Raw genomic sequence first — 64,684 nt, 5'->3', positions numbered from 1 at the left:
TGTAAGTATATTCTGATGGAAACTAGCTAAGCTTTTGATTACAAGAACGCTGCACATTCTGTGGCATATCAATTGAAACGGTACGTGTTACACACAAAATACAAACTTACACAGAACACAAAGTTACACATGACTGTATGTGGGAGACTGACAGCAAGAAATTGGACTGGAATCAAATTTATACAGTAATATTCTTTTACTGTATTGTTCGCACTGCAATTTGTTGACAAAAAAATCAGATAGAAATTCAGGAAAGACAGACAACTGTTTGGCAGCACTCTATAACAGAAAGGAAAAACTACAAAATTAGAAACTTACTCTAAACATTCAAAACAACTTGAGACAACAACTTAAGGAATTATAGTGCTTTCTTTTCTATACATCCTGACGCTCCTCTCTGTTGGGCCACATGTTTTCATCCACGTCACACTGGATATCTTCCCTTGCAATGCAGCGTGGAAAGAATCTCCTGGAGTGCCTAATCCAGCCTCTGGATATCTGTGATATCCTCACAAGCCGCATCCATGGCAGTCAGCAGGTTCATCTGGGTGTGCGGCTGGTGATCGTATACCTTCCATCTCCAGGCTGAGAAGAACTCCTCAATTGGGTTTAGGAATGGGGAGTAGGGTGGGAGGAATTCCATCAGCATTCTATAATGATTGGCAAACCATTGCCTGATGGTGTTACAGTGGCATGGACTCTCCTACCTCTTCCTCTGTTTTGTCCCCTCAGTCTTCCACCACGCAGCCTTACCCCTCTTCTTGGCTGTTCACCCTGTACACAGCCTTGTCTTTTCATTGTGAGACTTTGTGACCTTGCAATGTTTTGTGTCTATATGTTTGTCAATTGAAGGTTCATGAGATGTACCTCTGACCTATGGTCGAGAGCTGTTTGACCATTGGTTGATCTAAACCTTCACAAATTCCCCTTCTTAACTGAAAGCCAAGATTTACCTGAGAACAATTTAATCAATTTATGATAAATTACCAAAATTTACCAAAAAAGTTTCATAGAAATGTACAAATTATGCCTGAGAGATTATGACAACATGTTCAGCACTTTTGCATGTAATGACCTAGGCAATGACCCAAAGCCTAAATGTTTTGGAGGGTGAGACAATTCAACAGACAATCAGTAGAACACATTTTGATAAACATGACATAAGCAATTGATAATGCAAAAAACAGCAGACAATTGTACATGACCATTTGCATGAATGTACAAAAGCATTCGCAAAATGTGAAACACAATGAGAAATGCTACTATGATCTGCACAAGTGACAAGGAGATGTGGAGATTGAATGAACAGTTTTGAGAATTTCAATTCTGATCTGAGAAATGAACCAAATCGACTGAGAAAAACTGTAATACGTATCTATGAACCTAACAACTGCTTCATGTATCCATCCATCCACCCGCCTAATTACACTAATACCTACATACTTCTACATACTGCTGATCCATCCACCACCTACCACAATACCAACATATTTAATCATCCATCGTACTTATGGACCATAAGTTGGATGAATGACCGGTAACTATCTCAGTATTAGCTTCTGTTTATTAGCATAAATGATCTGAACTGTGCTCCTTCCTTCTACAGAACCTACATACTCATCCTGAACCATCCCACCTGAAGCCAGTCTCCAGGCTCTAATTATCCACCACGCTCATTAAATCCCAAAATCTACAGTTCAGCCGCGACTTTGTTCTCCAGAACCCGACCCCTGACCTCGGAATAAGAAATACGCTAACGCTAAACCTCATGTGATGTGAGTTAGCATCTAATGGGAGGTCAGAGAGCCGGGTCAGCGTTTTTTCTGCATTTCATTCTTTCATTCTGAAGATCAATCCCAGCATTTTAATCTGTATAAAGGTGTAATTATACGAATGTTGTTTATTTGTAAATTTGGGCGTCAGGGACGGTTTAAGCGTTTTCGGTACACGGAGGGAGACGTTAGCTGGCGTGCTATGCCAAGTTCACACTACACGACTTTCCAAGTCATCAGATCTCTGTACAGTTCTCACAACACAACTGGATCTCTTGTAATCGGGAGTCTTTCAGGTCGGTGTGTATTTCACACTACACGACTAGGGGGGTCACACACTACACCATCTATCACCAACTGGAATCGCAGGTGAGCTTCTCTGGTCTCCCAAACTATGTTTAGTCATGGAAACAAGCACGAGAAGTGACGAGGGGTTTAATGACACCACGTCCAAAAATGCACGTCAACAAGTAGCGAGAGATCAAAGTTTGTGCGCTGATGTGCAGCGTAAAATCAAAGAGGAAAAATTAATGAATTCAAGTGGATTTGGCAACGTGACCAGCAGGGGGCGTCTGTTCTGTTCTGTAGTGAGTTGAAGGTTAATAAATATTGTTTGCATTGCAGCGTGGGTGTTTTGTAGAGAACGATCCGGTCAGAAATACTGTAAAACTTGTGTGTGTGCTGATGTATTCTGATATAAACTATATTACACCCCTGTTCCACCTGTTTCCCCTCACACCGTATCCTGCGTTCTCATTGGCTGTTCGACATAGCACTCATTGCCAGTCGGCCAACTCAGATCAGATATCTGACACGCTAGAAATCTCACTTCCGCTCGGATCGAGTCGTTGAGTAGTTCACACACAGCGATTGAGAGCCGAGTTTCGATTGCTGAGCGAACGCCAAGTTGCTCCTGAGCCGGCAGATCTAGCGCCGACCAGTCGCCGAGCGGAAATCAGGATAAAAATCGTGTAGTGTGAACCAGACATAACTAAAACCTAAACTAAAGGAATCTTATTGATGTGATTCTCAGATTTATTAATAATTCATCAGAATAATCCATTGTGAAACAGCAAAGCTGATTATTATGATTATATTACATTATATTATGATTCTGTTCTCTGTAAACCAAACCTCAGGTCCTGATCGCTACCTCCCGTCCGGCTCTGCGTCGGCCAATCACATCTCACTGTGGCTCGGTGATTTATGCTCGGGCGGCCTCTCGTGCCCATCGGATGATTAATAAACAGCAGCCCAGCGCTGACGGGGCCCTTCCACACACGCCTTCATTCCTCTTCTGTCGTTTTGTCACACAGGAAATTGGAAAAGCTTGTGTTGGGTCGCGCCAAAGGAGAAAATTCGACAGCATTTATAATCCTGGCAGCTCCGCCAGGTCCCGCACAGTCCATATTTCTTTACATTTCACTCGTTCATCCCACGCGGCCCAACAAAAAAAAGAGAGAATAACCAACATTCATTTGTCTTTTACCCAGCCGGGACCTGTCTGATGTCTGAGTTTCTTTCACTGGATTTTAGAACATGACTGCGAGGAGTCACTGCTACAAGAGTATTAGTATTTATTTCTTTATTTATTAGGATTTTAACATCGTGTTTTACACACTTTGGTTACATTCATGACAGGACAGGTAGTTACTGCTTACTGGTTAACATCAAACACAGTCATGGACAATTTAGTATCTCCAGTTCACCTCCAGTTGCACGTCTTTGGACTTTGTGAGGAAACCGGAGCTCCCGGAGAAAACCCACACAGACACGGGGAGAACATGCAAACTCCACACAGAAAGGAACAGGACTGCCCCACCTGGGAATTGAATCCAGGACCTTCTTGCTGTGAGGTAACAGTGGTACCCACCCAGCCACAGTAGAGCTTTAGTAAGGTTGGGTCAAGATATTTGAGACAGTAGGCGAGTTTGACGAGGGCCAGATTGTGATGGCTAGACGACTGGGTCAGAGCATCTGCATTGGTCAGTATCTATCAAAAGTGCTCCAAGGAAGGAACAGTGGTAAACCGGCGACGGGGTCATGGGCGGCCAAGGCTCATTGATGCACGTGGGGAGCGAAGGCTGGTCCGTGTGGTCCGATCCAACACACAACACACACACTATTGTCATCGTTAACACACTACAGGTAAAAACTGTGCACACACGTGTCATATCAGTAAATAGGGTTACAATGATTAGGTAAACAGAATAAAAGTCATTTCAGATGCATGTGGCATTTCTGAGCTGCATTGTGACTAGCAATAAAGGACAACAATAGAAGAAGAAGAGAAGGGCGTGTCACAGGTGGTGGACGAGGAGGAAGATGAGGATGACCAAGAACAAGAGCAGTTATATCAAATACTGTATTGTGTGTAAAGCAGCACATTTATACAACAACATGAGGTCTGTCATGATGTGTCACATTTAAACTAAAACCCCGGAGACGCCCCATGAATGTTTATATCTGGACAAAGCTGGATTTATTATCATGAAGAGGTGAAGAAGAGGTCTCAACTGATAAACATATCAGTTTCATATATCATACATATCAAACATAACTGATCAACCTGCAATTATAGAAATGCCTGTTGGACCTTTGAGCATGAGCCGTAACCCTCAGTTGCTTAGACTGTATACTGTAGGTTGTCTGGATAAAAGTGTCTGCATATTGCTGAAAATGTAAAATGTACGTGCGGCCATCAACAGCAATGGGGTACTACTAACATTTCTGCATGGTCTACCAGATGCTTTGATTGGACTTCAGCAGGGGATCCTGAGCTGAGAGAGCACCACCCTGTGTACGTTGTTGTTTGACCAATGTGAGCTTTCACCTTCGTCTAAACGTATGTTAGTGGTTTATCAATAACCTCTGTTTCATAAATCTAAGCCTTCAACCATACTCTCTCTTCCTTTAAATCATTTGAGGAATTCTACTCAGCGTACCCAGAAAAATCTGCTCCAGTCAGTGGATGCAGTATTATGTGATGACATTAGAGTGGATTCTTCTCAAGCCTGGATTCTGCATGGATTTTTTTTGCATTGTCTAGGTAGGGAGAATAATGCCAGTGATGAAGATAAAGTCCTGTGGCCTGACCGAGCCCAGAGACATGATCCGGAGGCAGAAAAAATGATTGACTTGCAAACTGTATACACAATAAATAAATATATTGCAGTTCATATACTGTATTTCTTTGTTTGTTATCTAGTATATAAATATATAAACACATCAGTAAATATGTTTTCATGTATACAAAAAACATTCCAGAATTCCTGAATAAAGATATTTGGTTTTGCTATGATAAAAGCTCAGTGTTTTGTATTGTTTTATGTAGTGTGTAATGACTGCTGTGTTGTGTTCATGCATTGGCTGGATTTGTGTGTATTTTGATGGACGTGTTTGATTTTGAGCAAAGATAAAATAGTTTTGAATTGATTGTTTGATTTTGCAAGACAAGTCAAAGGTTTTGTGAAAGTAGCTTACATTTTGGGTTTAGTGTTTACTGTTTTGAGAAAAGGAGAGGACATTTCAGAAAATGTGTTTTAGCAACTCAGAAAAACTGTAATATTTGGGCTGGACGTGTTATATTGTGTAATGAAGCGATGAACAACAATAACTGGATTATAAATCACTCCTTCATTCTCCCTCAGGGTTCAGTGTTCAGATAAACCTCAGCATCACTGCATTATACTCTGCTGGTATCATATCACCCGCGAGATGCCAGGACTCCATGCCAACTGCCCTCAGCTGATAAAGCAGAATGGAAAGCTAATGGATTCTCCCCAGTTCACTGATTCATACAGCATCTGCCGTTCACCGTATCTACATCATCTGATAGCTTTCACATCTCACCGGCACCCGAACAGGTCAGAGTCCATCAAATGAGACGGATCACGTCCAGGTTTCCTTACGCCATCTTACACAGTGTTACCAAAATCCTGGGATTTGCATTTAAACAATTAAAATCTGCATGTAATTTTTATGGTCTACAGTCCTGACCTGGAATGCTGATTCATCTGACCACAATACACGTTTCCACTGTGTGATGGTCCATCCTAGATGCCTCCGAGCCCAGAGAAGTTGATGCCGCTTCTGGACATGGTTAAAATAAGGCTTCTTTTTTTGCAAAAAGTGTTAAGTAAAGTGTTAAGTATCATTAGTGCAGTAACTCTGTATTGTAGAGCTGATAAAGGTTTGATAAACTAATCCCTCACCCATGTGGTTATATCAGCTAGTGTTGAGTGGAGGTTCTTGATGCGGCGCCGTCTGAGGGATGGAAGATCACGAGCGTTCAGATTAAGCTCGCACCCTCGTCCTTTACACACTGAAATTCCTCCTGATTCCTTGAATGGTTTAATGATATTCTGCACTGTAGAGGGAGAACATGCAAATCCCTTCCAATCTTTCTTTGAGGTTCATTGTTTTTAAACATTTCAATCATTTTCTCACACATTTGTGGTCAAACTGGATCCTCTGATCATCTTTACTCATCAGAGACTCTCAGCCTTTCCTGGATGCTGCTTTTGTTCCAAACCATGATCACAATCACATCATTATTTAGTTTTTTCACCTCATTACTAGCCCTAAATTGCCCCCGTCCCAACTTTTTTTGGAATGTGTTGCAGGTCTGAAATGCAGGAATGGATGTTTATTAATAAATAAATAATAGCTTCAGCCTGTCTGACATCAAATAAAAGTCAAAGTCAATGTAAGAAATTCTGCATTTTTATTTTATTAGCATTTTCTATACTGTCCCAACTTTTTGGTTGATTTGGGGTTGTACTAAATAATAACCTTTGGTTGTTGCTGGCCATTTCTACACCTACATTTACTTGTTTACTTATTTACATTTCCTTGGAGGTGAGAACATGACGTAATGATCCTGCTTTTTCTTTGGCGGTTAACTTGGGGTTTATGTTTTTGTGAATAATTGGTAAAATACTTTATATAAATCTTCACAATTTTGTCGTTTTTAGTACTCAGGATTCTTGTGGCAAGATGTTAGGAATTCTTCAACACTAGGAATTCTGATCATACAGACATGAACAAAGACAGACAAAGATAGATGGATGGATGGATGGATAGACAGACAGATAGATGGATAGACAGATATATAGATAGATAGTGAAAGTGAAAAAATCCTCCTAATACTAGGGTGACCATACATCCTCTTTTTCCCCAGACATGTACTCTTTTTGAGACCTAAAAAATGCATCTGGTCTGGATTTTTAAATCACCAAAAATGTCCGGGATTCAGCTTTTCTAGTCTGCACTCGCTATTCTGTGTGTATGTTTTTGCATTGGTTTGTTTTTAGGTCTTTTTAGGAGTGCATCTGTTTTATTAAAATGAGTCTGATTTTCACGTGCACGTACTAACACAGAGGCTCTCGTCAAAACCGTGATGGTGCTGCATTCTGTGGAAATTGCTCAGCAAGCACTAGAAGACACACCTTACTGCTGGGTTTCTACTGATGGGAGCAAGTAATTAAAGTGAATCAAATTAAAGTTAAAAACACTCCTAATAAGTCGGCTGATACGATTGTACAATACATCAAAGAAACAAAAAAAATAAAGGGATTTTTATTTATAGGTGATGATGTTTTTTAATTTGTTGTTATTATTGTTTAGGGCTTAATGCTGAATGTGAAGGAATAAGATTATCTGACCATAAAGGCCCGTGTTAAAGAGCAGCTGTACATTTATTAAAGTTCAGTAACACAGCTGGATGGTTATTGACTCATTTGTCAACTATTTAAACCTCGACCCCATACACATTACCATGGTGTCACCAAAATATGGTCACCCTAAATAATATTATTTTGAATATAGAATTTTGGATATTGTTTAGTGTCCATGTAGGACAATCAGCTAAAGAATTAATCAACTGGTTTTGGAACGCTTTAATCAGCTAGAACTGAGTGATTTTAAGGATGTAAAATACCCTCATTTAAATAATGTCAGCCTGTAACAGAAAAACAAAAGATTTGATTGAATTTAGCCAATTAAACTAATTAGTCAAACATCCAACCAAAGTTAAACAAGAAACTTCAGCATATCAGAATCTAAATATTGTATTTTGTTGTGTTTAACTGTAGTATATTTTAAAAGAGCTGTATTTATTACATTGTCCCGTTTTTATTTTATTTATTATTTTTTAAATATTTATCGTTAGTCAGGCACGTTCTCAGACTCCTTGTTGTTCTGTGTAGGACCCAGATTTGTAATATGGCGGCGGCCACCCGGCTGTGCTGTGTCCTCCGCTTCTCATTAGGAGGTGAGTTTACAGAACGTGTTTTATATTTTATTTAATTTTAAACTTATTAATAGATAGTAGTTGAACAGTATAATGTTCGTGTAAAGTGAATAAACTGTACTGTGTGTCGTATCGGAGCTACAGGAGAGTAATATTAGGACATTAGCGGGGAGGTCACTGGTGCGCATGCGCGTGTCATTCACGTTGCATTTACATTACAATAAAATTCATATGTTTAGGATTTAATAAAACTCTGATGCGCTGTTTGTACAACAATAACCTTAAATAGTGCAACCAGAGTGTAAATAATACACTGTATTCATCTAATGTAGATTTATCACATATCCTGCAGTTTACGTTTTTATTTAAAGGATTTAATAGCAGTTGTGATCCAGAGCAACTTCCAGAAGAATATTTTTGTTGTTATTGTTTGTTTTGAGGCTTTCTGTTGGTAATTTAAGTTTAGTTTCCATATAAGTATTAAAAAAGTGATCAGACCCTTTAATTCCACCTTCAGTTCACGTCCAAAGAAGTTCATGCTTGTTTTCCTTTAGTTCTGATGGTTGGTTGAAAACCAGTGGTGCGGCTGTATTGATGGTGGATATGCAAGACGGGCCAGGAGAGAGCTGCAGTAGTCCAGCTTCCAGATTATTCCAAACCAGAATCATAGTGCCATCCGTAGAAAGGAACGTCCAAATCTTTCTGATGTCTTGAGCAGCGTTTCTGAGACTCCTTTGACACGGGTTATGATATTATTCTTACACTTTCAGCAAGGATGACGAAAGATGTTGGGATCTGCATCAAAATCTGAATCTTTTCTATCTTTTGTGGTAGGCAAATCAAATATGTGTCCATTCTTCAAGACCCCAAGTAGGCTATAGGTACTTTAATATCTACATGACATTGATAGACATCTCCCGTATGCCAACAGCCTATTGATTTTTGGGTCCCATTGTTTTACTCTTCTCAATTAAATGCAACAGAGAACCCACCCCTACCCCGGCTTCGGCCTCGACCCCCTGGTTGAGAACCACTGCTGTAGAGGAAGAACTGTCACAATCTGCTCAGTTTCACATTTACGTTTACATTTTTGCATTTAGCAGACGCTCTTATCCAGAGCGACTTACAGAAGTGCTTCCATAGTAAACATTTCATTACTGAGTCCAAGAACACAAATCTGCTCAAACCCTGATAGAACCAAAGGTTTTTAATGCAAAAAATAGTAGTGTTAGTAAATAAGTGCATGTCAGCTTAAGTGTTTAGTAAAGAGGTGAAGAAGGTTTTTAATCGTGTTTTGAAGCGAGAGACTCAGATGTTCGGACTACTTGGGTGCAAGTACAGAGAAAAGCCTTGATGCTCGTCTTCTTCGAGTCCTGGGTGGAGGATCAAGTAGAGTGAGACTAGTGGCACGGTCGTTGCATTTCACCAATATGAGACAAAAAGGACAGCTTATTATTCCGGAGAGCACCGGTGTACCTGAGGTTCCTCAGCATGGAGAACCAGTAAATCTTTAGAAATAAATATCAGCTCAGTCTGACTAGAGTTTCAGACGATGTTCTGACATCCAGAGCAAGGAATCTGCCTGACAGAACGGGATGCGAGGTAGAACTTGGGTGTCTGGAGAAGGAAATGACAGCATAAGCTGGGCATCATCTATAATGGAATGGAAAGAGAAGAGGACCGAGTACAGAACCCTGTCTGAGTTGATGTGGAGCCTGTGTGTGTTGTATCGCTGTAAACGGTACATCAAAGCATAACACAAAACAGAATAAACTTAGTTAATAAAAATGCTGATGATCTGGTCACACTGTGGTTTACAAGGTGTAGCGTAAAGCCACCACTAGGGGGCGCTTGTGTACAAGTTTATTTCTTGTTTAAATGCCTTTTGATGATGTGTCGATGAGGAGAGCATCAGCTGTATGTTGTTCTACCGGAAAAATTAACGCTCTTCTTTGTTTTTGTTTGTTTTATTTCTAGGTGTCAGGAGTTGTGGGGCGCTCGGGGGCACCGCCTCGTTTTCAGCCCTGACTCGACCCGGTGCCGCCCAGATTTGCCCGGATGCCGCTGCTGTTTCCTTTGTTCCAACCTTCTGGACTCAGACTCGCCATTCCAGCTTCTTCAACAAACGTAAGCAGCGTGTATTTATCCGGAAATGAAACGAACCTGCAGCGGTAAAACACGCCAATCCATCAGTGTTTAAATCTGGAGTTCTTCAGTCGGCCGGGCCCCTACACAGACACACTGTGTGTTTGATTAACTGTGTGTCTGTAAAGAGAGGGATTGATGGTTCCTCTTCTGCCCGATCGAGACGCCTGCTTTAGGGCGTGGCTCTTGATGCGCGGTACTGCTCTCAGTGAGACTCCGACCCCCGGGTAGGTGAAAAGGAGCACATGCATAGCAGCCTAATGGAACGCATGAAATTCCTCACACGCTGTTTTACTACAATAAGTCACGTTAAGCTAGTTGCTTTTACCGCCTCATATCAAACAGTTCGTCTCATTGGAGGAGCTTTGAAAAGGTCCAACATGGCAGAAGTGCGCAGCGCCACACTCCATATGAAACGACGGCACAAAAACAGTTTTGCCGCCCCAATTTTCTCCCTTAATTTAGTCGTATCCAATCACCCTGATTGCGTTACGCTTCACTGAGGAGCTTCTCGACTGACACACGCCCCCTCCGACACGTGTGCAGTACCGACTGCATCTTTTCACCCGAGGCGAGTTCATATGCGGATCAGCTTTGTGCACCCTGACCAGCCAGCAGAGGTCGTAATTGCACCAGTTACGAGGAATCCCAGTCCGGCTCATCCCTCCCTGGATGAACAACAGCCGATCGTTCATGCAGCCGCCCAGTCCAGACGGATGGCAGAGCTGAGATTCGATACGATGTGTTTGAAATCCGAACTCTGGTGTGCTAAAAATGCGTCGACGTCAATATTTTAAGTCGATGCATCGTATTTAAAACTATGTTTATAAATTATCCTTTTTAATTTCCACACATATAAGCGTTTATATGATTCCCTCAGCACTACTCGCCGTGTGCAGGACCTCAGTCGTATCTGCTCCGGTCACTGGTTGGAGGCATTGAGCGTCGTCTTAAAAAACACCGTCTGCAGCCGTCAGAGGACGATTGTAGAGCTTTCAGATAAAAGATCAAAGTTCTCCACGACCCAAATCATCCAAAGTTTGGTGATACTTAAAACTGGTACAGAACTAAACGCTGGTTTGTTCACTGTGTAAAGCTTTGATGGTACCACAGCAGCACCAGCGCCGTGCTGCACGTCTATATTTTTTCATTAAGCTTCTTAATTGTGGAGATCTTGGAATAGCGTATTTCTTAGCGAGTTCAGTTAGACCGCAGCGCACTTTACTGCATCGGGCTCAAAGCACAAAAATCTTCTCATGTCAATGCGCTGTAACAGCGTAACACTCACTACTGTGTTTACATGGTTTAGAATGTGCAGTAAGTGTTGAGTGAATGTGGAGGTTAGAATCTGGGATCGTTCTGTCGTTACTGTACGCTGGACTTAATGAGACACGGCTACATCTAACTATTTTATCTCTGCTATAAGGTGAAGCACGTTGCTGTGTGTACAGAACAGCATGAACACGAGCTGCACTCTGTTTAATATGGAGCGCTGGAGAATGTGATCATATGAACATAAACCCTGTTTACATTTAGTTCTGGGTTACATTATTATCATGTACAGTTTAGTGTTCAAATAAAAGAAGATTAAATCAGATTCTGAATTATAATTTTTGGAGGAAAATTAATCGTTTAGATTAATCGACTAATCGATAAAATAGTCTATAGATTAATCGATAGAACAGTAGTTGTTAGTGGCAGCACTAGTCTCTGTTTACGTGTTGTTCCTTTGGCTCCTTCGGCTTGAGCGTGATCCAAACCTCCCAACCAATCACGTCGTCTTTTAGAATGAAAGCAGAACATTGTAGCTTCAATATAATAAAATAAAAAAGTGTGTGAGCAGTAAAGTGCGCAGTCCTTCTGCTCTGTGTGTGTGTGTGTGTGTCAGATAGCATTATGGCGGTCGCCGTACAGCCGCGTAATGCTCCGTCTCAGCCGCCGGGTGTTCCTGTCTTTTATAATTAGGCTCTAATTAAATCAGCTGCAGATCAGAAGAGTCCCGACGTCCCAGCGCAGATCCGCCGTAAAACGCTACAGCGAGGAAGAACTCGGAGGAGGAACCGACATCACGCCAATTAGATCCACTACAGCGCTGTGTGTGTGTGTGTGTGTGTGTGTGTGTGTATGTGTGTGTGTGTGTGTGTGTGTGTGTGTGTGTGTGTATGTGTGTGTGTGTGCGCGTGTTAGAAGTAATAATAATGTGCCGTGACAGTCGGTAGAGTGATCATTCTGTCCTAGAAGTCAAAACATTAGAACCAGCTATATAACAGTGGGACGGTGGTAGATTAGTGGGTGTCGGTTCAAGTCCAGGCCTCAGTTGGGCCCTTGAGCGTGGCCCTTAACCCTGTCTGCTCCAGGGGACTGACCCTCTAACCCTGCGCTGGGACTGGATCAGTCTCTGACCCCCGGGCCCTAATGGAGGTGTGTGATATGTATCGGTGTGTGTGCTTTCGTTGTTATGGATGTATATATATGACAAATGTCAGGCGGCATATGAGGCAGGTCTAAGCGGCTCTGACCCCACTGAGACCTGGATCAGGTATTCCTGTGGTATCCGCTTACCGGCAGCTCCTTGATCTTCTGGTGCACCTCTTCCACGTCATCTACTTGATCTAGGACCGCTCGACCTTCCGCTGCTCAAATTCTGATGCCAAGAGTTTGAGCAGCATGGGTACTCTGACTGGCACACAAGGGTTGGAGGTTCTGCTGGGTCCATGTGATCAGCAACAAATGAGTCAAGTGTTTTTTGTAAGCACATGGAACAGCTTTCTAAAACAAGGTGACCTTGACGATGAGACCACTGTTCCATGTGCCCTGCTTATTTCAGCCAATCACTGAGTTGCAGGAATAAAAGTGTGTGTAAACATGTGACTATGGTTGTGATCCCTGACTTTATTGCTGTGTGTGTGTGTGTGTGTGTGTGTGTGTGTGTGTGTGTGTGTGTGTGTGTGTGTGTGTGTTCTGCAGTGACGGCGGATGAGTTATGGCGGGGTGTGCTAGCCGAGAGCGGTGCAGGATCCAGGAAGGGTCGAGGGAAGAGAACCAAACGCAAGATGAAGAAAGATCTAAACCGAGGACAGAGCATCGGAGAGGGTAACACCAGTGTGTGTGTAGTGTATGTGTGTGTGTGTGTGTGTGTGTGTGTGTGTGTGTGTGTGTGTGTGTTGTTTGTAGTGTGTGTTTTTGTGTGTGTTTTATTTGTGCATGGTTTTGTATTGTGTTTGTTGTGTGTGAGTATTGTGTGTGCATTTGTGTGTCTAGTGTGTGTGTTTGTGTGTACTGTGTGTAGTGTTGTGTGTATGGTCTGTTTATGTTGTTTGTGTGTGTGTAGCATGTGTGTAGTGTGTGTAGTGAATGTGTGTATTGTGTTTATGTTGTGTTGTGTGTGTAGTGTTGTGTGTGTGTATATTGTGGGGTTGTGTTGTGTGTGTTGTGTGTGATTAATTTGTGCATGTTTTGTAGTGTGTGTTGAGTGTGTGAGTATTGTGTGTTGTGTCTGTTGTGTGTTTTAAATGTTTGTGTTGTGTGTGTTAATGTTGTGTGTTTTAAATGTTTGTGTTGTGTGTGAATGTTGTGTGTTTGTGTATATGTGTTGTGTTGTGTGTGTTTGTGTGTGTGTTTTATTTGTGCATGTTTTGTAGTGTGTTTGTGTTGTGTGTGTGTGAGTATTGTGTGCGTTTGTGTGTCTAGTGTGTGTGGTGTGTGTTGTGTGTGTGTGTGTTTTTGTGTAGACTGTGTGTGCGAGTTGTGTAGTGTGTATTGTTTGTATTGTGAGTGTAGTGTGTTTGTTGTGTAGTGTGCGTGCGTGTAGTGTGTGCGTGCGTGTTGTGTAGTGTGTTTGTGTGTTGTATGTGTGAGAGTATTGTGTGTGTGTCTGTTTTCTGTGTGTTGTGTATTGTGTGCATGTTGTGTAGTGTGTGTGAGTATTGTGTGTGTTTGTGTTGAGTGTTGTGTGTGTGTGTGTGTGTGTGTTAGTTTTGTGTGTTTTTGAGTAGTGTGTGTATTGTGTGTTGTGAGTATTGTGTGTAGTGTGTGTAGTGTGTGTAATGTTTGTATTGTGAGTGTAGTGTGTATTGTGTGGTTGTGGTGTGTGTGTGTGTGTTGACAACATGGTGTTAAAAAAAACAAACACGTTGGTCCCCCCCTTCAGGATGCCCCCCTGGGTGCGTCTGTGTGTGTTTTTGTAGTGTGTTAGTGTGTGTTAGTGTGTGTTAGTGTGTGTTAGTGTGTGTTAGTGTGTGTGTGTTTTTGTAGTGTGTTAGTGTGTGTTAGTGTGTGTTAGTGTGTGTTAGTGTGTGTGTGTTTTTGTAGTGTGTTAGTGTGTGTTAGTGTGTGTTAGTGTGTGTGTTAGTGTGTGTGTTAGTAGTGTGTTAGTGTGTGTGTTTTTGTAGTGTGTTAGTGTGTGTTAGTGTGTGTGTTAGTGTGTGTGTTTTTGTAGTGTGTTAGTGTGTGTTAGTGTGTGTGTTAGTGTGTGTGTTAGTGTGTGTGTTAGTGTGTGTGTTAGTGTGTGTGTTTGTAGCGTATTGGTGTGTGTGTGTTTGTAGTGTGTGTGTTTGTAGTGTGTGTTTGTAGTGTGTTAGTGTGTGTGTTTTTGTTGTGTGTTAGTGTGTGTTAGTGTGTGTTAGTGTGTGTGTTAGTGTGTGTGTTAGTGTGTGTTAGTGTGTGTGTTAGTGTGTGTGTTAGTGTGTGTGTTTGTAGCGTATTGGTGTGTGTGTGTGTTTGTAGTGTGTTAGTGTGTGTGTTTGTAGCGTATTGGTGTGTGTGTGTGTTTGTAGTGTGTTAGTGTGTGTGTGTGTGTGTGTTTGATCCGTACTGATCCACCCCCCCCCCCCCCCTCTCCCCCTCTGCAGGGCGTGGTGGGTTCCTCTGGCCCGGTCTGAACGTCCCCATAATTAAAAGTGGAACCATCCAGTCGTTCTCCAAGCGCGGGGAGGCGGAGCAACAGGAGCTGAGGGCGGAGCTGGAGCGCCAGCGGGACGAGTGGGACAGGAGGAGGAAGATGAGGATCAAGAGAGAGAGGGGCTGGTCCGGGAACTGCTGGGGGGGGATCAGTCTCGGGCCCCCGGACCCGGGCCCTAATGGAGGTGTGTGATCTGTATTAAAAGTTTGTACACCCCAGGTCTTAAAAAAAAAAACCTCCTGGCACTTCTTTTTCCCTTTCAGGGGTGGGTTCTTACAGGGAGAGTCACACTATGCCTTTTGTGAACCCTCCACCACTAGTGTAGCGTCTCACCCGGCCAGCAGGGGTCGCACATCGACCCTTCCTCCTTTAGGCGCGGCCTGTTCTCACCAGACAGCCATCAAGGTCAACATCGCCGCTGAGGTTCGAACCCGAGAGCTCGAGGTCTCGGCGGCACCCGCTCACTGTTCCATGTGTTTGTGAAACGCGCGCTCTTACCCGCCGCGCGGCCTCACATTAATTTCCGCGCTCCGCCGGCCGTCTCGCGTGTCTGCGAGGAATCGATTTACTCCCCGTCGATTGGCCGGTGGCGTCCGGTCGCCGTGGCGAAGGAACGTGGTGAGTGTAAATCATAGAACAATCGTCGCTGATGCATCCTCTGCTCCGGGGTCACTACGGCAACGAGTACTATTCAACTCTCCACACACACACACCGTCCGTATTATCGAGCTTATGTCACTCTGACATATTTATCAGAGGATCGAACCCTGGTCACTGAGGTCCATGTCCCTGTGCACCATCTACTTCAGCTGCGGCGCTAATGAGGAATTAAATGCAATTAATTGTCGTGATTCGTTCATTCATTATTAATAAGCATTTATAAGCGGTCAAGGCTCCAGTCCTCTCTGGGGCTTCACACTGTTCACTCTGACCTAAATGTAATTGAGCTGCCAATCTACCTTCCGCACGTTTTTGGGAGGTAAATGAACAGACATGGGGTCAAAAAGTATCAGGACGCCCCTTCTAATGACGAATCGGAACACCAACTTGAACGATCAGCACCCAGTCGTACAAATGCTGTCGTGTTTTGTACTACTGAACAGGCACAAATCCCCACAGACACACTCCAGAGTCTTGTGAGAAGCTTCTCAGAAGAGGCTTCACTGGAACTAAGGTGCCTGGGTCGACCCCTGAAACTGAACTATCCTATTATCCCTCCTCCACCACGCTTCACAGCTGGCACAATGCACACAGGCAGGTGACGTTCTCCTGGTGTTCGCTTTGGAATGAATTGGAACGTCAACTGAGGCTGATATGATGTTCATCTTATGACTAAACAGGCACAAATCCCCACAGTCACACTCCAGAGTCTTGTGAGAAGCTTCTCATAGAGCGGCTGTTGTTCTAACCATAGATCACATAGACGTCACTCTGTTTACATACAGTTTGTTGTTAAATTGGGACGTCCAGCAAGCTCATGCTCAGGTGTCCAGATACTTTTGACCATTTAGTGATTTTAATATTAATTCTTTTCTTTGTTTTGTCTTTTTCAGAGACGTATGAGGACTTTGACTGTCGTGTTATTGAGGTGAGTGGATCAGGTCGTTGATTGAGTGTTGTGTAGGGCTGGTTATTGAAAGGTCACTGTTGGGCCCCTGAGCGAGGCCCTTCATTGTCTATCGACTTTACGTGGCTCTAAATATAAATGTCTGCATGGACTCCAGTCATATTGATTCTGATGGTGTCAGAATGCAGAATGTGCGCTCATCCATAAACAGTTGCCGGATGACCAGACAGCGGCGTGAGCAACAGTTACACAGTGAATAATAAGCAGTAACCTGCAATAACGATCAGCAGTGCAGACGGTGCAGCAGACAAAATCATCCACTATTCTGCTGGGTGGGAAAAGACGTGATTAAAATAATAACAATATTTAAATATGTAAATAATAAATAAATAAATAATATATGAATAGTAAATAAATAATATTTAAATAACATAGAAGTAAATAAATAATATATACATAAATAATTAAATAATAAACACTCAATTTATAAATAATATATAAATAATTAATACATATTATATAAATAATTTATAAATAATAAATAAATACATATGAATAAAAAACAAATAATACATAATATAAATAATATATAAAGAAATAATATATGATTAATAAATAAATAATGTATAAATAATAATTAAATAAAGAAAAATAAATTTAAAATATAAATATAAAAAATAATAAACACAAATAATATAAATAACAAATATAGAAATATAAACAATAAATAAAATATAAATATAAAGAATAAATAATAAATAAATAAAATATAAATAACATATAAATAATAAATAAATAAAATATAAATAAATAAATAAAATATAAATAATATATAAATAATAAATAAATAAATATATAATAATAAATGCAGTCAGAGCATGAAGTCAGAACTCAATCGGATTAGAAGGAACGATCAGAAGGAACTTGCAGTAGGGGGCGCTCTGGTGGCGCAGCTGTAAAACACCCTCAGAGTTGATGTTGCTGTCGGCCGACTGGGTGCCCACGCGAGGCCACGATTGGCTAACGTCTGCAGGATCGGCGGGCCTGATCGATTCCTCATCACTGCTGCAGTAGCGACCTCTGCTGGCTGGCCGAGGCGCCGCACAGAGACGGGGGATAATGGAGATCAGTGCAAGACTGTGTGTTGGTCAGGGGAGAGATACAACCAGGGGAATTGGATATGACTAGATTGCGAGAACAGTAGAAAATGCAGAAATAGAATAAAAAATGAACCTGCAGTCGATTCTTGTTATGGTTAAATAGGTTTTACACTTCAGGAGACTGAAAGATTCCACATACCGCGGTACCTTTAACTCGACGCCTCCTAAACTCTAAATCTGAGTTTTAAGGTACCGCTGTAATTTAGGTTTTTCAGCTGAAGCTCTTCTGCTCCTTGTTTCCGTCGTTTCACATCCCGTTCAGCCCCGGCGGAGGAATTGGCGCATTTCCTGAGCGAGCACTTTTCAGAGCAGTACCGGAGCGTTCTAATCACAGAGCGGTGATTCGTAGATGAGAATGAGTCGGGTCCGAACGGCGCAGGAAATGCTTGGATCTGTTTTAATGCGACGCGGGACGCTGCAGGATGATGCAATAATGGTGCAATCAGGACGGAGTTTTGCAGCTCGGTGGAATTGGGGGTGGGGGGGGGGGGGGGGCGATCAGCATTATGATACGTTACATAATAAACCCGGTTAAACAGTTAACTAGTCGACTCTCTAACCGCTTATGACATGCTGGTACGTCAGGAGTCGCCTGTTATAAAGGCCACACCACCATTATTAGGACCTACAGGGGTTGGACAAAATAACTGAAACACCTGGTTTTAGACCACAATAATTTATTAGTATGGTGTAGGGCCTCCTTTTGCGGCCAATACAGCGTCAATTAGTCTTGGAAATGACATATACAAGTCCTGCACAGTGGTCAGAGGGATTTTAAGCCATTCTTCTTGCAGGATAGTGGCCAGGTCACTACGGGATGCTGGTGGAGGAAAACGTTTCCTGACTCGCTTCTCCAAAACACCCCAAAGTGGCTCAATAATATTTAGATCTGGTGACTGTGCAGGCCATGGGAGATGTTCAACTTCACTTTCATGTTCATCAAACCAATCTTTCACCAGTCTTGCTGTGTGTATTGGTGCATTGTCATCCTGATACACGGCACCGCCATTGGATGCACATGGTCCTCCAGAATGGTTCGGTAGTCCTTGGCAGTGACGCGCCCATCTAGCACAAGTATTGGGCCGAGGGAATGCCATGATATGGCAGCCCAAACCATCACTGATCCACCCCCATGCTTCACTCTGGGCATGCAACAGTCTGGGTGGTACGCTTCTTTGGGGCTTCTCCACACCGTAACTCTCCCGGATGTGGGGAAAACAGTAAAGGTGGACTCATCAGAGAACAATACATGTTTCACATTGTCCACAGCCCAAGATTTGCGCTCCTTGCACCATTGAAACCGACGTTTGGCATCGGCACGAGTGACCAAAGGTTTGGCTATAGCAGCCCGGCCGTGTATATTGACCCTGTGGAGCTCCCGACGGACAGTTCTGGTGGAAACAGGAGAGTTGAGGTGCACATTTAACTCTGCCGTGATTTGGGCAGCCGTGGTTTTATGTTTTTTGGATACAATCCGGGTTAGCACCCGAACATCCCTTTCAGACAGCTTCCTCTTGCGTCCACAGTTAATCCTGTTGGATGTGGTTTGTCCTTCTTGGTGGTATGCTGACATTACCCTGGATACCGTGGCTCTTGATACATCACAAAGACTTGCTGTCTTGGTCACAGATGCGCCAGCAAGACGTGCACCAACAATTTGTCCTCTTTTGAACTCTGGTATGTCACCCATAATGTTGTGTGCATTGCAATATTTTGAGCAAAACTGTGCTCTTACCCTGCTAATTGAACCTTCACACTCTGCTCTTACTGGTGCAATGTGCAATTAATGAAGATTGGCCACCAGACTGGTCCAATTTAGCCATGAAACCTCCCACACTAAAATGACAGGTGTTTCAGTTATTTTGTCCAACCCCTGTACATGTATAGAAGCCACGCCTACTTTAATAAGACTGACAGGTAAATCGGCCACGCCCAGTTTACCTGGTCGGTTTACCTGATCGATCAATTGCAATTAAATCATCAGGTAAATGTGTAGGATTGAATGAAAGAGGCCACGCCTACATCACCTGATTTGATCTTGTTTAAGGAAATTAGAAATGAAATCTGACGTAAATAAATAATATATAAATAATAAATAAATAATACATAAATTATAAATATATAAATAATATGTAAATAATAAATAAATAATATATAAATAATAAATAAATAAATAATATATAAGTAATAAATAAATAAGTAATATATAATAAATAAATAAACAATATATAAATAATAAATAATTTAGAATAAATAAATAAATAAATAATATATAAGTAATAAATAAATAATAAATAAATTATATATAAATAATAAATATATAAATAATAAGTAAATAATATATAAGTAATAAATAATAAATAAATAAACAATAGAATAAATAAATAAATAATACATAAATGATAAATATATAAATATTTAATAATATATATAAGTAATAAATAAATAATATATAAAAATAAATAAATAATATATAGCTAATAAATTAATAATAAATATATAAATAGTATATAAATAATTAATATGTAATTAATAAATAAATAATATATAAATAAATCATTTATAAATAAATAATAATAAATTTAGTCAGAACATGAAGTCAGAACTCAATCGGATTAGAAGGAACAATCAGAAGGAACTTGCAGTAGGGGGCGCTCTGGTGGCGCAGCTGTAAAACACACTATTCCCCCCAGCGCTGATGTTGCTGTCGACCGACCGGGTGCCTACGCGAGGCCACGATTGGCTAAAGTCTGCAGGATCAGTGCCCTGCCAGTCACAAGTTGGCACTGATGGGTACTGGAGGTACCAGAGCCATGCTCGCTTTACTGCACCTCATTCGATGATGCAGAAGACAAAATCGGTCGCTAGTCTGCTGGGTGGGAAGAGGCGGGACTCAAAAGTGGGCTGGGTCTTTGACGCCGTGTAAGGACCCTGGTTAGTAGCCCGAGGCGCCTGTACAGAAGTGGAGGGACGTGGAGATCAGCATGTGACTCTCCATACGTGAGACCGACCTCACGCGCCAATCCACCGAAGTACAGGGGGATAAGAAGGGGTCGGTGGAGGGAGGCCATGTCAGGAGAGTATACCCTCCTCGTACACCATTGGGGGTCTCCAGCTGAGGAAGAGGAACTGGCTATGACTAAATCCTTTGCTCACGTGGACTCTCGGATTGGATTTTATCGGATGATTAAATAAAACTGGTTATATAAAGACGTCTGGAATAATTCGGGCGGGTCGAACCCGTCTGTTGAGTTGACGGATGTCTTCCTCACTTTTCGGGACTCTGTCCCCCCCCCCCCCCGCTCGCTGATTAGCCCGTCTGAGCGCGTCTGAAAGTAAGACGGATGAGCGTGACTCGGCGGGTGCGAGCGAAAGCCTTGAGCCACCTGACAGGTTTGATGTAGCGCCCGTCTGTCCGGGGGTGAGGACCTCGGACGTGAGGTTCCGGCTCGCTGATGGAGGAGCCACTTCTATTCACCCGACGGGTGGTGATATACGACGGCGTAATTATCGATCATGTGGACACGCCCACGTTTGTGTAACGTGTCGGAGTCCTGTCGTCTTATTAAAGCTCGTTTATCATCCGTCTCCGGGAGGCTGAGGGCCAGGACAGGAGGACACGAGGGGATCGAGTTCGGGTTTTTGGACAGCTTCTGTGCTCCTGTCAGGCTGCTGCTATGTCAGACGAAGTATTGCCTCTTTTTTTTCTCCCAATTTAGTCGTAGCCAGTTCCTCTTCCTCTGCTGGAGAACCCTATGGTGTACGAGGAGGGTATATTCTCCTGACACGCCCTTTCTTTGACCTCTTCTTATTTGGTACTTTGGTGGATCGGCACATCCGGTCGGTCACGCGCTGATCCCTACGTTCCTCCACTTCTGTACAGGCACCTCGAGTACTAACCATGATCCTCACACAACCTCGAAGACCCCGCCCCTTTTTAAAAATCCTGTCTTTTCCCACCCAGCAGACTAGCCTCCGGTAGCAGAGCTGAGATTCGAACTCGGAGAGTGCGCTAGCGGAATATCCGGCTGAACTCACACTGTTTTTGGCTGTGGAATGAAAAGACAGAAGTGGGTGGCGAGCTAGGACGGACCTAGGCTCGATCCCTGAGGGATTCCACTGTGAAGTGTGTGTGTGTGTAGCTCACCACCGTGGAGTGTTCAAGCTGTCCAGTTCAGACGCAGTTGGGTGTGACTGTGAAAGGGAAGGCTGGTGGAGAATGTAAACGGTCCTGTGATTGGCCCCTGAGGTACACCATCTGAAAGCTAACGGAGCTAGCAGAGCTGAGATTAGAACGTGTGTCCTCTTTATTAGCCTGAGATTGCTATTTTTCAGATGGGCGTCTGAACTAGGTGGCGACGGGTCACCTGACTGTCAGCCTAGCTTTAAATGCGGTCTTGGGCCGTAGTTCATCTAAAGTGAATCCTTGATGGGGAAGTTTGGCACTTACTTGACTCATACATTGCGTGTGTACCTGTCCAGATGGGTCACCTTTCTAAAACGGCCCTGATCCAAGTGCCCAGTGACATTTTTTCTTGTCATTATTGGTGCAATTACTCCAGACCCGTCACATCCGGCAGGAGCAGCATATTTGTCACGGCAGTCTCCACTTTAATCCTTAACCTCGGCGGGTAAACAGGTTTCCATCAGAACGCCTTTGGAGTAAAACAACAAAGAATGTAGTTAATAATGTACGATGCTAGTTGAGCAGCCCTAATTATTACAGCATAACTAAAAGGGAGAGCGATCAGGTAACAAGGTCATGAAGGCTTCCACAGGACATCAGCGCCCACCTGTCCTACCCAAACCGGAGTGATCGGACAAGAGAGGCAGAACGACACCAACCCAACATCCCTGATCACCACAAGTTTCTATGACCAAGAACCCCCAAGCTCTGCGCCTTTGTCTATATTAATCAAAAGCCTGAGAAAATAAATATGTTTTCAGTCTAGACTTAAACATTGAGACTGTGTCCGAATCCCGAACAGAGGCAGGAAGATTATTCCAGAGTTGTGGAGCTTTGTAAGAAAATGCTCTTCCACCAGCTGTGGTCTTTTTAATTTTAGGAACTATAAGTAACCCTGCATCTTGTGAACGAAGTGGACGCGCTGGATTGTAGTAATTAATAAACTCACTCAGATACTGTGGAGCCAGACCATGTAGCGCTTTATAAGTTAGTAAAAGGGGTCTTTAGCAGAGGAAGAGGAACTGGCTATGTAAAAGGGATCAAGTCAAGTCAACTTTATTTACATAGCGCTTTTTACAATAGACATTGTCTCAAAATCATGTGGGTGGATTTGCATGCTGGGTAAATGAATCAGGTGCTCCAGGAGTTCTGTTTCTCTTTTGGAACTCCTCCGTCGCTCTCAGCTCTCCTGAATTAGCCTTGGCGTTCGGGTTTCCTCTTCAGAACGTTGCTAGTGCTCCGGGCCACGCGTTATCGTCCTCTCGTCGAGCCTCGACAGTGAACAATGGAAGCGGCTCGGGGAACGAGACGCGCGGGCGTTTTAACGACTCTGCCGACTTAATTAGCATGCGAGAGGAGTCTCGATCTCCTCATCCGCCCCATCCATCTGTCTCCTCGTCCTCCGCCGGCCCCTCTCGCGCGCTCCTCCATTCTCTAAATTGAAGTAGCGCTGCACTTCCCGCTAATGGCTTTGGACCCGAGGACCGCGAGCCGTCTTCATTACGAACGCTAAAATAAAAGCTGACGTTAACAACATGAAACGACGTCCGGAGAGAAGCGCGTCGCTCAGATCCTTCCATCTGATTTAGCATTTTCTCCTTTTCTCCCAGTTTAGTCGTAGCCGGTTCCTTTTCCTCTGCTGGAGACCCCGATGGCGTACGAGGAGGGTCTGTTCTCCTGACACGCCCTCCTTCCGATGCGACCCCTTTTTATCCCCCTGTACTTTGGTGGTTCGGCGCATGATGTCGGTCTCGCTCATGGAGAGTCACGCGCTGATCTCCACGTTCCTCCAACAGTCCTTACACAGCCTTAAAGACCCCGCCCACTTTTGTATTTTTAGTCCCGTCTTTTCCCACGCAGCAGACTAGTGGCTGATTTTATCTGCTGCCCACTAGGGGGCGCCCACCTGACCGGTAGCAGAACTGAGATTCGAACTCTGAGAGTGCGCTAGCGGAATATCCTGCTATACTTGGACTGTTTTTGGCTGTTGTTGAATGAAAAGACAGATAGATGGTGGGTGATAAGTTAGGACGGACCTAGACTCGATCCCTGAGGGATTCCACTGTGAACTGAGTCCGTGTGTGTGTAAAATACGCCGGCTCACCACTGCGATGTGTTCGAGCTGTCCAGTTTGGGCTAATCGTTATTGGGTGTGTCTGCGCAGGGGAAGGCTGCCACAGAATGTAAACGGCCCTGTTACTGGCCCTTGAGGTACACCATCCGAAAGTTGAAGTATTTGGACACCCGATTGTGCGATCTTTCCAGCTAGAGCAACAGCCGCTCTTCTGTTATTTAGAAGCTTCTCACAAGACTTTGAAGTATGTCTGTGGGAATTTGTGCAGCATTTGTACGGCCGGGCGCCGATTGATCAGTCTGTGTTCCGGTTCATCCCAGAAGTGTTGGGTGGGGCTGAGGTCAGGGCTCTGTGCAGGACACTGGAGCTTTTATAGAGGTCGCTCATGCTGGAACAGGAAGGGCCTTCCCTAAACGGTTGCTGCAAACTATAATTGGTTTACTAACACAGCTGTTAGTAACAGTTCTGGCTGAAACACGTGAATCAGAATCTGAAGGGGCGTCCCAATACTTTTGGCTGTATACTGTTTGTGTGTATTGATTTTGACTCTGAATGGTTTCTCCTCGTGTCGATGTGCTGATTTAATAGCGGCGCTGTTTCAGACTGTATGAACAGGGTTGAATTATTTATGACGGGACTCCAGGGAAATCAGATCAGAATTTCTTTCTCCCGTCGGGGCGAGAATTAAAATAAACGTCTCACGTGAATATCTGGTGACGTAAATATACACAGAGGTACCTTGTAACTCGACGTTTCCTAAACCTCATCAAAGTATAAATCAGAGATGTTCACAAGTCACAAAATACGAGTCCGAGTCAATGTAATAAACACAAAATATATATTGTAAATGTAGCGTAGAAATAAAGAAATAATCTGTAAGTTCAGATAAAAACAACAACAGATTAGCGAGTGTATTTAACCGTTTTACTTCGTGTCTTTACTTTCCTCCTCATTGTGTAAATGAATGTAATTTCTGTAACAAGAAGGTTCCAGTTAAAAGCTTCAACTGATACGTTTTGTTTTCATTACAGAACAAAAGCGCTCGATAAATCACGGCACGGCGGCCAAAATCCCAAACACGGCAAAAACCATCATAACCGCTGCTTACCTTAGCTTCTGTTCTTCCAGATGCTATTACATTTATAAGCGTGCGTCCCATTAGGAACAGAATCCGTTATTTTGTAAATGTGCTTATAATTAAAAACCTCCAAACTTTTCCCGGTGGTGAAGTAAAACAGGAAGTGGTTAGAAAGCCGATCGGGCGTTTCATTACCGCGTCATCTGTGTGACGCAAACCGAATAAATGCAAATAACAGCATTTCTTACTAACAATTACAATCAGAAGCTCTGATTGGTTCAGAAAGCGTCTTTCAACCATCAGCACCGATTCTGTAGGAGCGTTCCATTCACCCCGGTCGTTCCTGTGAAGTGCACTACGTAGGGTATTCCACCATTTTAAGTGAGATTCTGATCCAAAGGTAACGAGAATGTTCAGATGAAGTGAACTTCAGACTGTGTAGGGAGTAGGGAGCGACGCTTCATCACTACACCGGAAGCTGGCTGGAACATTTACACATTGTGTGTGTTGTGGGTATATACAGTATATACAGTGTATCACAAAAGTGAGTACACCCCTCACATTTCTGCAGATATTTAAGTATATCTTTTCATGGGACAACACTGACAAAATGACACTTTGACACAATGAAAAGTAGTCTGTGTGCAGCTTATATAACAGTGTAAATTTATTCTTCCCTCAAAATAACTCAATATACAGCCATTAATGTCTAAACCACCGGCAACAAAAGTGAGTACACCCTTAAGAGACTACACCCCTAAATGTCCAAATTGAGCACTGCTTGTCATTTTCCCTCCAAAATGTCATGTGACTCGTTAGTGTTACTAGGTCTCAGGTGTGCATAGGGAGCAGGTGTGTTCAATTTAGTAGTACAGCTCTCACACTCTCTCATACTGGTCACTGAAAGTTCCAACATGGCACCTCATGGCAAAGAACTCTCTGAGGATCTTAAAAGACGAATTGTTGCGCTACATGAAGATGGCCAAGGCTACAAGAAGATTGCCAACACCCTGAAACTGAGCTGCAGCACAGTGGCCAAGATCATCCAGCATTTTAAAAGAGCAGGGTCCACTCAGAACAGACCTCGCGTTGGTCGTCCAAAGAAGCTGAGTGCACGTGCTCAGCGTCACATCCAACTGCTGTCTTTGAAAGATAGGTGCAGGAGTGCTGTCAGCATTGCTGCAGAGATTGAAAAGGTGGGGGGTCAGCCTGTCAGTGCTCAGACCATACGCCGCACACTACATCAAATTGGTCTGCATGGCTGTCACCCCAGAATGAAGCCTCTTCTGAAGTCTCTACACAAGAAAGCCTGCAAACAGTTTGCTGAAGACATGTCAACAAAGGACATGGATTACTGGAACCATGTCCTATGGTCTGATGAGACCAAGATTCATTTGTTTGGTTCAGATGGTCTCAAGTATGTGTGGCGGCAATCAGGTGAGGAGTACAAAGATAAGTGTGTCATGCCTACAGTCAAGCATGGTGGTGGGAATGCCATGGTCTGGGGCTGCATGAGTGCAGCAGGTGTTGGGGAGTTACATTTCATTGAGGGACACATGAACTCCAATATGTACTGTGAAATACTGAAGCAGAGCATGATCCCCTCCCTCCGGAAACTGGGTCGCAGGGCAGTGTTCCAGCATGATAATGACCCCAAACACACCTCTAAGACGACCACTGCTTTATTGAAGAGGTTGAGGGTAAAGGTGATGGACTGGCCAAGCATGTTTCCAGACCTAAACCCAATAGAACATCTTTGGGGCATCCTCAAGCGGAAGGTGGAGGAGCGCAAAGTCTCGAATATCCGCCAGCTCCGTGATGTCGTCATGGAGGACTGGAAAAGCATTCCAGTGGGAACCTGTGAAGCTCTGGTAAACTCCATGCCCAGGAGAGTTAAGGCAGTTCTGGGAAATAATGGTGGCCACACAAAATATTGACACTTCAGGAACTTTCACTAAGGGGTGTACTCACTTTTGTTGCCGGTGGTTTAGACATTAATGGCTGTATATTGAGTTATTTTGAGGGAAGAATAAATGTACACTGTTATATAAGCTGCACACAGACTACTTTTCATTGTGTCAAAGTGTCATTTTGTCAGTGTTGTCCCATGAAAAGATATACTTAAATATCTGCAGAAATGTGAGGGGTGTACTCACTTTTGTGATACACTGTATATATAATTGTCACATGTAACTAATGGTAACACATGCTGACGCTAGAGACTCTTGTTGTTTATGAGTCACTTCTTGCCAGTCATGAGTCGAGTCCGAGTAATTTGAAACGAGTCTGAGTCGAGTCTGAAGTCACTGTGTGTGCAACTTACATGCGACTCTGACTCGAGTCCCCGTCTCTGGTGTGAATCTGCATCAGTGTGGAATAAGCGTCAGATCCAGGGTTACAGCTCCACATGTATCTGTGTTTATCTGGATTCTCCTCCCTGTTTCACTTTTAAACTTGTGTTACAGCTCCAGCTTCTGAGAAATGGTGAGAATCAGAATCAGCTTCTCCCAGAGTCTAAAACGCTTCTGGTTCAAAATAAAGCTTAACACGAAATGAACCTGTACACGGGCGCCCCCTTGTGGAGTCTTTACGTTACATCTTGTAAATCACAGTAACTTATATAAACTTATATGGGGCGACACGGTGGCTCGGTGGGTAGCACTGTCGCCTCACAGCGAGAAGCTCCCGGGTTCGATTCCCAGGTGGAACGACCCGGGTCCTTTCTGTGTGGAGTTGGCATGTTCTCCCCGTGACTGTGTGGGTTTTCTCTGGGTGCTCCGGTTTCCTCCTACAGTACAAAGAAGTGCAAGTAGTAACTACCTGTCCTGTCATGAATGGAACCAAAGTGTTAAACACAACATTAATATCCTAATAAATAAATATATAATATAAACGTACATAATTATATTATATAAAAAGCAAAATGAATAAACAAAGTCTGTTATGAGTTCTGGACGTGCCCAGTTCCCATCAGCACCACTTCAGGGTAAACAACAGTAAACGTAGTTAAAATATGATATAAAATCCTGCACCGGTTTGGCTCCTCGGACGAATCGCCGCTCAGATTCTGCACCTAATTAATGAACGGATTTTAATTCGTTTCCGGGACGGTTTGGAGCGTTTCTGGTCGGGCCGCTCATCTTGCATCATGAGCGGAGATTTTCTGGGTGTAGCAGAGCGTAGCGTGTGTGGTAAATCCGCTGGCGGCGGGGCACGGTCGGCGGAGACGGGCGCGTTCCCCTTGCCGGGGGTGCGAGCGCTGCTGTGAACTGTGTGTCTGTGTCTGTTTACTCATGGTGTGGAGTGACTGGGGATTTGTGACGTCTGACGGCACAGACGAAGAGACGTGTGAGGTCGGGTTTATTTTTATTTATTTATCATTATTTTTGGGTGGATTTGTGACACAGGCCAAAAACGTAATTAAAATGAAAAACGATGAAGCGGAAGAGAAGGATCCTCGCAGATCCTAATTAATGATGTTTAATTATTATTATTATTATTATATTTTGCTGGATTTCACTGGTCTAGTAATTAGAAGGTTGTCAGTTCAAGCCCTACCAGTGCCAAGTTGCCACTGTTGGGCAAGGCCCTTAACCCTCAATTGCTTAGAATATATTCAGTCACAGTTGTACTTCGCTTTTGGATATTTCACCTTGTGGTGTTTCACCCTCACTCCTGACCGAGGAGGGTCATGACGGTCATATTTACCTGCATCAGGCGGGTTCATACGGAGATCCTTTTTTATTAACTGCTTTATCCTAGACAGGGTTGTGACAGGTCGGTTCCACCAAGACAGAGCTCGCACTGAGAGTCACGCACTGATCTCCATTATCCCCCGCCTCTGTGCAGCACCATCGATCAGCCAGCAGAAGTCGTAATTGTTGCACTTATGAGGAATCCATACAGTACTCTACAGTCGGACAAGCAAATTACTGTCTGTATAGGCGCCCGGTCGGTCGTTAGCAGAGCTGAGATTCAAACCTGCGAGCTTGAGATGTCGCCCAGTGATGGGACCTCACAGAAGAATTTGTCCGAATGAAACCGAGTTCTGGTTTCTCTTCTTTATTCTTTTATTTATTTTGTACACACAGAGAAGAACCAGGGATGCAGGAACTTTCGTGTTTGGATCTTTTAATGATGTTTAATTATTATTATTCTAATCAGCTTTTTTTTTTTTCTTTACTGACTGTCAGTTCAGATCCGAACCCGCCGACTCAGTTCAGAGAGAGAGAGAGCGCTGCACTAACACACGGCTTTATGACACATTGTCCACGATCATCATCTTTATTTTATATATGTAGGCGTCACCACGGCACATTTAAAAACCCCCCTTGTAATGCAACCCTTGTATTTCTATCTGGGCTTTGGACCTGCACTTAGAGCGCACTGACTTAAATCAAAATTAAAAACCATGAAGCAGAAGAAAAGGATCCATACAGAGAAGGAGCAGGGATGCAGGAACATTTGTGTTTGTATATTTTAATGTATATATATATACAGTGTATCACAAAAGTGAGTACACCCCTCACATTTCTGCAAATATTTCATTATATCTTTTCATGGGACAACACTATAGACATGAAACTTGGATATAACTTAGAGTAGTCAGTGTACAACTTGTATAGCAGTGTAGATTTCCTGTCTTCTGAAAATAACTCAACACACAGCCATTAATGTCTAAATGGCTGGCAACATAAGTGAGTACACCCCACAGTGAACATGTCCAAATTGTGCCCAAAGTGTCAATATTTTGTGTGACCACCATTATTATCCAGCACTGCCTTAACCCTCCTGGGCATGGAATTCACCAGAGCTGCACAGGTTGCTACTGGAATCCTCTTCCACTCCTCCATGATGACATCACGGAGCTGGTGGATGTTAGACACCTTGAACTCCTCCACCTTCCACTTGAGGATGCGCCACAGGTGCTCAATTGGGTTTAGTCCATCACCTTTACCTTCAGCTTCCTCAGCAAGGCAGTTGTCATCTTGGAGGTTGTGTTTGGGGTCGTTATCCTGTTGGAAAACTGCCATAAGGCCCAGTTTTCGAAGGGAGGGGATCATGCTCTGTTTCAGAATGTCACAGTACATGTTGGAATTCATGTTTCCCTCAATGAACTGCAGCTCCCCAGTGCCAGCAACACTCATGCAGCCCAAGACCATGATGCTACCACCACCATGCTTGACTGTAGGCAAGATACAGTTGTCTTGGTACTTCTCACCAGGGCGCCGCCACACATGCTGGACACCATCTGAGCCAAGCAAGTTTATCTTGGTCTCGTCAGACCACAGGGCATTCCAGTAATCCATGTTCTTTTTGCGGGCTTTCTTGTGCGTCAGCTTTCTTGTGCGTCAGCTTCCTTCTGGGATGACGACCATGCAGACCGAGTTGATGCAGTGTGCGGCGTATGGTCTGAGCACTGACAGGCTGACCTCCCACGTCTTCAACCTCTGCAGCAATGCTGGCAGCACTCATGTGTCTATTTTTTAAAGCCAACCTCTGGATATGACGCCGAACACGTGGACTCAACTTCTTTGGTCGACCCTGGCGAAGCCTGTTCCGAGTGGAACCTGTCCTGGAAAACCGCTGTATGACCTTGGCCACCATGCTGTAGCTCAGTTTCAGGGTGTTAGCAATCTTCTTATAGCCCAGGCCATCTTTGTGGAGAGCAACAATTCTATTTCTCACATCCTCAGAGAGTTCTTTGCCATGAGGTGCCATGTTGAATATCCAGTGGCCAGTATGAGAGAATTGTACCCAAAACACCAAATTTAACAGCCCTGCTCCCCATTTACACCTGGGACCTTGACACATGACACCAGGGAGGGACAACGACACATTTGGGCACAATTTGGACATGTTCACTGTGGGGTGTACTCACTTATGTTGCCAGCTATTTAGACATTAATGGATGTGTGTTGAGTTATTTTCAGAAGACAGTAAATCTACACTGCTATACAAGCTGTACACTGACTACTCTAAGTTATATCCAAGTTTCATGTCTATAGTGTTGTCCCATGAAAAGATATAATGAAATATTTGCAGAAATGTGAGGGGTGTACTCACTTTTGTGATACACTGTATATACTTTTACATATAGGTGTCACCACAGCACCCTTCCTGATGCAACCCTTGTGTTTATATCTGGGTATGGGACCTGCACTTAGAGCGCACTGACCAGTGCTGACCAGCGCACGTCCTGATGGAATAGCTGGGTTCTTCTGTTACTATTACATTTGCAAAATTTAACGGACGCTTTTATCCAAAGCCACTTCCTTATGATCAAATTCAAGCAATTGAAGGTAAAGGGCCTCGCTCAGGGGCCCAACAGTGGAAACCTGGCAGTGGTGGGGATTGAACAGGCAACCTTCTGATTGCTAATCCTGTACCCTAAACGCTGAGCTACCTTACCAGTGCTCATCAACCAATCATGTCCATGCAGGCGCCCGGCCGGCCGATAGCACCGCCGAGATTCGAACCCTGGATCTTTAATTAGGCGTGGCACATTCGATTTTGGGCTAGTGAGTTCCACGCTGTGCCACCTGTCCGGTTGGCACAGAAAATAAACGTTCCTTCAATTGGCCCTTGAGGAACACTTTCCAAAAGCAAAAGTATCTGGACACCTGACCATGAGCTCTGTGTGATCCTTTCAGCCAGAACAACAGCCGCTCCCCTGAGCAACTTCTCACCAGACTTTGAAGTGCGTCTGTGGGAATTTGTGCCCTTCAGAAGTACAGAAGAGATTCGGACCCTGGATCTTTAATTAGATGGCTGCTGATTACATTTGCGTGGCACAGTGACGCGGGGAGCACGTTACTGCTACTATGCTTTCTTTTTGAACTGCCTGGTATAATGAGCCTGGCACACAGTTGACGTTCCAATTCATCCAGCCACACTCGAACCTTCCTTATGCTAGGGCCTTCCCTAAACTGTTTCCTCAATGCTTGAAGCGTTGAAGCGTATTTTAAATGCACGTGCTGAACTGAAAATGAGGACGGACGTGCTGCACTGTGTGTGAGTGTGTGAGTGTGTGAGTGTGTGAGTGAGTGTGTGAGTGAGTGTGTGAGTGTGTGTGTGTGTGTGTGTGTGACTGCAGCAGAACGAGTTCCATTGTGCATGTTATTCCCAGTAGAGTCATACTGCCCCCTGCTGGCAACCATCATACCTGCACCACACACACTTTTGTTTCTCTCTGGGTGTGTGTGTGTGTGTGTGTGTGTGTGTGTGTGTGTGTGTGTGTGTGTGTGTGTGTGTGTGTGTGTGTGTGTGTGTGTGTGTGTGATAGGTAAAGAGTGTGTTCAACATGACCGCCAAAGAGGGCCGGAAGAGGTCGATCAGCGCCCTCATCGCCGTGGGGAACGGCAACGGAGCCGCGGGTGAGTAAAAACGCCGCTATAACAGCCTCCGCTCCTGTGGGAGGATTTCTATGGGATTTTATTACATGACTACTGGGATTCACTTCTGAGTGATATCAGGTGCTTATTATGGGTGATAAGGCCTTGTGCACAGTCGGCATTCCGATTCATTCATTCACTGTTTGATAGGCTGGAGGTCAGGGTGTATCACTGGTTATGAGCCTTTGAATGAATGGGCACAACTTCCCACAGACGCAGTCTGAAAGCACGTGGGAAGAGAACCTGTATATTAATGTCCATGGTTTTGGAATAGGATGTCCATTGAGGACAGAGGTAGATCAGCACGGAGAGTCACACACAGATCTCCGTTATCCCCCGTCTCTGTGCCGCGTCATCGATCAGCCAGCAGAGGGCGTAACCGCGGAGGGGATTCCTCATAAGTGCTGCAGTTACGCCCTCTGCTGGCTGATCGATGGCGCTGCACAGAGACCCTCGGACAAACCGAATGTAAATTCTGTCGTTGGCCTGTTTGCAGGATTCGCTTTGGGCAAAGCAGCAGATCGAACCACGGCCCTGAGGAAGGTGAGCGCGCGCACGCACACACTCTCTCACACACACACACACACACACACGAGTGTGTCAGGTTCGAATAGCAGCACAAATTCTTCTTATTATTTATAATTATTTTATTTATTTCAGGCCAAGAACAGAGCCATGCACTACCTCTACTTCATCGAGAGGTTCAACAACCACACCAGTAAGTTACACAGCAAAGGGTGGGACTACAAACCCCATTTCCAAAAAAAGTTGGGACACTTTTAGGTACAGAAAAACGAAATAGACTTGCGTTACTACAGTGGGACCGTTTTAATCAATGAAGTTTATTACGTTTTGATGCGTCGTTTGTGTCGATTGAGTCACGGTAAAAATCTGAATGTGAGTCGCTTGAAAAACGTTCCCTGCACTAATACACCCCAAATTTAGGGGGAAATACCAAAAACATACACCACTGAATACTAAAGAACGAAGTCGTTTACACGAGACGTAGAATCTGACGCTCCGAACTGACGATAAGGGGAGAAAATGCTAAAGCGTCCAACATATAACCAAAAATATCAAATATTACACCCGTCTGAACCAATAAGAGACCCTCAATCAGGGAAAATACGAAAACACTGTGGTTCTGGGAGCGGCGTCGAGTTTTAAAGACGTTTTGACGAGTTTCGAGGTATTTTTCCCATAAGGATGTTTGGAGAACCTGTTAATGCGTCCACGGTCCTGTGGAGCTGCAGATATTTTAGTCTCGTAAAATAATGAGGTGGTTTTTGACACTTCAACACTGAAAATAACACAAATAAAATATAAACACTGAAATACAATAAAAGCTGCACTTTAGTTTTACTTCTTGATGATGAGATAAGATTCCTTTATTGATCCCCATGGGGGAAATTCGAGTGTTACAGCAGCTCCAGTACAGTGTGAGTACAGTAAATAGAGTAAATAAAATAAAAAAAATAAGGAAATTATAGAAAAAATTAGCTATGCTATGCAATTACTATTATACAACAGTATGATAATAAAAACACTATATATGCTATATGTAAATATATACATACTGTATGTGTGAATAATAAAACATAGAGTCCAGTGATGGGGGGGGGATACGGTATTCCAACATTGAGCATCTCCACCATTAAGAAGCGTCAGGAAACAATAAAGAAGTAAAACTAAAGTGCAGCTTTTATTGTATTTTAGTGTTTTTATATTGACTTATTGTAGTAAAACAGCGAGTAAGAACTGAGCTGTAGAACCTGCGAAAATTAACCAGAAAACCCAGAGAAAAAGGCGAGAACAAAACCGAGACAAAATAAAGCCTCACTCATGTAAACAGATAGACGTGCGCCGCCTAGTGGACGATTACTGAACTACATGGTCCGATACGCTTCTCACTGGAATTTAAAACAATCGGACCGGACATTCAGCTGTCCAGATTTTGTTTGTTAAATCTGAAATCTGTTTAATCCGTTTACTCTGTGTAAGACAGACCCTAATAAAATATAAAATGCTGCTCGTACCGTGAACATCACAACAGTGTGCAAACAAACAAACATGTTTCTACACTTACTGTCCATTTTATCAGCTCCACTTACCATATAGAAGCACTTTGTAGTTCTACAATTACTGACTGTAGTCCATCTGTTTCTCTACATAGTTTTTAACCCCCCTTTACTCTGTTCTTCAATGGTCAGGACCCCCACAGGACCCCCACAGAGCAGGTATTATTTAGGTGGTGGATGATTCTCAGCACTGCAGTGACACTGACATGGTGGTGGTGTGTTAGTGTGTGTTGTGCTGGTATGAGTGGATCAGACACAGCAGTGCTGCTGGAGTTTTTAAACACCTCACTGTCACTGCTGGACTGAGAATCGTCCACCGACCAAAAATATCCAGCCGACAGCGCCCCGTGGGCAGCGTCCTGTGCCCACTGATGAAGGTCTAGAAGATGAGCGACTCAAACAGCAGCAATAGATGAGCGAACTATTTTATTAGTATTTTATATAATACAATTAAATAACTAAATATTTTATATTATTGTAGCAGTACCAACAGCTCCCCCTACTGCAATTATACATTACTGCAGGGAGCTTCCACCTGCACCATCAAACAAACAAACAAATAAATAAATGCACTAAAAACTGAAATCTGTCCATTTTTAATTCACTTGAATGTTTATTTATCTGACAAAAGGACAAAGAATTTGTGTTTATTTATCTTTATTTATCTTTATCTATTATTTATCACATATTTAGTGACTCGAGCATCAAAGGTCCTGGAACCCTGTTGTTTTTGTTAAGATTTTTCTTCTTTTTCTCTGATCGTAAGTCGTACAGACGTGATGCCTGGTCAGCAGGTAGTACTCATGCGCTTGAGCTCAGCCTGATTGGCCTGATGGTGGTGCTATAGCATAACGTCAAACTTCAAGGTCCATGTGACCCACCCCATATGATATACAGTACTGTACATAGATACAAAATTCTTCCCACAAACATTTACATTACATTTACATTTTCAGCATTTAGCAGACGCTTTTATCCAAAGTGACTTACACAATGAGCAATTGAGGGTTAAGGGCCTTGCTCAGGGACCCAACAGTGGCAACTTTGTGGTGGCGGGGCTTGAACCGGCAACCTTCTGTTTACTAGTCCAGTACCTTAACCACTGAGCTATCACTGGCCCTCAAACACAGTTGTGGTATCAAATGAACTCTAAGAACCCTGAAAATGTTGGGATTTCTATACAGTGTGTGTGATCAGGTCTCTTTCTCTTGCTGTAGTTTATCACGATATCGAATCCACGTTCAAGAGGACGACGCTGCGCATGAAGAAACAGAACCAAGGTAAACGCTCATCATCCATACACACTCTGTACATTAACACTGTACGGCCAAAAATACAGGGACACCAGAGAAGGCTCGTCCAGAGGAAAGGGAGGACTAAATATTTAGAGAAAAATCAATACACATGAATATAATAATGTTATTGGTTAATCTACTAGTAATTTTACTGTTTTAATAGAATTTTGTTAAATACACATAAATACACATAAATGTAATAAAGTAATCTAATAATTTTACTATTTTATTATTATTTTATATTGTATAAATAGTATTTATAAATATTTATAAATACACAACATAATGAAATCGGTGAATTTATTATTTATTTTATTTTATATAATATCAATACATGTAATTAATAATGTAATCTGCTAATTTACAAATAATTATTTTATTATTATTTTATTTAATATAAATGTACGTAATTGTAATGAAGTAATCTGTTAATCTACTAATAATTTATCTATTTTAATATAGATATTATTTAATTTCACAGAATTATAATAATCTACTAATAATTGCACTATTTTTATATAATTTTATACAATATAAATACATACAGTTGTAATAGAATAATCTTAATCTGCAAATAAATTTGCTATTTTAGTGTTTCTTTATGTAATACAATTAAATAATTAAATGTTTTATATTGTTGAAGTACCAACAGCTTCCCCTACTGCAATCAGAACTTACTGCAGAGAGCTTCCACCACTTTAAACCTCCCATTAATGTCTCTTATAAACGCTTCTTCCCCCCGCATATTTTAACGTGAGGTTGAATGACCCCCCCCCCCCCCCCCCCCCCCCCGTGGTCTGGTCTGACCAGTGCCCCTGGATTTAGCTTCTAAAATCATTGACCAATGACTGCACTGACCAAAAAATGTTGTTTTGAGGGCGGACGCTTGACATCAGTGAACTGATTTGCACCGAAGAGTTTGCAAAGAAGTCCCGAAAAGTGGGGGGCCCCTTGTACGGTGCGAGGTTAGTTGTTTCGGTCACGCCGTTCATAACGTGTATTTGTTAGCTCTGTCCATAACAACGTTGTTTTGATTTAATGAGTTTTGTGTGGAGGATCTTCAGTGGCTCGATAAGAGCCTTGACCTCAACCCGACTGATCGCCTGTGGGATGAATTGGAGTGTCGAGTGCCTGATCTCGCACATGAATGTCCATGATCGTCCATAGTTTTGGGAAAAGATGCTCAAAAAGACGTATCGTTAGGTGTCCACGCACTTCAACAGCTAAAAACCTTCTGTTTTTTGTCACCTTATTTATTGTCTAGTACAGGCATGTCCAAAGTCCGGCCATCTTCTGTCTTGTGGCCCGCCAGCACAGTCAAACAAAAAAAAAAAATTATACGAATTCAAGATGCAATTCCCCTTTTTACCAATTGATGGCAGCAACACGGGAAGTACGCATTCATGAGAAACTGCAAAACCGTGAATGAGACGTACTCACTGTTATGACGTGATAAAAACGTCATAGAAAAAAGTTTGGACGCCACTGGTCTAGTACTTTTGCGACCACTGGCAGACAAAATGTCCTCTAATAGGGACAACAGGTCTGAGTTTAGTAGAACGAAGTATAGGGCATAACGGAGCCAAAATGTATTGTCCCCGTATGTGACCGCTGGGTCTCTAGGGGTTAAGCAATCATGTATTATATATCATGTGTGTGTGTGTGTGTGTAGGTTACGGACTGCACTGTCACAGGGCGGTTATAACCATCTGTAAGCTGATCGGTGTACAGGACATGTACGCCAAAGTGGAGGGTTCGGTCAATCTGCTCAACATCACCCGCGCCCTCTTCACCGGACTGGCCAGTCAGGTAAGAGCTTCCTCTGTTGCCGCGGAGACCCACATTCCGAGCCAGTCAGAACTCGAACGTCGGTGTCGGGTTCCCAACGCAAGACGTTCGCGCTTTCGTTACGGCACTGTGACTGTGTGTACTGTATAAGCAATTGAGGATTAAGGGCCTTGCTCAAGGGCCCAACAGTGGCAACATGACACAGCTGGGACTTGAACCAGTGACCTTATGATTACCAGTCCGGTACCTGAACCACTAGTCCAGGGTTTTTTATGTCGCAGAGCATAATAATCATTAAATAAACTTGTACTAAACGCCCCCTTGTGGAGGCTTTGTGTTACATCTTGTACAGAGAGACTCAGATGCATTGCTGGTGTTGCCTGGGTCGCTCCCAGCTTCGTACCAACAGTTTGGGGAAGGCCCGTTTCCGCTTCGAGCGACGCAAAGCCTCGGTTTGACGTGTTTGGTGCCCTGTGTAGGGAGCTAGGCCTTGTTCAACATGAGCTTTAAAGAAATCCCCACAGGCGCACTCCAAAATCTTTGTGTGGATGTGTGTGGTTATAAAGCAGAATGTCCAGCAAGCTCATAGACAGGCGTCCACATACTTTTGACCCTATAGTGTGTGTTTTATACATGTCTATAAAGCAGATTAATTTTGACTGGACGTATGGGGAGGTGAGGACGCATCATCTCACATCGTTCGATGGTTCAATTCTCCACGGTCCAGTGGTGGTGTGCTTTACGCCGCTAAAGGAAGTCACTGGACAAAGTTATCCAACACCCATATCACCCAGACCTGGACATCAACGTGGATCAGCTTCAGCTCACGGACAGATGACCTCACATTCTTATCCACAGCAGGAAGCGGGTTCCCACAGGCGCACTCCAAAATCTTATAGAAAGCCATTTCTGTGATGCATGTGGTTTTGAAACGGAACATCCGACATGCTCATAGAGGGGTGTCCACATACTTTTGACTATATAGTGTGTGTTTTGTACATGTTTATGAAGCAGATTCATTTTGACTGGACGTATGGGGACTGTCGTCCTAGATAAACGTAACCGTGGTGATGTGTGGTTTGCAGGAGACGCACCAGGCGCTGGCGGACAGGAAGCAGCTGAACGTGGTGGAGTTCAGCGGCGAGCGCGGCCCCCTGCCCCTGGTCGTGGCCCGGCCGCAGCAGGGGGCCCGGGGCGACCCCGAGGTGGAGGACGAGGTTCCCAGCACCAAGCTGCACTGGGCCGACGTTCAGGCCGCGCAGGGCATGAAGCGCTCGGTGTGGGCCGGCGTCAAGAGAACCATCTGGTGAAAAGAACGACCGGCATGAGGAAGAACAGAACACGACCCGAGCTTTGGTGCCAGGTTGCTTGGGCACCAGGTGGCGCAGCTCACACTGTTGTTGTCATAGAAATGGAATAAATGTTCTAAACGTCTCTGCTTGTTTTTGTCATGTTTCTTTAAAGCTTTACAACTTTGAATCCTGGGAATTAATGCGCCGGTGCTTTTGCCCCTCAACCCGACTGGATCTTGGAACACGTCTGCAGGGATACGTTCAGCGTCGGGTATGTTGGTGTCACACAGGTTCGAGGTAAAGACGCATCATCTCACATCGTTTGCATGGTTCCGCTGCTCCAGAGTCCAGTGGTGGTGTACTCAGGATCAAGCGGGATTCACACACATATGAACCTGAGTTACTCCCATTCTTTTGCAGCTATAACAGCTTCAACTCCTCTGGGAAGGCTTTCCACAAGGTTTAGGAGTGTGTTTATGGGAATCTTTGTGAGGTCAGACACTGATGTTGGTCGATAAGTCCTGGCTCACAGTCTCCGCTCTAATTCATCCCAAAGGTGTTCTATCAGGTTGAGGTCGGGACTCTGTGCAGGCCAGTCAAGTTCTTCCACACCAAACTGGCTCATCCACGTCTTTATGGAGCTTGTGCTTTGTGCACTGGTGCGCAGTCATGTTGGAACAGGAAGGGGCCATCCCCAAACTCTTCCCTCAAACTTGGGAGCATGAAATCGTCCAAAATCTCTTGGTGTGCTGAAGCATTAAGAGTTCCTTTCACTGGAACTAAGGGGTCGAGCCCGACTCCTGAAAAACACCCCCACACCATAATCCCCCCTCCACCACACTTTACACTCGGCACAATGCAGTCAGACAGGTACCGTCTCCTGGCAACCGCCAAACCCAGACTCGTCCATCGGATCGCCAGACGGAGAAGCGTGATCCGTCACTCCAGAGAACACGTCTCCACCGCTCTAGAGTCCAGTGGCGGCGTGCTTTACACCACTGCATCCGATGATGTAAGGCTTGGATGCAGCTGCTCGGCCATGGAAACCCGTTCCATGAAGCTCTACACACTGTTCCTGAGCTCATCTGAAGGCCACATGAAGTTTGGAGGTCTGTAGTGATGGACTCTGCAGAAAGTTAGTGTGCACTATGTTCCTCAGCATCTGCTGCCCCGCCCTGTCATGTTACGTGGTAACACTTGGTGGATGAGTTGCTGTCGTTCCCAATCGCTTCCACTTTGTTATAACAGCACTGACAGTCGACTGTGGAATATTTAGAAGTGAGGAAATTTCACCACTGGACTTGTTGCACAGGTGGCATCACAGTACCACGCTGGAATTCACTGAGCTCCTGAGAGCGACCCGTTCTTTCACTAATGTGTGTAGAAGCAGTCTGCATGCCGAGGTGCTCGGTTTTATACACCTGTGGCCACGGAAGTGATTGGAACACCTGAATTCAGTGATTTGGATGGGTGAGTGAATACTTTTGGCAATATAGTGTATCATCGGGGAGTTGGATACGACTAAACTTTGATCCAAAGCAACTTACAATTATAACTGATTAGATATTTCAAGCAATTGAGGATTAAGGGCCTCGCTCAGGGGCCCAACAACAGTGGTGGCAACTTGGCGGTGGTGGGGCTTGAACCGGCAACTTTCTGATTACTAGTCCAGCACCTTAACCACTGATCTACATATGTCCTATATAAACTCCAGCATCCTGATCAGGGTCGCAGTGGGTCCAATGTCTCTGGGCACCTGAGGCCTCATGTCTGTATGTGTGTATAGACTCTCGGTTCTAGCCCTGGATCCCAGCAGCAGTGGACTAGCGTCACCACCCAAGCGCCCCGGTACAGGAAGTAGTAGTTACAAGTGAGAACAAATTTGTAACGTGCAGAAGGTGGATTGGCTGCTGTGAGCGAGTGAATGGGTGTGTGTTTGATGCCCCGCGATGGATTGGTTACGTTTTTATCCAGAGCGACTTACAATTATGACTGAACACAATGTTTGAGCAATTGAGGGTTAAGGGCCTCACCCAGGGGCCCCAACAGTGGCAACTTGGCAGTGGTGGGGCTTGAACCGGCAACCTTCTGATTACTAGTCCAGTACCCTTACGGCTGACCTACCACTGTCACCAGATCTCCGCTACCCAGATCAGATCAGGACGAAGCTCTGACTGAAATGAGTCAATTAATCGATTGAGTGAATCAATGAATCATTTTCCACAAACGACACACGTGTTTATAATTTAACCCGATTTGTATTAAAACCTGTTTTTTATTCTCTGCTGCATCATGAAGATAAAAAAATACTTTTTTAGGTACAAAGTCATGTCAGAATGTGCTGTTATGAAAGCAGACTGGTTTACAAAGCTTCTTTTGGTGATACAGAATCAATTTTGTTAAAATAATAATAATAAAAAATCATTAGAACTTTAAAACGATTATAACGATTTTTATTAAACTAGAGAATTTCGGCCGAGTGTGAACCTTCACCCGTCTCTCCTCGTCTCTCTTTTCCTTCTCGTCTGTGTTTAATCGGTCTTTGTTCCATCGTTGGTTCAGAACGATTTCCATCTGATGGCGGATAAGATGCAGTGGATGAGGTACAGCAGGGTGGTGACGTACGAGAAGACCTGAAACAAACAGAAATAAAAATGTTATAATAAATATTATAATATAGCGTTTCTGTTCATCGACGCTGATGTACGCTGCGTTTTTGAAGCGTCTTTAAAGAGCCTGTGTTTGAATATTCTAGGTATAAACAGCGACTCCTACTGTCTGGTCAAGGCCCCTGCATGAGTGGTGGAGAAACAGGAGTATAGCAGGTTCCTCTGTACATGTTTTGCCTCTTGTTTAGGAACTAGTCTGGGTTGGGTATCGCCTTTTTGCTGCTGCAACAGCGACTCCTACTGTCTGGTCAAGGCGTCCAAATACTTTCGACCACAGAAAGTGAATGAAGGTGAAGGGAGTGTTGAGGTGTAGGTGTTGCTGATGTTCTCACCACTGCAGCGATGTCGATCCTGTATTCTTTAGCTGTGACATTAAACAACAAATAATAGACTGTAGAAAGATCCGTGTCCGGTCTGAGGACCACGTTGACGTAGGCCAGAGCGACTGAAGCGCTGAGGTAGAACACTGCTGCCAACAGGTGGTACAGAAAATCCTACAGACGAAGAGAGAGACAATATTTATATATACAACATTTCAGTAAGAGAAAGGGGGTAGGGGTGCTGGGTAAAGGGTTGGGATTAAGGTAAGAGAAAGGGGGTAGGGGTGCTGGGTAAAGGGTTGGGATTAAGGTAAGAGAAAGGGGTAGGGGTGCTGGGTAAAGGGTTGGGATTAAGGTAAGAGAAAGGGGTAGGGGTGCTGGGTAAAGGGTTGGGATTAAGGTAAGAGAAAGGGGTAGGGGTGCTGGGTAAAGGGTTGGGATTAAGGTAAGAGAAAGGGGTAGGGGTGCTGGGTAAAGGGTTGGGATTAAGGTAAGAGAAAGGGGTAGGGGTGCTGGGTAAAGTGTTTGGATTAAGGTGAGAGAAAGGGGTAGGGGTGCTGGGTAAAGTGTTGGGATTAAAGTAAGAGAAAGGGGTTGGGTGTTAGGCTAAGGGTTGGAGTGAAGGGTTGGGGTAAAAGTAAAAGGGTCTGGGTGCAGGATTAAGGTTAGAGGAAGGGGTTGGGGTGTGAGGTTAAGGGTTGGGGTAAAAGTAAGAGGGTCTGGGTGCAGGGTTAAGGTTAGAGGAAGGGGTTGGGGTGTGAGGTTAAGGGTTGGGGTAAAGTATTAGGGGTAATGAACTCACGGCGGTGGCCCAGCTTGAGCTGTTCTTGTGAGCTCCGCTGATGAAGATGATGAACCAGAGGAAGGTCATGATGAAGCAGAAGACGGAGACGAACATCACCCAGCCCTGAGGGTTCTGTGGGAGGACGTGAGTGGAAGCCACCAGGATCCACACCAGACCACCGAAAACCTGCAACACACCGGAACAGACCAATGTCAGATTTATGTTACATTAACGGTGGCCTCTGCCAGGCAACTGCTGTTGGGTCCTTTAGTGAGGCCCTTAACCCTCATGGCTTCAGGAGCCGAAAAAAAAAACCTTCTTAGACCTTTTCTTCTTCCATGTGATCAAATTCCTGAAACTTATTAACATCACCCACCACCTCCACCAACCAACAGAGAAAATAGAAATAGAATTAGAGGTTAGGGTTATGACTTAGAGGGGTGTAGAGTTTGGGTTTAGGGTTAGCGGTAAGAATAAGGGGTTGAGGTTTTTGGGATTGGAATGAAGGGGTTGAAGAGTTTGGGATCAGTAGTGTTTAGGTTTTGGGATTGGGGTCAGTGTTTGGGCTTGGAGTTATGTGGTTGAGGGTTATGGTTTAGGTTTAGATTTTAGAGTTGAGGTTTAGGGAACAAGGGGAGGGTTTTGGATTGGGGTTACGTTTATAGATTGGAGACAGAGTTTAGAGTTTGGGGACAGTGTTTTGGCTTGGAGGTATGTTTCTGGGTTGAGGGTTATGTTTTTGATTTAGATTTTGTGCTTGGCGTTTGGGAATAGGGAGAGAATTTTGGGTTTGGGGACTGAGGGTTATGGTTTGGGTTTATGTTTTAGAGTCGGGGTTCAGGTTTAGGGAATAAGGAGAGAGTTTAGATTAGGGATTGGGGATTGAGTTTAGGGCTGTATTTAGGGGATGAGGTTGATATGAAAGATTGAAGTGAGAGTTTGGGATTGGGGTTATCAGTTGTGCTTAGGTTTAAGGATTAGGCTCAGTGTTTGGGATTGGAGTTATGTTTAGGGATTAAAGATTATGGATTAAGTTTAGATTTTGGGGTTGGGGTTCGGGAATAGAGAGAGAATTTGGAGTTGAAGTTAGGTTTATGGTTTGAGGGTAGCTTAAGGTATTGAGGACAGAGTTTGGGACTGGGGGTTATGGTTTGGGTTTATGTTTTAGAGTTGGGGTTCAGGTTAAGGGAATACGGAGAGAGTTGTGGATTGGAGATTGGAGGTTTATCGATTGGGGCTGAGATTAGGGATTGGGGACAGAGTTTAGGGTTGTATTTAGGGGATGAGGTTAGGATGAGGGGTTGAGGTCAGAGTTTAGGATTGGGGTTATCCGTTGTGTTTAGGTTTAGGGATTGGGGTCAGTGTTTGGGATTGGAGTTATGTTTAGGGGTTGAGGGTTATGGTGTGGGTTTAAATTATGGGCTTGGGGTTAGGGAGAGAATTTTGGGTTAAAGTCAGGTTTATGGGTTAGAGGTATGTTTACTGACTGAGGGTTATGGTTTGGGTTTAGATTTCAGGTTGGAGTTAGGGAATAAGGAGAGAGTTGTTGATTGGAGTTGGGGAGTATGGACTTTTTGGTGTTGGACTTAGGTTTATGGGACAAGGGCTAGGCTTGGGGGTTGGGGCTAGGTTTTGGGATTAAGGATAGCATTTGGAATTTGATTTAGGTTTAAGGGTTGGGACTAGTGGTGGAGGTTGGGGTTGGGGTTAGGGTTAGGGGTTGAGGACAAAGTTTGGAGTTGGGGTCAGGTTTAGGTTTGAGGGTTGGAAGTTATGGATTGGGGTTAGGTTTAGGGTTGAGATTAGGGGTTAATCATTTTTTAAAAACAAATGTTTGCTTTTATTTATTTATTTATTTAAATAATCAGTTTATGTGTGAAATTATTCAGGATGGTTTAAATGTAAACAGTTTAAATACATCAATAAATAATTCAACACAACATGAAACCGTCTCATTATCACCAAACACCAGCACAGGGTTACACTGTACTTACAAACACCCCCCCCCCCCACACACACACACACACCCTGCCTGACCCAAGAGACTCTTCATCTAAATAATGATCAAACTGTCAACCGTACACATACACACACACACACACCGTGCCTGACCCAAGAGACTCTTCATCTAAATAATGATCGAACTGTCAATCATCCACACACACACAAACACACACATACTGTACATTTACATTTTCTGCATTTAGCAGATGCTCTTATCCAGAGCGACTTACAGAAGTGCTTCCATAGTGAACATTTCATTTCTCAAGTTTTAGTAAACAACAGTCGAAGAACACAAATCTGCTGAAACCTGTTAGAAGTGTTTTTTTGTTTTGTTTTGTTTTGTTATGAAAATGGAAAAAAATTTTAGTAAATAAGTACAAGTCAGCTTAAGTGCTTAGTTGTACTTATTTATATATTATACACACACACACACACATTATACACACAGACACATACATACATTATACACACACACACACACACACACACATACATTACAAATTTTTTAGATCTACCGGTGTGACCTGTTTTTGTGTTTCCTCGTTCCTTTCTCCATAATTTTGTTTGTTCAGAAAACTTTTAACCTCCTCAAGACCTGCGGGTGGGTCCCGGAAACACCGGGCACAAGAAAGGAGACCCGTCTGGACAGAAGAACCATCTGGACAGAGGACCCACCTAGTCAGGAGAACAGTGTGGACAGGAGTACCGTCTGGACAGAAGACCCCTCTGGACAGATGAACCATCTAGTCAGGAGAACAGTCTGGACAGGAGAATCATTTGGACAAGAGAACCGTCTAAACAGAAGAACCATCTGGACAGGAGAACCGTCTGGACAAAAGAACACTTTGGACAGGAGAACCGTCTGGTCAGAAAACCGCCTGGACAGAAGATCTGCCTGGACAGGAGACTTGTTTGAAAAGAACCGTCTAGACAGAAGAACCGTCTGATCAGGAGACCCGTCTGGACAAAAACAACCGTGTGGTTAGGAGACCCGAAAACAACTGTCTGGACAGGAGAACCGTCTGGTCAGGAAACCTGTCTGGACAAAAGATTTGTCTGGAAAGAAGAACCATCTAAACAGGAGTGTCGTCTGGCCTGAAGAATCATCTGGACAGAAGGACTGTTTAGACAGAAGACTCGCTTGGAAAGAAAAAACGTCTGGACAAAAGAACCGTCTGGACAGAAAACCTGTCTGAACAAGAGACCTGTCTGGACATGAGAACCATCTGGAGAAAAAGAACCTTCTGGACAGGATAACTGTTTGGTCAGGAGACCTGTCTGGACAGAAGTACCGTCTGGGGAAAAAAAAACGTCTGGATGGAAGAACCGTCTGGAAATAAGGACCGTCTGGACAGAAGGACCGTCTGGACAAGATAACCGTCTGCACAAGATAACCGTCTGGACAGTAGAATTGTCTGGAAATAAGAACTTTTTGGTTAGAAGAACCATCTGAACAAGAGACCTGTCTGAACAGGAGAATTGTTTGGTCAGGAGACCCATCTAGACAGAAGACCCCTCTGGTCAGGAGCTCCATCTGGACAGAAGAACCGTCTGGAGAAAAAGAACCATCTGGACAGGAGACCTGTCTGGTCAGGAGACCTGTCTGGAAAGGAGAGTCATCTAGACAGTAGTACTGTCTGGACAGGAGAACTGTCTGGACAGAAAACTCATCTGGACAGAAGACTCGTCTGGACAGAGAACTCGTCTGGACAGGAGAACCATCTGGACAGGAGTATTGTCTAGACAGAAGAACTGTCTGAACAAGAGACCTGTCTGGACAGAAGAACCGTTTGGAGAAAAAGAATCGTCTGGATGGTAGAACCGTCTTGACGGAAGAACCGTCTTGACAGAAGAACCATCTGGACAAAAAACCATCTGGATGGAAGAACTGTTTGGACAGAAGAACTGTCTTGATGGAAGAACTGTCTGGACAGGAGAACTGTCTAGACTAAAAACCAAAGACAGAAAACCCCTTTGGGCAGAAGAACCGTCTGGACTAAAGAACTGCCTGGACAGTAGATCTGTCTGGACAGAAGACTCGTCTGGACAAGGAGGTGATCCAATGCAGTCACACACATTCATGTACTATTTACAGTTGCCACTTACCACCCTGTGTCTCCAGGAACCGTGCTGGTGGTTGAGCAGGGTGGAAGAGTGGTTGGATGGTTACGCTACTATGAGGCTTTACACTGTCAACACTTTGTGATGGTTGGCTGCACAGATGGGTCAGCTTTCTCCACCGCCCTCTGTCTCATGTTGCTTGTTGCAGACGCCCCCAATAATACGATCCATCTTGTTCTTGGTCTTCTCTGTCAAACAGTAACACCGACCTTCCAAAATACCTTAGGGGACTTCATGTGGTTCATCTCGTCCACTCGCTCAGTGGTGAGCATCTTCCTCCATGAGATCTTCAGCAGCTTTCTGATGCGTCTTTCTTCCTCTTTCTTCAGCATCCAGGCTTCATGTCCATATGTGGCTACTGGCCAGCTTGGTAATTGTGACTCCATTTTCATCAGTTTGGCCATCATTGCCACGCCCGTTTACATCCTGGCTTCACTTCAGCAGCACACTCTGCAGGAGTCCATTTATTCCAGTTCTACCATCATCTTGACGGTCCTCCGTGATCCTAAACATTGACTGTACCGACTCACCACCTACTGTACCGACTCAACACCGACTGTACCGACTCAACACCTACTGTACTGATTAAACACCTACTGTACTGACTCAACACTTACTGTACTAAATCAACACCTACTGTACCGACTCAACACCTACTGTACTGACTCAACACTTACTGTACTAAATCAACACCTACTGTACCGACTCAACACCTACTGTACTGATTAAACACCTACTGTACTGACTCAACACTTACTGTACTAAATCAACACCTACTGTACCGACTCAACACCTACTGTACTGACTCAACACTTACTGTACTGATTAAACACCTACTATACTGAAGCAACACCTACTGTTATGCCTCAACACATACTGTACCAACTGCTGAACCAACACCTACTGTACTAAATTCACATCCACACTACTAACTTAACACTTACTATAGTAAATCAACACATACATTTACTTAACTGAACCAACACATACAGAACTAAAGTGCTGCATTAACACTTCAAAAATAAAACATCACCTTGTCAAAACTCCCACACTGCTGAATTAACACCTACTGTCCTAAATGTATGTATACAGCACTGAATCAACAACTTAACACACACAGAACTAAAACAACTACTTTACTGCATCAACATGCCTCAAAATTAAAACATCACCTCATGATATAGCTCCTATACTGCTGAATTAACACATTTCATTCTGGATCAACACCTACAGCACCAAATCAGTTTAATTTGACATTAAATACTTAAATAAGCTGTTGAATTAACACTGGATGAACTCATCCTGTTCTGAACACCATCATCATTAAAATTCTATTCTAAGAAATTAGAGCTACATTAACACAGAATTAACACAGACAGTATTGAGCTAAAGAAACACCTACAGCGCTGAATTACAAACCCCCTTAAAAAGCAGTCGGTACAGGATGGAAAATATAAATAAACACATTATTTAAGACAGATCTGGACTGCAGACAGGCCCGTCTAGCACCTGCACTCTTTCTTACTATTTGGAGCATGTGTGAAAGGTGGATTGGCATTGACTGGCTATAATAAACAGGGACGGTCCTAAAAGAAAAAAAAAAACATGTGTTGTATTCCTCAGCTTTAATGAAGCCTTCACAGATATACGAGTGACCCGTGCTGTTGGCACTAACACACACCCGTGCCATGGCACACGCCCGCAACTGGGAAGGTCCTTTTTATCCATAAAGCCTCACAAAAACATGCTGTTACTGACAAAAAACGCCTTCAGTTCTCACCAGTTCCGGCAGGTAGAAGATGTCGGGTGCGCTGGTGCATACCCCGAGCCCGCTGGGCAGGCTGCCCGTCGACTGTGCCGTCGCCGCTGCCATCCTAAATTCCCTTTGAGGTACGGTGATGGGTACAGCGATGAAGGATGGTACAGGAGCTCTAAGAGAAGCTGGTAACAGATCCTGCTCTGCGTCTAAGTGAAGTCCTGCTGCCCTCACCTCCACCTAAAATACCTGCGCTCGCTCCGCTCTGGTACTGTCCCCTTTATCCAGAACACACCTTGGTACAAAGTCATGCCCCCTCGCACACACACACACACACACACACACACACACACACACCACACAGATGGACGGATAAGCAGGGATGTAGTTACAACCTCTGACACAATCATATCTATCAGCAGCTTTTTTATCAGACCACACGGTACCCAGCGTACGTCACGAGGAGGTGCCGGAGGTGCACAAATCCCTCAGTCAGGTACAAAACCTCCTCCAGAATCCACCCGGATCAAAAGTTGAAGAGCTACTTCATTTATATGCAAAAGTGAAAGGATGATTTGCATTTTAAACATTTACTTTAAACAAAATAGCTGGAGAACTTATACGGATGCCCATCCTGATCATGGAGATCAGGGCAGTAGTAGCTCGGTGGTTAATGCACTGGAATAGTTATCAGAAAGTCGCTGGTTTAAGCTCCACTGCCTCTAAGTTTCCCATGTTGGACCCCTAAGCAAGGCCCTTAACCCTAAAATGCTCAAACTGTATTCAGTCATAATTGTAAGTGGATAAAAGCGTCTGCGGGTTGTTCCAGCCACGCCCTTTGCTTGCGACTTCTCTGCCAACAGTCTGAGGAAGCACCTTTCCTGTGTTATGAGGGGGGAGGAAGGACCCAAGGATGCGGAGGTTTAACTAAAAAAGGTTTTATTTACAAAATCATAAACATAATATACATAAAATAAAAGGAATAACAATAACAAAAAACACTTCGGGGAATCCCGAAGGCAGCCGGACGTCGGGGGCTGAAAAGGAACAAAAAAAAGCATACAAAAGAAAAGGGGAAGCGCGAGGCGCGAACCCAGGACTCTTGCCTCCCGACCGGGAGCTTTAACAGCCTGCCAGATGGAACCCTCGCGCTGTTGGCCGAAGAAGGGGGGGTAACACCGACAATAGCTGCGTGGCATGGCGCTTTCCAGCAACTAATGCTGGCTAGAGCCATGCCAGCTACCGGGTGTGATCGATTTGCGGGTTTCAAAAGTTAATGGCAAAGGCGCTGTCACCAGCCAGGGTGGCTGGGAAGTGGCCATTTGCTCCTGCGCTCCAGAGGGCGGAACGTGACGCTGTCACCAGCGGTAGCTGGGAGGGGGTCACGTTCCTCTGGGCGCAGTCATGGGGTCTCTAGGTGGCGGCGGCACGGCGGCTCGACGGCTCGGCGGCAGCGGCCCGACGGCGACCTGAGAGCGGCAACCAGGCGGCGGCGGCGGCACGACAGCTGCGGCACTATGGCGGCAGCTTGGCGGCGGCGGCGGCGTGGTGGCGCCCACTAGCGGTGGCCCGGCGGCAGCGGCACGGCGGCGGCGGCACAACCTAAAGATAAAAAAACAATAAACATAAAAGGACACCGCAGTGTCAAACAAACTCAAAGAAAGAAAAAAGAATCAGCCAACATGAGCAGAAGGTGCGACGGCTACAGCTCTGCCCCTATCCCTTAAATAAGGGAAGGCACAGGTGTAGCCACTTCGCCCTAACGAGCTGGCCAGGTAATAAAAGGCACAGCTCGTTTCTGCTCTGTAAGGCCTGTGGCGTCAGGGAGAGATGGTACATTCCCCTGATGCCACAGAGCCTAACATCCTGTTCCACGAAATGATTTTAGTGATGTTTAGTGTGAAGCAAGTTCAGTGCAGCCCCACTCAACAGGACCTCAACCCTACAGAACAGCTTTAGGATGCACTGGAACGTCAACGTCAGGCCTTCTGGTCCAATGTTAGCACTTTTCCACCAAAAGAACCATGGTTCTGGTTCTTGAACCGGTTCTGTTCAGGTTTCTTTGAACGTTGGTGTTCTGTAGAGAACCGACGCGTGTTTCCACCAGTTTTAGGGAACCAAGTCAGCGTCATCAACGGTGGGCGTTACATAACGAAAGTAAAGAGTAACATCATGGTGGAGCGTGTAGGTTATCTGTGGGGATTTGTGCTGCTGTTACAGATGTTTGTTTATGTAAAAAGCATGGATCAGCTGTCGGTGATTAGAAGACGTGACGTGTTTGTCTCAGTTGTTGTTTTATTTAGTTCATTGATGTGAGAAGCGTTTTGTGCTTCACTCTCACCGCGACTCTCGGCACAAATAACCGCTTTACTCAGCGCTCGACTCGAGAGATAAAACACTAAAGTTCCACAACACGAACAAACATCTGTGTAAAATAACCATCAAACCCAGTCTAACAGCTCCACATGTATCTGTGTTTAACTGGATTTACTTCATACGTGTGTTTATGCAGCTCCAGGTTCTGAATCTTCTCGAGAGAGTCTTCATATAAAAAATAAAGCGTAACGTGGCTGAATGTACTAACAGTATGACATAGAAACACTACAATTCTCACCGTTATTACTGGTTATAAGAGCTCTGTACTGGTTAAAGGTGCTCTGTACTGGTTATAAGTGCTCTGTACTGGTTATAAGAGCTCTGTACTGGTTATAAGAGCTCTGTACTGGTTATAAGCGCTCTGTACTGGTTATAAGAGCTCTGTACTTGTTATAAGTGCTCTGTTCTGTACTGGTTATAAGCGCTCTGTACTGGTTATAAGAGCTCTGTACTGGTTATAAGCGCTCTGTACTGGTTATAAGCGCTCTGTACTGGTTATAAGCGCTCTGTACTGGTTATAAGCGCTCTGTACTGCCCAAATTCATCGGTCATTGTTTTAGTACAACAAGCGATGTTACTCTTTATTTGTCACATTAAACGTTCTTCGTTATGTCCGGGTCACACAGTTCATCTTCTTTAAGGCGCTTTAAAAATATCAGCGGCAAACTGGATCAAAATGTAATCAGGTGAAGTTTAAAAGATAAAAATTCAGCATCTAGCTCCATACGAGACACCATCACAGCGGTTTAGCAAAGCACCCAAACCTCTACACTTTGACACACCCACCGATTATGTCACGGTTCGCGCTAAAAAACTCAGTATTCTGTGGTACCAGATTAGATGCTGGTTTGCTGTCTAAAATTATTTTTTTTTCAGTGGAAACACTGAAAGTTCACGAACCAGCATCAGAACCGTTCCGCGTCGGTGGAAAAGGTGTATGTGAGTGCCAAAGTGCTGGGGAAAGGCTTCTCAGAGGAGCGGATGCTGATATAGATGCAAAAAAGGCGGAGAAGGGAAGAAGAACTCCCTGGGTCTGTGTGAAAACCGACTTACGTGCGACTCGGATACAGACTCGAGTCCCCGTCTGGCGTACGCTATAGGCAAAGTTAAATTAAATTGACTTCACGAGAGATCTCCCGTATACCAAAACTGTATCGTGTGTAGACCCCCCCTCTAGACTCAATGAGGCCCCCTAGGGTTGAGAACCACTGCTGTAGAGGACGTGTTTGCTTCATTTTACCTGGAAAATCAACAAAACGTGTCCAAAATTTTGCATAAGAACACTTTTCCTGTTTGTTTTGGCTCCAAACAAGTACTAAACGGAAGTGAATTGTTTACATGTCCAGTTTTTTATTTTAATTTTGTTCTTAGGTGCAGTTTTCTTTCTGAAAACTTTCTTTTGGTCTTTACGGGACAAAGTGATGGATTTAACAGTACAGCCATGTGCTTTAAATTATTAGAACAAACCTTCATTCATATGGCTGTGTAAAGCTTGCTTGACTGTGGACAGTCGCACCTACACTATATGGGCAAAAGTATTGGGGCACAACTGTTGCTATCATGTGTGACATATCAATCATATAAAGGAAATGATATTCTTCCAGTTTTGCAGCAGTTTAGGGAAGATCTATAAAGCTCAGCCTCACTCAACAGCTCTGGAATGAACCGGAACACCGACTGATCAATCAGTGCAATCAGCACCCAGCCATATGAATGCTGTCATGTTTTGACTAATTGGGCACAAATTCCCACACACAGACGTACTTAAGTCTTGTGAGAAGCTTCTCAGAAGAGCGGCTGTTGTAAGACTCTATTTTAGTATCATGGTTATTGGAATGGGACGATGTTGTAGCCTAGCGGTTAAGGTACTGGACTAAGTATCAGAAGCTCACTGGTTCAATCCCCACAACTGCCAGGATGCTACTGTTGGGCCCTTCAGCAAGGCTCTTAACCCTAAGTTGCTTAGATCTTGTACTGTCACAGTAATGTAAGTTACTTTGGATAAAAGCGTCCGCTTAATGCTGAAAATGTAAATGCAAACAAGCTTACGGTCACATGTACAAATACTTTTGGCCATGTAGTGTAGATATAAAATGGGAAAAACTGAAGTGGTTTAATTCTTGTCTTTCACCCTGTTCTTCAATGGTCAGGACCCCCACAGAGCAGGTATTATTTAGGTGGTGGATGATTCTCAGCACTGCAGTGACACTGACATGGTGGTGGTGTGTTAGTGTGTGTTATGCTGGTATGAGTGGATCAGACACAGCAGTGCTGCTGGAGTTTTTAAACACCTCACTGTCACTGCTGGACTGAGAATAGTCCACCAACCAAAAATATCCAGCCGACAGCGCCCCGTGAGCAGCGTCCTGTGACCACTGATGAAGGTCTAGAAGATGACCGACTCAAACAGCAGCAATAGATGAGCGATCGTCTCTGACTTTACATCTACAAGGTGGACCGACTAGGTAGGAGTGTCTAATAGAGTGGACAGTGAGTGGACACGGTGTTTAAAAACTCCAGCAGCGCTGCTGTGTCTGATCCACTCATACCAGCACAACACACACTAACACACCACCACCATGTCAGTGTCACTGCAGTGCTGAGAATCATCCACCACCTAAATAATACCTGCTCTGTGGGGGGTCCTGACCATTGAAGAACAGCATGAAAGGGGGCTAACAAAGCATGTAGAGAAACAGATGAACTACAGTCAGTAATTGTAGAATTACAAAGTCCTTTTATGTAGTAAGTGGAGCTGATAAAATGGACAGTGAGTGCAGAAACAAGGAGGTGGTTTTAATGTTATGGCTGATCGGTGTAGTTTTCTGCTGATGACTGACTTGGCCAGTTTCCCTTTTCTTTATTTCCAAGTAAATTTAATCACCAAAATAAGAGCAGACGTGTGAGTATAAAATATATTTATTCATCGTAGAGTCGCTTTAGTTCAGACACACAGTACAAACAGCAGTCAGGTATAAATCAGACACGGATCTAGTCTAAGGCCTCGAATCTAATCTAAACACTTAAGCTGTATTTACAGATCTCACATCAGACTAAAGGAAGAACTACTGAGGAAACTAAAGTAGTTTATTCCAAATAAAACAGACTCGGATGAAAATTCATAGCATGAATGTGAACAGATACTGAAGGTCTGAGGGAGCAGCAGTGCTGCACTGATATGTTCCAAAATCTATATCATTAAAACAACGTTAACATATCGCTAAATAAAACAATGTGTAAATAAAACCATCTCCACCCTCTGATTTGTGTGTTTTTTCTTATATTCTATATATTTTTGGTATTGTTGTACTGTTCCGTCTCACGACCTCCATAACAATGTAGATGGGATGCCAGATTGAAGTTTTTCAGGTTGAATTCAACGCTAGACTGTGATTTGGGGTTGAGGTTTGAGGTGAAGAGGGTTGCCATGTCTTGCTTGATCGTGTCTCTTGTATTTGGGCGTCTTTAAAGGGATTTCCACCGAAGACCAGAGAAGATGGTGTGGAGGAAGTAGAGCAGCGTTGTAATGTAAGCAAACACCTAAACACACACACACACAATATAATAAACAAGTCAATATAATATAATGTACAATGTTCATGTCAAATTCTGTTTTAGTAAGTACGTTTTAGCAAGGCTGTAGAATGGGGGTGGGGTGTATATCACGAATGGGAACTCTGACCGATCGTAACATAAAATAGAATACAATAGAATGACTTTGTCATTTATACCCATATATATATACATATATACATATCATATATACCAGTGGCGGCTGGTCAATACGGGGCGCAGGGGCGCCGCCCCCCTTAAAATTATTAAAATGTTAAAACAAGCAAATTATATACTGCAAAATAGTTATGAAATTAATTAGTCTGTTTATCTAATGGTCTAATTAACTGTTTGTCTAATGGTCATGATAGCATTTTTAAAATAAATAAATATTTGTATTTAATTGTTTACATCGTGCACATGTCCCATGCGCGGGGCGCCGGTCTAACGAGTGTCTATGTACGTGCACGAACTTTTGGCAAGCACGTGGTCTGAGGCTGCTCTTTAATTGGTTGTTTTAAATTTTCCACAGGGGCGCAGCTCTCTGCGCCCCGTATCAACCCACTCTTATTAGAAGTGTGTCACTACTGGCTTATTTTTTTTAAACGCCGTGTGATTGGACAATCCCCGAGTCGACTCATTAACTGATTCATTCAGCTGCGGCTCCTCAGCTCGGTTCACGTTAAACAGTTAGTTGCAGATTGGAGCAGCATTTCTTCCAAAATGAGAGATAATTCAGTCTTGTCTTTACAAAAAAAACGCTTTCACAAAGCGTTCACTTGAAGAAAAAAAGGAAAAAATGGCAAAATTCATGTTCAAATAGTGCTACTTTTAAAGGCTTTTTTTTTTTTTTTTTTAATTTGTTGTTTTGTTTGCGCCCCCCTCAAATTTTTTAGCACCAGCTGCCACTGATATATACCCATATCATAGAAGTGTACAGTAGAATGAAACAGTTTTTCCATGTATCCTTTTCTATTGTATTTCTACATTTTCTCCTCTGTTGGAGACCCTGATGGCCTGTGAGGAGGGTATATTCCCCTGACATGCCCTCCCTCTGACATTATTATGGCTTATATAACATTATGTTATTATGTTTTCTAGCAACCTGTTTTTAATATGTAATACATCTATTTGAGGTGGTTATTTCATCTCCGCACCACCAGCTCGTGCAACAATAAGCTGCAACACCATAAAACTGAATGAGGATAAAAAAGCTGAATGAATTTCTCACCACAGCAGCAATGTCCTCCTGGTACATTTTAAACAGGGGAGAGTCTGGGCCTGATTTTAAGATAATGGTGACGTAGGCCAGAGCGACTGATGCACTTAAATAGAAAAGCACTGCGATGAAGTGATACATCACATCCTGGAACAAACAAGAGAACAATACAGTTTCTTCACTGTCAGAAAGCTTGGAGTTCCACAAGGTTCCATATACAGTCCGTTTATTTTGTTCTTATTCTAAACTCGTCTAATTTTAGAAGTTAATCCTAACATTATTACATACTAATATCATCACAACCTAATACAAACCTCATCACATCCTAATCCTAACCTCATCACATCCTATTAATAATCTCATCACATCCTAATCCTAACCTCATCACACCCTAATCCTAATCTCATGACATCCTAATCCTAATCTCATCACATCCTAATCCTAATCTCATCACACCCTAATCCTAACATCATCACATCCTAATCATAACCTCATCACACTCTAATCCTAACCTTATCAAATCCTAATCTCATCACACCCTAATCCTAACCTCATCACATCCTAATCATAACCTCATCACACTCTAATCCTAACCTCATCAAATCCTAATCTCATCACACTCTAATCCTAACCTCATCAAATCCTAATCTCATCACACCCTAATCCTAACCTCATCACATCCTAATCATGACCTCATCTAATCCTAACCTCATCACATCCTAATCCTAACCTCATCTAATCCTAACCTCATCACACCCTAACCTCATCACATCCTAATCCTAACCTCATTACATCCTAATCCTAACCTCATCACACCCTAATCATAACCTCATTACATCTTAACCCTAACCTCATCACATCCTAACCTCATCCCATCCTAACCTCATCACATCCTAATCCTAACCTCATTACATCCTAATCCTAACCTCATCACATCCTAATCTTAACCTCATCACATTTTAACCCTAACCTCATCACATCCTAATCCTAACCTCATTACATTTTAACCCTAACCTCATCACATCCTAATCTTAACCTCATCACATTCTAACGTCATCACATCCTAATCCTAACCTCATCACACCCTAATACTAATCTCATCACATCCTAATCCTAACCTCAACACCTTTTAATCCTAACCTCATCACACCCTAATCCCAACCTAATTACATCTTCATCCTAACCTCATCACACCCTGATCCTAACCTCATTACACCCTAATCCTAACCACATCACACCCTAATCCTAACAATATCACATCCTAACCTCATCACATCCTAATCCTAACCTCATCACATCCCAATCTCATCACACCCTAATCCTAACCTCATCACATTCTAATCATAACCTCATCTAATCCTAATTTCATCACATCCTAATCATAACCTCATCACATCCTAATCCTAATCTCATCACATCCTAATCATAACCTCATCACATCCTAATCCTAATCTCATCACATCCTAATCATAACCTCATCACATCCTAATCATAACCTCATCACATCCTAATCCTAATCTCATCACACCCTAATCCTAACCTCATCACACCCTAATCCTAACCTCATCACACCCTAATCATAACTTTATCACATCCTAATCCTAACCTCATCTAATCCTAATCCTAATCTCATCTAATCCTAACCTCATCACATCCTGATCCTAACCTCATCACACCCTAATCCTAACCTCATCACACCCTAACCCTAACCTCATCACATCCTAATCCTAATCTAATCTAATTCTAATCTCATCACATCCTAATCGTAACCTCATCACATCCTAATCCTAACCTCATCACATCCTGATCCTAATCTCATCACACCCTAATCCTAACCTCATCACATCCTGATCCTAATCTCATCACATCCTAATCCTAACCTCATCACATCCTAATCCCAATCTCATCATATTCTAATCCTAACCTCATCACATCCTAATCCTAATCTCATCACATCCTAATCCTAACCTCATTACATCCGAATCCTAACCTCATTACATCCGAATCCTAACCTCATCACATCCTAATCCTAATCTCATCACATTCTAATCCTAAACTCATCACATCCTAATCCTAATCTCATAACATTCTAATCATGACCTCATCACACCCTAATTTTAACCTCATCACATCCTAATCCTGACCTCATCACATCCTAATCCTAATCTCATCACACCATAATCCTAATCTCATCACACCCTAATCCTAATCTCATCACACCCTAATCATAACCTCAACACATCCTACTCCTAATCTCATCACATCCTAATCTTAACCTCATCACATCCTAATCCTAACCTCATCACATCCTAATCCTCACATCATCACATCCTAATCCTCACATCACATCCTAATCCTAACCTCATCACATCCTAATTCTAATCTCATCACATCCTAATCCTAACCTCATCACATCCTAATCCCAATCTCATCATATTCTAATCCTAACCTCATCATATTCTAATCCTAACCTCATCACATCCTAATCCTAATCTCATCCCATCCTAATCCTAACCTCATTACATCCGAATCCTAACCTCATTACATCCTAATCCTAATCTCATCACACCCTAATCCTAAACTCATCACATCCTAATCCTAATCTCATAACATTCTAATCATGACCTCATCACACCCTAATTTTAACCTCATCACATCCTAATCCTGACCTCATCACATCCTAATCCTAATCTCATCACACCATAATCCTAATCTCATCACACCCTAATCCTAATCTCATCACACCCTAATCATAACCTCAACACATCCTACTCCTAATCTCATCACATCCTAATCTTAACCTCATCACATCCTAATCCTAACCTCATCACATCCTAATCCTCACATCATCACATCCTAATCCTCACATCACATCCTGATCCTAACCTCATCACATCCTGATCCTAACCTAATCACATCCTAATCCTAACCTCATCACATCCTAATCCTAACCTCATCACATCTTAATCCTAACCTTATCACATCTTAATCCTAATCTCATCACACCCTAATCCTAACCTCATCACATCCTAATCCTAACCTCATCACACCCTAATCCTAATCTCATCACATCCTAATCCTAACCTCATCACATCCGAATCCTGACCTCATCACATACTAATCCTAATCTCATCACACCCTAATCCTAACCTTATCACATCCTAATCCTAACCTTATCACATCCTAATCTTAACCTCATCACACCCTAATCCTAACCTCATCACATCCTAATCCTAAAATCATCACATACTAATCCTAACCTCATCACACCCTAATCCTAATCTTATCACAACCCAATTCTAATCTCATCACACTCTAATCATGACCTCATCACATCCTAATCCTAATCTCATCACATCCCAATCATGACCTCATCACATCCTAATCCTAATCTCATCACACTTTAATCATAACCTCATCATAACCTAATCCTAATCTCATCACTTCCCAATCATGACCTCATCACATCCTAATCCTAATGTCATCACATCCTAATCCTGAACTAATCACACATTAATCATAACTTCATCACATCCTAATCCTAATCTCATCACATCCCAATCATGACCTCATCACATCCTAATCCTAACCTCATCACATCCTAATTCTAAACTAATCACACTCTAATCATAACCTTATCACAACCTAATCCTAACCTCATCACATCCTAATTCTGAACTCATCACATACTAATCCTAACCTCATCACATCCTAATCCTGAACTCATCACATCCTATTTCTGAACTAATCACATCCTAATCCTAATATCATCACATCCTAATATCACATCCTAATTCTAACATCATCACAGTTTGCTTTGGTGTTGTGGGGGATTAAATGTGCTAGTATAGCTTTTTAAAATCTTTTGACTGTGTTCATTATAATTACCAGGCCGGGCCAGACACCGCTCTGATTGGCTCCACAGAGGAAGATGCAAAACCAGAGCGTGGTCATGATGAAGCAGAAGATGGCGACGAACATCACCCAGCCCTGAGGATTATCAAGAAACACACGGGTCGAGGCCACCAGGGTCCACACCAAGCCCCCGAAAACCTGTAAGAGTCACAAGTACGTCAGTTAAACACAGAACATTAAAAACTCATTTTTCTTTGATGGACTCTGATTCAGGTCTGAAGTCTTGGCCATGCAAAATTCTACATTCTTTTTAGAATTCATTCCTGAGATATTTTAGTTTTAGGGTTTGCGCTTGATGTCTGGTTGATTCCCTCAAAATGTGTGAAGTATAAACTGTGATCCATAAAAACAGTAAAACCGGTTTGGAAATGATTGATTAAAGCTTACCAACCAGGTATAACATTCTGAGCACTGACAGGTGAAGTGAATAACACTGATTATCTCTTCATCACGGCACCTGTTAGTGGGGGGGATATACTGTATTAGGCAGCAAGTGAACATTTTATCCTCAAAGTTGATGTTAGAAGCAGGAAAAATGAAGAAGAAGTTCATGCTGGTTCTGATAGAAAGGTGTCAGAATACACAGAGCAGCACAGTTTGTTGTGTTTGGGGCTGCGTAGCCGCAGACCAGTCAGTTAGGAAAGTGGTCATAATGTTATGCCTAATCGGTGTATGTGGACTGTACTGAGAGGTCAAGTCTGTGCCACTAAACCAACAAATCTAGCTGGAGAAGGTTTTTGGGGGGCAAAGAGGAATGTTTTCCATGCAGAGGAAATGATTAAACTGTAGTAAGAATCATGTACAGTTGTGATGAGGTTCTTGTATCCAGAATTGTGGTCACAACTAAAAAAAAAATACTTTTATTTACTTTACAATTAATATATTTAGATCCTAATATGTTAAATTAATTTTTTTAATTATTAAATTGTGTTTGTTGTCAGTTCTACATGTTTGGTGCTCGTATCATTTTATATAAAACACATTAAACACCCATTAAACACTGATTGATATTTTGTTATGATAGACAGACAGACAGACAGACAGAGAGAGAGAGAGAGAGAGATAGAGAGAGAGAGAGAGAGAGAGATCGCTGCACTTTCCTCGGCGTGTACAATCAGAGAGAAAGGAAAAGGCCGCAGACAGGCTCGTACACAAAAACACTCCACCTTCCGCAAACAGCGAGTTCAAAGCAAATAAAAGCTTCAGGAAGGAAAGTTTGGTGAGACATCGTGTGCGGCGGTGACGCAACATTAAAATCAACATAAAAATTTATTATTAATGTCACTCTTTATCAGCCTGCCAGTGTCTGTTCCAGTGTTAATTAATTAGCTTTACCTTTACACCTACTTTCATTTTGATGTTCTAATATATACTGACGTTTCAGAGAGCTTAAAAACCCCAACATCTCTCGCACCATAGACCGGTTTCATGTAAGATATAATTTCATGGACTGGTTTCATTTAAGATATAATTTTATGGACTGGCGGGGGCAGAAGGATTTAAAATAGAAGAACTATATAATATAAAATCAGTGTGAATACCGAGCTTTTTTTGCTGCAATACAACACTTCCACCTAGTGGTGATAGGAGACAATAACACCCGAAGTGTGTTGGATCTCTAATTATTCATTCTTTCTGTGTGGCCCGGTAATAAATGACCCACGGACCGGTACTGGTCTACGACCCGGTGGTTGGGGACCACTGTGCAGGCTGTTCTGACCACTAGGGGGCGCCTTTTTACCCGCTGTTGCACCTCAAAAGGGGAAAATGTTAACTCTCATTAAATAAATACTATTTTTTGGATGTGGAGTTTTGTGGATGGTACTACCAGCCTAGCCGGGTGCACAACTGATTTAATTGTTTGTGTCTAACGGAGGGAAGGTTGGATAGGGGTTCTGCTCGTTGTTGGTCCTTCCGTTTGGTGCGAAAAAGTTAGATACAAGTAGCAATGAGTGGAATTATATCGGTACTTTGACTTACATAATAATAAAGTGATTTATTTAATAGCCAAACGCTAACGTTGTAACAATAGTCGATATTAACTGTAATTTACAGCGAGTTAACAAGCCAGCAGCTAACAATCCTGCTAACCAAGCAGCCTCAGTTTGCCAATAGCTGGCTAGCTAATTGCTAATAAGCTTGGAAATGTCACAGGCACAGACAGCATCAGGCAGGAGTCTCCGTGTGGATCATTATAATAACACTGATTTATACTATAAAATTGTATATGTAGCGTTAGCACACAGCTAATGTTAGCTCATAGCTAACTAGCCAATTACCTTGTTTGCAATCCTCTAACTGTAAGATAAGATGTGACCGTTTACATTTCAGTTGTCACAGATTCTAATTCAACTTGACATTGGTGAGATTAAAACCAGCAACCTTATGATCACGATTCCAAAGCTCTAATTTTGGCTTTTTGCAGGAATCAGAATCAGAATCAGAATCAGAATCAGATTTATTGGCCAGGTATGTGGATACACACAAGGAATTTGTTTCCGGCTGATGGTATCTCTCTAGTAATGGTACGATACAGTGTACAAGCAACGTATACATTAAACATTAAACACAAAATCACAAAATTATCCAAACTATAAGATTATATACACACAATATACAGATATGTAATTTAGCAGCATCTGAAATATTTACAAAACAGTAAAGTGCACAACATGTAGGATGAGTACTACAGTGTAGTCAGTTTGGCAGCAGATGAATATTTTTACGCTTACGTGTTATGTATTATTAGTCATTTATTTATTTAGGAGGGAGATGGCCTGTGGGAAGAAACTGCTTTTAAATCTGGTGGTTTTAATGTGGATGGATCTATAGCGCCTGCCGGAGGGGAGGGGTTGAATGAAGTAATGTCCAGGGTGTGAGGAGTCAGTGATAATTTTCTCTGCCCGTTTCTTGGTTCTTGAAGTATACAAGTCCTGGATAGAGGGCAGAGGAGCACCAATGATTTTTTCAGCTGACTTCACCTGTCGCTGCAGTCTGTTCCTTTGTTGTGTTGTGGCTGCACCAAACCAGACTGTGATGGAAGTGCACAGAACTGATTCGATGGCCGCAGTGTAGAATTGTCTTAGCAGACAATAAGTACGGAAGTACTTCATGTGAGCTTTAATTTAAGGAAGCAGCTACGTATTTAATTATGTTCCAGTGTTCCACACGGAGGACGTTTTAACCAGAGATCTGTTTCTTTAACTTGTTATTCTCCTCTAACCAGGAAGTAATTCCTTCAGTTTTTTTATCCGCAGATACTTGATGGTTGTCAGCAAACAGGTTCTTCATGTCCAAAACAACAAAAATGGAATCTATTTGTTTTAAATGTCCATGTTCAGTGGCAACCTGGTGGTGGTGGCAACCGGCAACCTTCTGTTTACTAGTCAAGTACCTTAACCAGTCAATCTGTCTTCCGCTGCTGAGGGATCCTCGATTTTATTTTTTTGCAGTTGAGGTGGGTATATTGCTGCTCACGCCTCCTCTGACCCGCGTGCAGCCCTTAACGGAACCCTTTTCCACCCATGCACTCTGCACAGGTGCCTCTATCTGCTAATCAGGGTCTTTACACAGCGTTCGAAGACCCCGCCCACATGTTCCGATTATCCCTCCCTGCAGGCACTGCCAATTATGTCCGCTAGACGACCGGTGGCAACGCCAAGTTTCGAACCAAGGAGTTATATCCCGGGATATCCCGCTGCACCACCTGGGTGCCTGTTTGCTATTTACATTTACATTTTCAGCATTTAGTGGACGCTTTTATCCGAAGTGACTTACAATTATGACTGAACACAATTCTGAGCTATTGAGGGTTAAGTGACAGTGGCAACTTGGTGGTGGTGGGGCTTGAACAGGCAACCTTCTGATTACTAGTTCAGTACTAGTACAGTATCTTTAACTTCCTTTGGAATCAATGAAGTATCTATCTATCTATCTATCTATCTATCTATCTATCTATCTATCTATCTATCTATCTATCTATCTATCTATCTGTTTTTTCTGTCTGTCTGTCTGTCTGTCTATCTGTCTGAAAAAAGCTTAAGTTGATAGATGAATGTAAAACACTGAAACTAAATCTTTAGTAATTAAGTGCGTCCTCATTTTAATGACAGTTAGATTTTTTTTTTTAGAGTTATTATTAGTTTTCAACTTCTGTAAAATGTTTCAAGGTTTTGCTTTATAAAATGTTTTTGTTTTCTATTAATTACAGATAATAAAATAATTAAACAAATATAGTCATAAAATATATATTGTATAGATTTATATTGAGTTTAAATTAAGTTTTTCACTACTTGCTTTATTTCTAGTCCCAAAAGTTTCGAAGTAGTTTAATATATAATCTGAATTTACCAAAATAATAATTAGAAGGGGTGTCTACATACTTTTGACTATATTGTGTGTGTATATACTGTATATGCATTATGTATAAACTATAAAAGTTGCAACACAATATTTGGCTTCATTTCAGTGCTTGTGTAAACAGAAAGTGTTTCTAATCTGACGTCTTTAATCAGCTAACATCATGCCCGGGACTTACAATAAACTATAGTACAGAAATCTGGTCAAGAAAATTTAAATAAAATAGCTTTTAATTTATCGTGGATTTCTTTATTGTTTATTTCTTTGATTAAAGAAAATAAAGTGATTAATACGCTGATTAAAGTCGAGTTCTTACACGTTTCCAGCAAAGTCAGATCTAGAAAAACCAGATTCAGTGTCATTAAGGGTTCAAAAACACTCGACTGTTCATTCTTGTTGGAAATGCTCGAGGTTTAGTTTACAAAGCAGGTTCTGAGACGATGGTAGCCTGGTTTTGGGCTGTGAATCAGAAGGTTGTAGGTTTAGATCCCATGCTCTGCTATGCTGCAATCACTCTTGGTTAACACCCCTGGTTAAATGCCATGTTTTGTTGATTTCAGGTTTTGTTTACACAGGATAAACATGTTTATTTTTATTATGCTGCAAAAGTGCTCGGTATTCAATTAT

The 64,684-nt window shown here is 43.1% G+C and overlaps 3 protein-coding genes across 3 annotated transcripts in view; 1 reads left to right on the top strand and 2 right to left on the bottom strand.

Annotated features, from left to right (window-relative positions):
• The first annotated feature begins 7,985 nt into the window (after nt 1-7,985).
• mrps5 (mitochondrial ribosomal protein S5) lies at nt 7,986-39,124 on the top strand. The gene is made up of 11 exons (XM_063007076.1): nt 7,986-8,046; nt 10,003-10,152; nt 13,138-13,263; nt 15,021-15,254; nt 16,624-16,658; nt 32,421-32,511; nt 33,026-33,072; nt 33,190-33,247; nt 35,825-35,887; nt 37,575-37,711; nt 38,776-39,124. Exons 1-11 carry the CDS (start codon nt 7,998-8,000, stop codon nt 38,998-39,000), a joined length of 1,215 nt encoding a protein of 404 aa, XP_062863146.1. The 5' UTR covers nt 7,986-7,997; the 3' UTR covers nt 39,001-39,124.
• Nucleotides 39,125-41,540: 2,416 nt separating this feature from the next.
• Nucleotides 41,541-48,753, bottom strand: LOC134325037 (myelin and lymphocyte protein-like). The gene is made up of 4 exons (XM_063007049.1): nt 48,661-48,753; nt 42,774-42,941; nt 41,984-42,145; nt 41,541-41,615 (listed from the first exon to the last, which is right to left on the bottom strand). Exons 1-4 carry the CDS (start codon nt 48,751-48,753, stop codon nt 41,541-41,543), a joined length of 498 nt encoding a protein of 165 aa, XP_062863119.1.
• Nucleotides 48,754-53,950: 5,197 nt separating this feature from the next.
• Nucleotides 53,951-64,684, bottom strand: part of LOC134325036 (myelin and lymphocyte protein-like) — a 12,983-nt gene continuing 2,249 nt past the window's right edge. Inside the window, exons 2-4 of the mRNA XM_063007048.1 lie at nt 59,672-59,836; nt 55,796-55,930; nt 53,951-54,552 (exon numbers count right to left, since the gene is read on the bottom strand). Of these exons, the coding sequence (XP_062863118.1) occupies nt 54,478-54,552; nt 55,796-55,930; nt 59,672-59,836 (375 nt within the window). The 3' untranslated portion in view covers nt 53,951-54,477. The remainder of the gene's footprint in view (nt 54,553-55,795; nt 55,931-59,671; nt 59,837-64,684) is intronic.

The sequence above is a fragment of the Trichomycterus rosablanca genome, chromosome 13, assembly GCF_030014385.1.
Source record: "Trichomycterus rosablanca isolate fTriRos1 chromosome 13, fTriRos1.hap1, whole genome shotgun sequence".
In the NCBI taxonomy this organism is placed as follows: domain Eukaryota; kingdom Metazoa; phylum Chordata; class Actinopteri; order Siluriformes; family Trichomycteridae; genus Trichomycterus; species Trichomycterus rosablanca.
This window is presented reverse-complemented; position numbering and strand designations above follow the sequence as displayed.

What these genes read in the sequence shown, in the direction of transcription:
- LOC134325037 (XM_063007049.1), bottom strand. Translation starts at nt 48,753, where the DNA reads ATGGCAGCGGCGACGGCACAGTCGACGGGCAGCCTGCCCAGCGGGCTC. An exon ending in TCTTCTACCTGCCGGAACTG is followed by an intron (nt 42,942 to 48,660) that starts GTGAGAACTGAA and finishes GGTGTGTTGCAG; the next exon opens with GTTTTCGGTGGTCTGGTGTG. An exon ending in GCTCAAGCTGGGCCACCGCC is followed by an intron (nt 42,146 to 42,773) that starts GTGAGTTCATTA and finishes CTTCGTCTGTAG; the next exon opens with GATTTTCTGTACCACCTGTT.
- mrps5 (XM_063007076.1), top strand. Translation starts at nt 7,998, where the DNA reads ATGGCGGCGGCCACCCGGCTGTGCTGTGTCCTCCGCTTCTCATTAGGA. An exon ending in GAGGTTCAACAACCACACCA is followed by an intron (nt 33,248 to 35,824) that starts GTAAGTTACACA and finishes CTCTTGCTGTAG; the next exon opens with TTTATCACGATATCGAATCC. An exon ending in TCACCGGACTGGCCAGTCAG is followed by an intron (nt 37,712 to 38,775) that starts GTAAGAGCTTCC and finishes TGTGGTTTGCAG; the next exon opens with GAGACGCACCAGGCGCTGGC.